We start from the raw sequence: 72,089 nt of genomic DNA on the forward strand, positions 1-72,089 counted from the left end.
AGAAACAACATCTGGCCTGTGTTATTATTATCAAAGCTTTATCTGTCTTCCAAAATTAAATTCTCTTTAAAAAAATAAAAAAATCCAAACTTTAGTTTTTTTACATCTTCGAAGACAAACAAGAAACAGCTGGAATCAAATGTTAGGTTAAAAATAGGTTTTTAAACAGGATATGCTGTTGCTCTTATCATTTTGGATTACTCTCAGTTTTCCTCCAACAGACCACCAGTAGATGGAGAAGCAGAGCTGTGACGCATTCAACAGAATCTTCAGATTTACTGCAACATGATGAGCTTATGAAAACAAATAATACAGCACCCCTTTAATGTAATGGCTGTTGTCAGAACATAAGTTCTGTAGCAGCTCCTGCATTTCACTAAAGCAACCATTGAAGCCAGAAAGTTACGTCATCTGAATATCTGGGGGTAGATTGGTGCACCTGAAATGCAATTGTGTATTCTATAATTTTAAGATTTACATACAGTATTAGGGGTCAAAGATACGTACCTATTTTTACAATCCAGACCATCATATTTGATTATTTTCAGGCCTCAGAAAATGAAGAAATGCTCAGTTGAAAACATACTCAATAAAGATTCAACTTTAAACCAACATGCAGTAAAGCTGTTTTGTCAATATCTAAATCAATAGGAAATGTTACAGACCTGCTCAGGTTTAATACCTCAGTATGACAAACAAATATGTTTTAAACAACTCAAGACAAAAGGGAACAAAAACATCCAAGCAAAAAAACGACAACGATAAAACATGAATGGAGATGATAACAGCAATTGGTGCCCGCATGTCTATACCCAAATACTCCTTCTTCTACATAAGCATTTGAACATATTGAATTGTATTACTTTTTTTCGGGGTTGAATATAATTGTATTTCATTTTTGATTTTGATTTTTTCTGAATTTGTGACGAAGCCAATTCTGTTTGGCTCTGCCTTTGTTCCATGTGCCTGCTCTGTATAAAGGACTCTGTGAATTCACTCACCGCCTACATTGGAGTCGAAGAATGTGCACAGTTGAACTGTCCGACTGTGTGTTGAGGCCCTGCCTCGATAACGTCCCGTGTATGATGGCTTGGACAGAGATTGTTCTCCATGATTAAGCAAAGACAACCCGTCTGTTTTTCCCGAAAACCGAAGTTAATGTAACCTTGCCTCTGTGCTCTGTGTTGTGGTCAAGTACATCATTGTCTCCGCTACATAGAGTAGAGAGTTGTTCATAAGTGAAAAACAAGATTGACTGAAAGCAGAGGGAAAATGTCAGAACATGTATGACGTCGGGACAGAATTCATGAATTTTCTTTGAGGCATGACGTGCAGCAGAAAGGAGAGGATATGAATTCAGACCGTGCGCTTGATGCTATGAGACCTGCTTGAGCTGCCTTTAGGTATTGACCTCACAGTTGACATTTAAAGCGTTATTGCAAGGTCAGAGAACAGCTAGAAGATGAACTTCCCCTCCATCCCTCGATTGTGTTTCATTGAAATTCAGGGTTTTTTGTTGTTCAATAAATATAATCTGGTAACTTATTGCGGTGTCTTTTGGCTTCTTTTGATCTTCTCTGATGTGCCAATTACCAGATTTCATATTATTCAATTTGATCTTAATTTTCAGTGATATGTAGCGTTCAAAAACACATTTGAAACTTGTAAAACTTCAAAGATAGCACAAAAAAGACTATTGGACAGATAGAAGAGGAGAATGGGAGGATACTGTTTGAAGGAAGACACGAAGAAGAGAGATAAGGCTGCTCTCCCTGCAGCTGCACCTGGGGAGGAAGGCAGAAACAGAAAGAAGGTCACTGAGAGACCTGAGGTAGAGAAGCGTTTTTTGGCCATGCTGACATGTTTACACCACAGTGTCTATTTTAATACATCCCCAATAAGGCTGAATCGTTTGGCAACTTTGGCAACTTTACAGTCTTCAATTACTTAATCAGAGATCCACATATAGAATGTTGACTTTCCCTGTCTCAGTTGGTTGGGCACAGAGCATTACAAAGTGAAAGAGAGACAACAAGGGAACGACCTCAGTGCTCTTAATACTGTATGAGCGAACACATCTACACATCTGCCAAAGCAATACAAGCTGTCCAACAACTGACTGTCAGTGACCTACAGCCTCAGGAGGGAGCATACATACCAAACGCCCGGTCAACAGGACCTGAATCTAACCCAAATGTTGCGTGTCTACTTCCTGCGTGTGTGTTTTCTTGTATGGGGTTTCACAAGGATGCAAGAGCATGTAGGTCAGCTGAAAAAAGCGGTGCTCCATGTCAGCAGAGAACAGAATAAAGTAAAATAAGGTGACTTATTTTTATTGTTATTTAAGTGATAACGGCCCACTACATGGAGTTTCCAGGGCTTTACTGAGTGGTGAAATGTCACCTTTCTGGCACAATTGAAAGCAGTGTAAATAGGTCATTGTTACTGGTTGGAAGCTTTGAGGAGGGACTAGTGCGAGATAAGGGAAGGATACAGGAGTTTGGGAGGATGGAACATGAACCAACTTCAGTGGAAGCTTTAATGATGATAATCCATTTTGATGTCCTCCGATGTTTGCAGCTCTCGACCGTTGTGATAGTATTCATAATAACACGTATACATATGTAAATAAAAATAAGCAGTCAGACTGTGTGGTGTAATGCATGCTTTCATATGTATGCATTTGAGTGCTTTTGTGTGTACACTATACATAAGTGCTTGCCTGTGTGTGTGTGTGTGTGTGTGTGTGTGTGTGTGTGTGTGTGTGTGTGTGTGTGTGTGTGTGTGTGTGTGTGTGTGTGTGTGTGTGTGTGTGATGTCAATCTGCCCACGGCAATGCAGTAGAATGGGTTATGCTGAATATAAATCAGGTGACTGAACAGGCGGGGGTTTCTTCCCAGACAAGCCCAGAAGATTGTGTAATGCCCACTCCTACATTACTGGTTTGCACACACACACACACACACACACACACACACACACACACACACACACACACACACACACACACACACACACACACACACACACACACACACACACACACACACACACATAAACTACCCTTCTCCACTTCGTGAACAACACAACAAGCACTGTATTTACCAGTCTGCCTTCAGACCACCACCCGTGAGGAGCACGGATACTAACTGGATTCTATTTTGAACTTTCAAATAATTTTGAAAGGACTTTAAATTTAGTATATGACTTCCTTTCTTTTGGATTAATTTGGCTTGAGTTTGATTAGTATTTTTTGGAGTCAGCATCTTGGACCACAGGCCTTAACACTTGGACATTGTTATTCACTTCTGGACTGGATTTGAATCCTGTGTGAATGCTGAAGTTGGTGAGTGACCCTCAGAAAAGCGGAGGTGAGGTGGTAACGATGTGGATCCCGACCCCCAGCATGACTCTCCCTCAGCGGATGGTGCTGTATGGGACATGTGTGGTGGCGTTGATGAACTCTGTGGGCCTCTTGGTGCTTTTGGTCCAGCAGAATCAGCAACGCGCCCTGCTGCAGCAGGCAGAGGTAAAGCTGATGGAGGTGGAGCAGAGCTCCGTGGTGGAGTTCCTCCAGGAGGTGCCAAAAGGAGCAGCAGGTTTGCGGTCCAGGGCGGGGGAACATCCGAAATATCAGTACCAGTTTTCCAGGAATAAGAGAAGTGAAGAGCTGGAAAAGGAGCTACAGCATGAGATGCAGGAGCTTCACCAGGTGGAGGGTCAGGAGGTCAGCCAGGAGGTCAGCCAGGAGGTGGGAGAGGAAGCAGAGAAGAAGATGAAGAGCGAAATGAAGCACAAGCATCGACAGAGTTACCCCAAGGCACACCCTCAGGATGACATGATGATGATGATGACCTACTCCATGGTCCCGGTGAGAATCGATCACTTTTTATTTTGTCATCACTTACTTTCGCTGCATCAACATCTGGAATACAACACTGAAATAAAACAGGGTTAGGGTTAGGGTAACATCCTGTGTAATTATGTAATTTGAAAGCCCAATGGTTCATGTTGCAAAAGAGTATTTCTGTATTGTGCTTTCAGCCTTTATGCTGCTACTACACTACACTGTGTTTAACTTTACGACAGTTGTTCAACATCTGCAGTAACTGGATCAGTTAATGGAGTCTGTTGCATTGTGACATATTAAACTAAACATCAACAACAGCATTTAAATATAAGAATATTAGTAATAATAATTATATTATTTATTTAATATTATTCAATTACTTAGTTCTGATAGTATATGTAGTTAATTTTGCTTTGACCTAAGTAACATTTTCTGTATGACTTGGTATGTTATGTTACTATTTAAAAAGTGTCTTGCTACTTTTAAGACTCAAAATACTGGCAAAATGGGTTGTCAATGCACATCCCATCTTTGCCCCTGTTGCGTACATGTAAAGTATTGCAAAACTTTGTTCTGTTTCCCCTTAGATCAAATTGTTGATTGACATTTGCAACAGCACCAAGGGAGTCTGCATTGCTGGTATGTCTTACTCATATCCTTAAAGCTTCACACTATATCCAAAATATCACTTTTTGTTCTCTAACGTCTTTAATCATTCTGTTGCAGGACCACCAGGACCGCCTGGTAAGAGAAACCACTCTGGATCCAAATTTAACATCTATTCGTGTCTCTTTTAAGGTTTAGTGACCCATATAGCAGCTGAATGTGTATTCCATTTAGCCCATGGTGAAGATTTTTTGTGTTACGGAAGGTTTACCCGGTGCGGACGGTATGCATGGCTACAATGGGACTGATGGCATTCCTGGACTGAATGGACAGCCCGGGGCTGATGGGAAAAGAGGAAAAAAAGGTACAAAATAATTGAGGCTCTACTCAGTTTTTACTCTTGTATTAATGCCTCGAGCAATGCTGGCCATTTTAGTAAAGAACCGTGTGTACAATGTACAAGTCAAAGGGTTGAGTATAACCTGAGGCTAAGAATAGCAAACGCACGAAAAGACACACACAAAAGACTAACCAACAAACAGTTTTCTGATCTATCCATAATGACGGTCGATTTAATTCACAGTAGATGACAGGACAGCCGCCTTTCACTCACATTCTTAGCAAATGTTATTCATCGCTGTGGTTTTGGGCTTCAGCTAAATGAACTGGAAAACTCCTACCAAGTATTCTCCCACTTCACTTCACTGTGCTTCTTCCCAGTGGTATGATGGTAGGATTCACCAGAGGAAGTCAAAGGAGTAATTCATGGTTTTAACAATAGAGCAAAGTGTATTAAGTCCACGAGTGCAATCTTGGAGCTATTCACAATGTCCTACATCAGGTGAGAAAGGAGAACCTGGAGAGGAAGGGGAGCGAGGAGAGGCCGGGCCGCCTGGAGAGAAGGGACAACCATCGAATGACGTCATTATTGAGGGTGAGTAAGAAATGTCTTTCACTCTTTATCTTTGCCGTATTTCAGTTTAGTGGTTATACAATAGATTTTATTTCTACAGGTCCCCCTGGCCCTCCAGGTCCTCCCGGCCCCCCAGGACCTCCTGGCCCTCAGGGGCCTCCAAGAACAAGGCACCACAGAGCCAACCTTCAGGCTGCTCATTCTCTGGGTAAGATGCCTTTGTTGACATACAGTATAAACACATACTCTGCAGTTTGGCTAAAAAGTTAATCTTGACCATGGAAATACTATTGTGCAAATTGATCCCACCACATGATCCATGAAGTCTGGATGCTTCAATCAAATCACACAAGCTACCAGCTTGCCCAGATGTCATGGAATTGTGTTTCTTTTTCTTTGCACTTTAAGGACCTAAAATGCTAAGAAGCTCCATTAGCTGAAAAAGATCATGTGATATAATGCAAAGCTCCACAGCAGCTAATGCATGGTCGTTGTGGTGAGCTTGATTTGCGAAGCACACACCATGTCGTGAACGTTTAGGATGTCATGAAATCAATCTGTTTCTTACAGGGCTGTTACACGCAGTTCCAAATGATGGAACCTCCTCTGTGAATGGTTTGAAACTACATGAGAAGCCAGCTAAGAAGAACGGTTTGTGTTCATGAAGTGTGTCCACATCTGAAATGTCTGTGACAGAGATGTAACCTCTAACCCTGGTGTGACTTTGTTTCCCCTCAGAGTGCTTGATCAAGTCCCTGATCAACCCAAGGAATGTGTCAAAGATGGAGAGCACTTTTGGCACGTATATGAAAGACACCGCTGAGCTAAACGATGAGCGAATTTGGGTGGCAGAACACTTTTCTGGTAGGTTGGTTACACCAGCAGCATGATACAAACGATATCACAAGGGATACATATATATGAATCTAAACCTAGACCAAGGTTATGAGAGTCAAAGCAATGAAAGGATGTTATACTGTTGGATCTCTACTTGCTTTACACATTTTTTTTTGCAGTTAGCAGTAAACATTTTGCATGTTCTTCTCCAGGTCGTCTGGTAAAGGAGTATAAAAGCATCGCCTCCTTCCAGAACAGCAGCAGCGACATTGTGGATGTTAAAAAATTCTACCAAGGCTGCGGCCACACTGTTCACAACGGGTCCTTCTATTATCACATCGCTGGTACTTCCAGCATTGCCAGGTATACAGATAGTGAACGGTGTGAAGCATAGTTAGAGGATTTCCTATTGTTTCTGATACATCCCGGTAACCACTTGCTGTTTGTTTGTCCACAGGTTTGACTTTCACAACAAGAGGCTTCACACTCTCACTATAGAAAACGCTTTGTACCACAACCTCGCCTACCTGCTCCAAAACTCCAAGACCTATTTCAAACTGGCAGCCGATGAGAACGGCTTGTGGCTGATCTTTGCCTCCAGTGTGGATGAGAGCATCACAGTGGCCCAGCTGGACCAGAAGACCTTCTCCGTCACATCCTACATAAACACCACCTACCCGCGCACCAAGGCCGGCAACGCCTTCATTGCCTGTGGCATCCTGTATGTCACAGACACCAAGGACACCAGAGTCACCTTCGCTTTTGACCTGCTGAAGGGGAAGCCGGTGAATATGACCTTTGACTTGAGGGCTCCAGGTGGGGTCCTGGCGATGCTCTCCTACAGCCCGAAAGACCGACACCTGTATGTGTGGGACCAGGGCTACGTCAGGCTCTACGTGGTCCACTTCATTTCTGACGAGTGAAAACGGTCTGAATGTGACGGACAACACGAAGACATGACTGTTAAATAGTGAGAGCAAAATGCCTGCTGACCAACAACTATTTACTTCATCTTTGGAAACTGGTCCTATATGGGGTTTCAAGAAAAATGTAGACATCAGTCTTAACGTTGTATACCTGTAGAACATTGTTGTCAATAATCGTTTTTTTAAATTAGAGGGGACATTTTATGAAAACACATTTTTCAGTGTTTTGCAAATTACATTTGGTCATCTGGAGTGCCTACTAAACTGTCAAACCAAGTCAGTTTCTGGGAAAACAATTCAGAATCCAATAATCCATTCAGTTTTGACTCTCCTTTCTCTGTTTCACCCAGGCTCATCAGAATATACTGGCCCCAATCTTAATAAAAACAGTATTTACACTCTTCTGCTTAGATACTGAAAAGCCAAATCAGAGAAGAAAAGGCTTTTCAAGAGGGGGGCTTGAAGAGACAGGCGCAAAGACGATGCAATTCAGATGTAAGGTTAAGACAGATATATTTCAACATAATGACAAAAGGAAGGTTTTTTTCAACATTAAGGCATGTAAGCATATTCTAGTAGAAACCCAAAATAATTCATCTAAAAATAAGCATGATACACCCCTCTTAAGGTCAATAATTATTGTGCTTTTGTCAAAAATCTATGTATACATAATGTGTATCCCTTTTGCGATATACATGTAAGTCTTTGCAGTTACTAAGTGTGAACACTTTTTCTCAGTTTGTATCAAGTCGTTTTTTCTACAAAACAAAATTACAACTCAAACTTTGAAGCCGTATGTCTTGTAAGTTGCTTCAATATTTTATTTATTTGCATGATTTTTATTTATTTTTATAAATGCACGTTATCCCCATGTACATATAGACACCTGCCATAGCTTATTCCTCTTGAAAGGAAGTCAAAAAACAACAGCGCCAAATCACCCTGATGAAATAAAAAGAATTTATTCACTTTACAAAGGTAAAACTCTGACCATGACCTGTTCTCTCACACACCTCTAGGCTCAAGTGCCCTAGTAAGCGTCTACCCATGATATTGGCTTCTTTTGCATTATTACATGCACACACACATACACACCAGACACCAGTAGGACCATTGGTAAAACACTTAAGCTACATACAGTACACATAGTGGGTCGAAAGAGGGAGAGAAACACAAATCTCTTTAATAAATACCATAGATACACTTAACAAAAGTTACAACTAATCCAGCTGGTATGATACAAACCAAAAAATAAAGAAATGCTTTCATGTTTGTACAAGCTGTTGTGGTATTTCATATATATATATATATATATATATATATATATATATAAATATATATATATATATATATATATATATATATTTATATATATATCATTTATATATTAAAATCTCAAACGTTTTACTACTAGGCCAAATAAAGCCAGACATTCATTTGTATACAACCATTTCTTCTTCAGTATCCTATTTATTTGAAATAAACTTTTAGTGTCTCCAGAATTTTTGAGTGCAAATATCTATTCCTTGTAGATGAAACAGTAAAAACAACTAGCGAGGAAACACACACACTTTCATACAGTAGACTGTGTTGCACATCTCCCAGTCAGATACAGTAAAACTCATTACATTCCTAAAATAAAAGGCAATAAGTTAAATAGGAATGGTCAACCAAACAAAAAAACAAACAAACACAAACATATAAATAATTTAAATAATACAACAATCTTGTGCAAAACCAGGAGTGAACCTTTGTGTTTCTGCTCTGGGGGGTGGGGTGGGGGGGCATTCAGGTTCGGACCAGACAGATGGAAACATTGAAATCACAGTCACAGGAGTAAAACACGTCATCTTCCAAACAGGAATGTTCTAGCAGTGAGGGGGCCACACAAACAGGCATTTGAGGACAGGTGGGTGGGCAGGCGTACAGATTGCAGATATAGTACACACACACACACACACACGCACACGCACACGCACACACGCACACGCACGCCGAGGGTAATGCACCATCAACTCTTCCAAAAAGGGCTGAGAAAAGCCGGGCAAAAAGGCAGGGGGTGGGGGAGGGGGGGTTAAAACCATTGAAACATAATGCAGATTCCAACAACTTCGATTCACACCGGAAACCACTGACTTAATAACAAACCACAGTGCTGGTTACAGTAGATGCTAAGAGATTTCAGCTGTGGGCACAAAATGACGACAGTTACACACTTTTAAATTTTTGCTTGAGCACTTTTACAGAGCACTATCAATAGACCTGTGATTGCACCGCGTAACGAGAACAGGACATGCATAGCTTCCCTATGGACACGCTCTAAGAGTAGAGATTCTTCAATAAAATGACAATAAATCTAGCTTCAAAATCAAGTATGAGGCCCTTTGCTTGTAACTTTGCTTTTCTGCCTTCAGGGAAAAAAACAAAACAAACATTTGCAGCTCCGTTTCCCATTGTGGATATGAGTTACATCAGTAAACTCATGAACACGGCACACTCAAGATGCCAAAAGCTTGATGATCTATTGACCACCTCTTCCCTCATCAAGTATACTATTAATGCCTAGCAAGTGTTAACGTAAGCTTTTTGTGTTTTTTCTTTCTGTTTATTTCCTCTTTGGACCCTCAGAAGTGGAAGTAGGTGTTACAGGATGTCAATCAAGCTGCTGGGGATATTGTAGCGGTCAGGGAGGACCCTCATCTTCAGGGTGCCGTCTGCCCCACAGGTGAAGATACGGTTACCTGGGCGCGTTTCCACCTGCATCACACCGGCACCGATGTTGCGGAAGATGGACTGCTTGGTATGTTCGGTACTAAAAGAGTGCATGAGCCCGTGGCCGGCTATCTTCCACACCTGGAGAGACAGCGGAGAGAGAGAGGAGGAAAGAGCTGTTACGATTTAATTCCAGTACTTTATCATTTTTATAACGTAGACTGCCACTGCCACTGTCATTGTCAATATTAATTCAATTACAAATTAATTTGAAGGCTGTGACACTTTCTCAAAGTGATATTTTACCTGTCAAACTGAAATAAATTAGCGAGCAGACACATTGTTTCAAAGCTGACAAATGTCCCACCATAACCAGCATGGGACAAGGATCATTAGGAGGCATAAAGTAAAAGCTATTTAAGTGGAAATTCACCATTTACCAATAAATCAATATGATAGATTATATGTTGGTATGAGAGAGGATTTGCTCACTTTATCAAGTAGGTCAGTACCTGACATTAATTCTCAGACAATCACAGTTTAAGGGCTAATGTGTTCTGGCAGGTCAGTGAATAAGTGATGGAGCTGTGCGTCACCTTCATGTTGCCCTCTGCGGAGCCAGTGACGAAGAAGTCCTCGAAGGCATCCAGTGCGAGGGCCTTGATGGCTGAGTCATGGGCCTGGAAAGTGTGGAGCAGCTGCCTCTGGCGGATGTCAAACACACACACAAAGCCCTTTCTGCCTCCAGTGATGAGCAGCTGCTGTTTAGCAGCATACTGCAGTACAGTGGCCCCGTTCTCATGGCATGGGAACGCTGAAGGGGTGGGTGGGGAGAAATGTCAAATTGAAATCTGAAAAACAACTTGATTTTCAGGAATAAAAATTGAATAAAAAATGTTTGACACATTTGGGATTTCTTACCATGGACCATGGTATTGCTAGGTGAAATCAGAGTATCCCACAGGCAAACATTTCTGTAGACAAATTAAAACAAAGGACGTTATTAGTGGGTGAAACCAACAGAGAGAGATTAGTGTTGGAAGGTGTAGGAGCTGACCTGTTATCATTGGACTGTCCAGCTGTGGCGATGAGGCTGGAGGACGTGATGAAGGCAAAATCACCGCACGTCTTAGTGTGGCACTGCCAGCTCTGTTAGAATGGAACAGGACAAAATAAACAAAAAGTACTTATTAACTTCAATGTTTTGTTTTTTTGTCCGATGATGTGCATGTGTGGCAATTAAGGGTGTGATAGGGGTGGAAGGGACCTCACCAAGTAGGGTTTGGGGTTGGAGGATGTCTGGTTGACCTGCCAGAGACTGAGGAAGCCCTCTCCGTCAGCAACTCCACACTACAAGAAGAGTACGGTGAAATCAGGATGTTCACACAGCATAGACAAAACACAGATATTGCAGTGTGTGTGTGTGTGTGTGTGTGTGTGTGTGTGTGTGTGTGTGTGTGTGTGTGTACCTTATTGCCCTGGGAGTTGAAATAGAGCCGGGTGACTCTAGCGTTGCCTGCTTGTCTGAAGCAAATGAGCTGCTGAGGTCGGTTCCATTCAAACATTCTCACACTACCGTCCTGAGCCCCTGTCATGTCTGACACACACACAGACACACAAAGAGAGAGGTAGAGTAAGAAAAAGAGGGACAAAGACAGGTAGAGAGGTGGAGGCAGGCGACATACAAAAAGGGTAAGAGAAGATGTGGATATATTAACCAAAAGATAATCAAAGTGTTTACTGCTGATGACCTCCTATTCACAAGCTTCAATGTTGCCACTTACAATACTGATATATGGGATGGGATGTCATTCTCTTCACATTGTTCAGATTCCTCTTCATAATCTGAAAAACAACAATAAAAACATCAATGTATATATTAACTCATGATTCAGCAAAGATGAATTATTTGAGAACATGGCAACCTGCATGGCAACCGGCCCGGTCTTGCTTTGTGTATCAAACTCCAGCACCGGCATTAGTCAACATGGCTGAGACATGGAGAACCCTGGCAGCATGGAAGCGTGACGCAAATGTGTAGCTTTGGTTACCGTCTGTGAGAGCTGCCGGTATCTTTGTTTGTGTGTCCATCTCTGCAGCAGCCTCCATAGACTCAGCAGGATGGCTGTTTAGTCGGCAGGGCTCACATTGGCTCAACATTGATAAGAAATATAAATATAAACGTCTCCTGAAACCGTGCAGAAGGCCCCAGACTCCAGATGTAACTGCAAAGTTGATTGCAGTTTTCCTTTTGTATTAGATGTTGGTTCCGTGCTTACGTTTGCTGTTAATGAGTCTTTAAATGAAGCCTTAGTAATGCATGTTATGAAATAAAAAGTCTGCTGAGTGAAAGCAGATATTCACTAAACTTACAAACAGAGCTTAGTGTCCCCCTGCTGGCTATTCCCAGGAAATTCATAACAAAAAATGCCCTTTTTGGTCGTGTTCATGTATATCTGTGTTTTCAGTGTATAGACTCGTACCACACTGGCTCCCATGCTGGTCTGTCCACTGCCGAGCCATGGCATGGAGGCAGAGACCTGCATCTGAGGTGGTGCGAAGGGGACGGAGCTCGTCTGGGCAATGTTGGTTTGAGAAGATCGATGGTCTATGTCATCAGAGCTGTAAAACAAAAAAAACCCATATGATATTTTAACATCTCTTTATTACCACATAGAGCACAATTACTGTTGTCATCATATTGGCCAAAGTACGAACAAAGCTATCAGAATTGGAGAATTTAGAGAAGCAAAGTATTCTTGTTTTGTTTTCTAAGCGTGTGCATTGTATTTTCACGTTTAATATATAGCATCATGCCCAATCTTGATGCAGAAATTTAAATTATGATTAAAATTGTTTGCTTGAGCGCAGACAAATGCCACCTAGTCTGCTTTGAACCTCACCTGCGGGACTCCTTATCAAAGTCGTCCCCTATCCAGGTGTAGGGCTGCACAGCCACCAGAGAAGACACGTCCACCTCCTGGACATCATGAGTGGAGGCTAGCACTATCTCATTGGAGTTAGCCTGGATACAGGGACAAGAACGAAGGAAAACTCAACATGATAAGTGAACTTGGCAACCGTTTCCCATAAGTGAGTGTACACACAACTTACCCTATTGATGGCGAATGCCATGATTATATCTGACTCCTTATGAATGATTTTAGCCTTCCCTCCAGGGTAACCCAGGTCTGCTTCAACCTAAAAAAGCCAAGAAAAACAATATATCATCTTCAAAAAGATTTAGCTACAGTAGGGGACTCCGGGATCACAAAGATAAAATGTGAAAAATGTATGTAATGATTTCAATTATTATTATTAGTATCTATTATTATAGTGTTACATAAACATTGTAGGTGTTAAGTTACTACTGATTAAGGATTCCCCGGTGACAACACCCTCAACAGTTAGCAAGCTTTACACAGCCCTGACAGTGAGCATGCAAGTTAGTGAGTCAAATCTCTCTTTTTTTTTCATGTGATCCCGCAGAAAGAGTCCAGCTAGAGAGGAGAACGGGATGAGAAACACAGGGAGAGGTGTTATCGGTGAGGATTGGATGTAAGATTGTGTGAGTGAAAGTTCACAGGTGTCCCCGTAAGATTGAAAGATAACACATTGGATTTTAGTCTTAGAGAATTGCCAGAGAAGTCACTATCAGGCCAAGCTGGGGAGGAGACATCAAGAACTTCACCCAGTTTGGTGCTACTGTACTTCCAACCACAACAGGCAAACCCTGTGCAAAGAGTGCACCATCATTATTTTAGTTTATTGCACTTCCTCCTTCAAGCTTGGCTCTACAGTGACTCTCCCTAACAGACAGTCAGAAGGACAGAGGCAGGGGCCTACACTGGTGCAGTAAGTGATACTACCTTATAGGGACTGCTAGCTCCTGCTATGCAGTTTGGGCTTAAACGGTCCATATGGTTATCTACAGACTACACAACACACACAGAGGCAATATGGACACACAACACACCAACACGGCACAACACAAAATACATGCACAAACATGGAATGAAAAGAAAACGTAAAAATGTTGACAGGATCTCTGATGTATACATGCTGATAAAATGGAACTCTAAACATAGATCACCTAATTAGCATGGAGCTACAGGCATGTAGCATGAAGAATGGAGAAAAGTACTACAGATCTAAGGGCTTCACTTTAATTTTAAGCAATCAGGTTTTGTAATAATAAGAAACTTAGCATCCAGGACCATAATCCCAGGAATGTTGGTCCAATGTTCACTGGCAACTACAGTAGCAGTCTGTAATGCAATATTAGACGATAATAAATAGATCCAGACATCACAGTAAGCAGTGAACTGTCGCATACTTTATTTAAGATGAAGGAGAAAACGCAATGATAATGGTAATATGAAGGATTGAGATACATGGGTAAACCCCTAGGTATCACAGGGAGAAGTGAATAATGTAAACTAACATGACTTGTGAAATAAAACCATGATGGGTAAAATCATCAAAGCTAATGAAAACTGAACTAAAAAACAAGCAGACATTTTTTTTTATATGCAATAGGGCTGCTGACCTCACACTGCTTCCTTTTTTTAGTAAAGATGTAACGGATCAAAGTCTCCTGAAGAACTTCCTGTTTGACCAGGAAATGCCAAAGACGTCGGGCTGGAAAGGACTGTTGGTTCTTTGTCCTGCGAAAAAAATAGGTACAAAAATAAATAGGTCCCATATGAGTGTATCCACTATGTCATGGTTAATTTTCATCAGAGGGAATACAATATGATGTCATACGGCATACATATCATGAAAGGTGTTAGTGAGTATTATTGATATGAAAAGGTAAAATACAGTAAAAAACTTTTCACTTCAGCTTTATTATCCAATATGATTCTAACTAGTTAGAACCAATTTTTGTGGGCTGTACTGTAGACACGTTGATCACTTGTGACGGCATGTGTCTCGCTGCATCATCTAGGCTCCTGAGCTGCACTAAAGTCATTATGAAATATGAGTTAGTTCGTGTTAGTACTGCAGTGAAGTTACTACTAGGTAACGGACGAGAAATGTTAATGTAAAATGAAATGTGTGTGTTGTTAACACTTACCCAGCCCTAGTGTGTGTGCACTTATGAATATATTTTTGTATAATGCGTATGATTTAATGCTCACTTGAAGGGTGTGTTGTCTGGCTCCAGCATGGCCTTGTGTCGGAGTATGGCGGGGCCCCCTCCTGCACTGAGGTCAGTAGGATAAGTGTTGATGTAGTTGGGGGGCGGGGCATCAAACTTGTTCATTCGCTCCAGCAGTAGCTGCTCCCAATTCTCTAAAGTCTTCAACACAGCGTTGCTGAGAGGGGAGGTGACTGGCAGGTCTGTGACACAATCACAATCATTGGTTTATTGATGTTTGTAAAACATAGTAACTCATTACAGTCGCATTGTTCTGTATATTACATTTAAGTATTTATTTAGGAGCAAAGCTGACTGTGTACCTGTGAAGTCGAGGCCTGTGAGTGGGAGGAAGTTCTTGACGTTATGATGAGCCAGCTTCACCATTACCAGGCGGATCAGAGCCCAGCTACATATCACACAGACAGACAACAGAACGTTTAAAGTCTAAAAGCAAAGGATACATATTAGGCATCAGAGAAACAACAGAGGATGAGCTCTACCTGTAGGAGTTAGGGTCAGAGTGCTCTGTTATCTGAGTGTCAGAAAGAAATGCATCGTCATCATCTTCGTCATCTTCAGCGCCACTTTCGTCTGAGTCACACAGAGCGTTGCTGTCTGACAGTGGCAGGAAGGGCTAATAATGATGAAATAGAAAAAGCTAATGAAAAAGGCAGATAACCAAGAGTGATGGCGGAATATATTTTAAATAGCCCGTAGAGTATGAGTCACAGGTCTCATTAGTGTATTTCACATATGTAGAATGATATGCATTACCTTGGCCACAAAGTAGTCCCACATGCTCAGCTCGGGTGGAATAAACTTCTCCCTGTAGGCGGGTCTCTCTGTGGGCACAGGAGGGGGGGTCGCTGGCGTCTCCTTCACAGGGCGTCCAGGAACGAGCATCCTCATGTTGAACCTACGTCTGTATCGGTCCCCATCCTCTGCAGCAGGTTGAGGGGGAGCAACTAGGGAAGGAGGACAACGAAGAGATGGTATCTTTCAAACACAATAAACTCTGAAAAGGTCAATTTGCAGCAGCATTCAGTATGCTGCAGTTTTGTACGAATGATGAAGATTAGCTGAGACTCAGCATAATTTTAAAGCCAAAAGAAGGTCAAGAAATTGACCTGGAGAAGGAGAATTACACCCTACACAGAGCGCTGTACACCCTTTTAATCACAACAGAGCTGGAATATGAAATTAAAGTCATAATGAGTAGGATTCTCGTAAATAATAAGTGTATTTAAAAAGAATCAGTCTAAATTATGCTTTAGGACCCACTAGCAGAGTATGACGGTGTCTGTAGCAGCAGAAAATACGCCCTCTGTCTGTATTCCCTATTTTTTTTAGTTTGGTACATTTCTAGAGAAAAGTTTGAATGATGGGATCATGTTCAATATCATAAGGATGCAAAAACAAGATTTAATGTGGAGTTTTCGTTCATCCCTTGGTGAACACCTGAAGACTTTTTGAATAGAGGAGTAGGGGGAAACTTTGAATGTTGTGCGAACACCAACGAAAATTCTACTTAGAAAGATAGTTGATATCTTACAGTCCAAACAATTGGCTTTCACTTTAAATGTCCATGGCCTTTCCTCTGTCCTGGCTGGAAAAGTTTCTTTTCCCTTTTTAAAGAGCCAGGCCTGTTTTTTTTTTTTGGCACGTTGCAAAACACACAGTTGGCTTCCTATGAGAAGATAGTCTCTCTATTTAAAACTGTTTAATTGGATCAGAATTGCATAGTTCACTTTAAACATCAATCCTGTCTCAAAACTAAACTATCTCTATCTTTAATTTCTCTGACTTTGATGAGACATAGCACACAAAAGAAAACTGATACAGTAGGAAAAGAGATTCAAATGCAAAAGTACAAATGTGAGGATCGAAGCACAGGTCAAGACACACTAGATTGTGCACAAACCTGCCCCATTATCCTGGGTGACTATCTCACCAGACAAAACAAGACACAAACCAGAGGAGACAGTGCAGTTAGACATACGGATACTACACAGACCATTACATAATCCAATCAGTGAATATTTGATTAAGAGCGTGGCACAAAAAACACAAAAATCATATCAAACGACAATAGCAAAGTTGTGGCGCAGTCATGTGCTAAGCTTTTTTTGTTGTACCCACAGCACTCGAGAGGCAAACACGATGAGATTTTTTTTTTTTATGATGTTAATTGAAACATGATAAGGACATCTGTTTATGGCTGTGTGTTTGAGACATGCATGTCAGTTTGCAGGGGCACTCAAAAGGGTGTTTTAGCATTTGGAAAGAGATTTTTATCAACAGGCTGGCATTTAAGATCCCCTTAAGCAGCTCTTCAAAAGGCTCTTGGCTTTGGTGAGCGCTATCTCAGACTCTACAGTGATATTGAGTGTAAATGCCAGCCCTTGTCTTCTTCCCCCACAAACACAATGTGAGCACAAACTACTTTAGCCTAATGAATATGAATGAACAGTGTCAAGTTCAGTCGACAGACGCTACTCAGAATGGCTCAATTTCTAGAGATCTAGAAATCGGACACAGACAAACTGAAACTGAATCAAGACACACAAAAGCTACTATTACTCTATAATTTAGTTAATACCTCTACTATAAACAACTACATACAGTAATGCTAGTCAATTAATGTTACTATTAGACGTTGAATGCTAGAAATGGAACAAAACGGAACTAGTGATGCAGCTCCCGCCCTACAGTAGCATGTCTAGTAACCTCTCGAGGTGTACCTGGTTTAGACTCAGAGTCAGATTTAGTCTGAGAGGGCTGCTCAGCCTTGGCCTCTGAACACTCCTTGCTAGGCCCAGCTGTTGCTTTGATGGAACAAAAGGAATGACACAATGAGATGAGCATTGAGGATGTTACAACATGTACATGCAATACAACACACACAGACACACAGACAGACACACACACACACACACCTGTTGGCTTATCATAACACTGAACACAGATGACATTGTGTGTATAGCACTAGTGAGCTGTGTTTTTTATTATGAGCATTCAGCAGTAGCTGCACGAGAGAGAGAGAGTGGGGTAAGTCAAGCATCTGCAACAATGCAAACCTGTACAATAACCATGCACTGCAATCCTGCAAACCAGCACTGCAATCCACCAGCCCAGTTACTCACAGCTGGCCTTAGTTGCTGGTGCCACAGTGCCCCACCCCTCTCCCCTTGAAACGGGAGGAAGGGGTCGTTTGGGGCGCTGGGTGTCAGTAGGGATGGGGTTGGGGTTAGGGGTGAGGCTGCTCTGCTCAGGTCTTCCTGCCTCTTGAGAGTCCTCTGGCCTGGCTGCCTCAAAATCAGCTGGCACTGGGACACAGGGCAGAGGGCAAACTAGCACAAGACACTACACAGCAGGAGCAGCATCTTAGGAGCATCAACAGGACAGGACTGGGTGTATTTATGGGACTGTGCAGACAGGTCTGAGGAAATGGAAGCATTGCCTCAGGTCAGAGATAAGTCAGGATGAAGAAAGTCAACACATGGATTAAAGGAGGACATTGGCAAGAAGAGAGTATAAGGACAGGGACAGAATAAAAAGACTAGGGAGGAAGACAAATGACAGTTGATAATGGAGACAAAAGGTATTAGTAGTAGACAAAATATGAATAAAATCATATCTCTACCTGGTGGGGCCTCGGGCCTCTTTGGCTTAATAACGAGTTTGGCCCCTCCCCCAAACACAGCAGCCCACATGCGGTTGTTGAGCGGATGCGCTGCCAGGCGGAACAGTTCGTTGCTGCTGTGAGTGCCCAGGCCGTGAATGAGCAGTGCCAGATAGACAGCCATGACCCCTTCACACAGCAGCACGTTGAGCCTCGGCTGGTCCTCCTCTCTGGCAGACGTCAACAGAGAAATCAGGGACGACACACCTGCAGAGAGAGGACACACATGCACACAACGAGGCATTTTCATGGAATATCAACACGTTATAAAAAAGGCGTCCATATCAGAGCAAAACACTATCTCTGCAAAATATAAAACACATTTATGAAACATTTGCATGATGGCGTGATCAGTCTGTCTTTTCGTTTCCATCCCAGAGGCCATGAAGCTCCTATTATAGAACACCATCTGCCTCTCTGCATAAACACAGACTGCCTGCTTTGCTCTGCCCTTCCTCTCCCTCTGCTTCTCCTATTCTCCCTTCATTATGTCTCTGATGCCAACACATTTCCTTTATATGTATTTTGAGAGGATTCTGGCACTTATTTAACTTGCCTTCAATCTCATTAAAACAACCTTTGTGAGTATTAGGACCAAAATCCAAAGGAAGTTGTTGTTATTTTTTTGTTGTAGATATGCCTGCTTATATTCTGCCTGTACTACAGAGTCTTACTAAATATAACCCCAAAGTGGTAAAGCAAGGTCTTGTTACCTGGCCACTGTGCAGGAGCAGAGTTGGGAGTTACATGTTCTTCAATGCTTTCTGTGCGGAGTCGTTTCCTCTCACTGAGCAGCAGGCCCTGGTACACCATCCCCGTAAACTGGTTGGCCTCCGCCTGGCTGCTGCAAAGCCAACAACAGGAAGGTAAACCGTGAGTCGCAAACAAACAAGGCATAAACAGTATATTGAGCATTTTTTTCAACACAGAAATTAGCTTTCTTTCCGTAAATAAGATTATCTCATGGTAGTGTCTCCTGTCTCAGCCAGTCAGGGTGTTGTCAAGAGAAAATATTCCAACATGTTTAACTTCTAGTTTAATTTTAAATTAGAGGGTCTTTGATAAAGTTACCTGTAGCTGTGGCTGTCACACAGTGCTTGATAGATGCAGGCAGACAGAGAAGCTGCTAGCGTGTGCAGAGTATTCACCTGAAGAGGAAAGACAGACACATTTAAGTTATTAAACCGCAAAACAAACATCAGATAACAAGGCTGCAGACTGTAAATATAGTCTACAAAAAAGACAGATGTTTATTTGAAGCCTGACCCGATCATCCATGATGTCAGGATGCGGCGGGGTCTCCAAGAGGGTGACGGTGTGGAGGATGTCGTGAATGTGGTTGCTGAGGTGGAGAACTGGATTGGCTATGACCGTCTTGGTGGCAGCAATGCAGGCTGAGAGCAGAGGCAGTGTTGTGGGCAGAGGCAGAGGAGACTGCAGCTGCTTCACTGTGGTCTCCTACAGAGGGACGGGATTAGATTTGTTTTTTTAAAGAGAGATCACTTTACATTAATCTACGAGAAGAAAAAATAACATGCATGTGTTGATGTGTTTGTTTGTGTACCTGCTGGCTCTCCTGCAGAAGGAAGAGAAGCTCCATGCGGACAGAGGTGACTCCTCCTCCTTTGGCTCCATGAAGGCTACAGTAGGAGAGAAACACCCTCAGCAGGGCCTGGTTCTTCCTCAGCCACGCTTTACGCCTCTCAGAGTGCTGCTGCTTGGCCTGAAGGCGGCGGCGCTCCATCTGGTGACGCTCGTAGGCCCCGGCCTCTGTACGATCTAGGGCGTCGTCTGGTATGTCCACTGATGCTGTACGCTCTCTCCAGCCCTCCACATCTAATTCTTCCTCCTTTCCCTCCACCTATGTGTTCACAGAATTGATGTTGAATAATTAAAGTTAGTTTATATATACGTTAAATCCAATATAAAGCGTATATGTAATTATCTCAAACTAAACCTTGTAGTTGCAGATCGTATGCATGGCTGCTATCTCCTTCTCCAGCCAACTGTAGAGCTGAAAGCGGAGCTTCCCTCCATCCACCTCGAAGCCTGTGGCTAGCGTACGCAGCTCTGTCATCAGGATCTTCAGACAGGCCCGGAACTTCAGCTGCTCCGCAATCACGTCCACCTCCGACTCCCCCTGAGAAACATGACGGTGAGTTATAGAAAAGGGGGCCACACTCTGCGGACTGGCTGACTTTAAGAAGATGTCTTTTTTTTATAAACCCAGTGAGGCAAGTGAATTCCATTAAGAACTTTTTTAGAAGAATACTTTAAGATGGATTACAGGGCTAAACAGTAACTGTGGCAAAGATTGGGGTCTTACTGCAGTTTGGTCTTTTAACACATTTGAACTCCTCCAGGATTATGCCAGTTCAGCTACCTGTGTCTGAGATTTAAAATCCAATTTTGTTTAATTTAAAAGCAAAAACTTTGGTTGTGAAAGAGACAATGTCCCTGAATCCCAGTTCAGTCAGCAAAGACACTGTCCAAGGCCAGCGCATGTCCTCACATGACACAAACAAACAGTCTTTGTGTTTGTTGTTGTATGAGATACAATCAAAATGTATTTTTGTTATTTTCTTCTAGGGTATTTTTATAGTAGAGAATATTAAATGTTTTGGGTGAGTATGATCATGATATCCTTTAACATTCAAGTGTTTCTTATAATGGAATCCACTTAGATTATTGATACCTGTGAGTCGTCTCTCTGCAGTTTAGGGCCGCCAATCTCTGAGCCTCCGCCCACTTTAATCTCAGCCTCTGGCTTCTTCATGGTCAGACCGTCATCATCATCATCATCATCATCATCTTCATCATCTTCTTTGTCTGCCCCCCAGTCCAGCTTCAGGTCATCTTCATCCATCTTGACCAAAGGCTGGCTCCAGTCTAACACACTATCATTTCCACCCCAGGCATCGGCCGGGGCTGCAGGGGAGCCCCAGTCCACGCCACCCTGGGTCCCATTTTCAAGAGGTTGGGTGGAGTTTACATTGGCTTTGGATGAAGCTTTGCTGTTAGGCGAAGAGCTGGATTTCTTAGTAACTTTGGGAATCTTGGAAAGCACTTCCAGAGCCAGAACTGGACAGCCCACCTACAAAATAATTAGATATGGTTAAATCGATGTCTAAATGCTTTTTCACATAACATTTGCACATTTTCTTATGCATTTGTAATGAACATGTCTGTAAAACAACCACAACAGCAGAGCAAGATTAAAGAAAAAAATGCATTAGATGGAGTGGCTCTGTAATTGATGAGCCCACCTTGAAGTGTGCATTGGCAGTCGTGAAGAACAGTTTGCGCTCTATAAGGTTGATCTCATCTGCGCTGCTCTTCTCAACACTGAGGCCCACAGTCGCTGCGGTGCCTTCTGGAATTGCTAAGTGTCGACGGATGATCAAAGGGTGTGTCCTCAGGTAGTTATAGAAACTGAACACCACCGGGTTGCAAGCTTTCACCATCACATCTAACACAGAGGGATGACAGAAAGAAAAGTCTCTTTAGCATAGCCTACAAAGCAGAAGAAGAACATAATAAAAGGTTTGAGTGGATCAAGCTGTTTGATAATGTCATGTGTGCAGCCAACTGACCAGGGTTCTCATCATCGTCTTTGGGGGTTCGTTCCAACAGTGTGTCCAGAGCTCGAGTGTAATCTTTTATGATCCAGTAGGCTATGCTGCGGAGGAATGGGTCGGGGTGCAGCCTGGAACAGTGGTAACCACTACCGTCCCTGTTACAGCCCAGGACCTTCTCATACAGGAGGCCTTGGCAGGTAGAAGAATTCTCAAAGTCAGCCTCATACAGCCTTGCTACGATCATGGCTAACTGGATGTCCTCCATCTTCTCCATCAACACCTACACAACATGGAAGGTTAAAGGAGAGGTGAGACTGGTTAAAACTGCAGTTGTAAGAACATATAAACAAGTTAGCTTTAAAGCAGATTTATGGATTTTGGGGACGTTATACCCACGACAACAAATACATGGAGTCGAAGAACAGCTGATACTTTTTTCGGCTGTCTTTTTATCGGTTTATTATGACTGTGTGATATGAAATCCAGACCATGGAAAAATACGAGGGCCTTTTATGCATGTTATCAGTGTAATTTAGACTCTCTTGTGATTTAAAGGTTGCAAAATAAACAACTCTCTATTAACAGATATCCACGTGTGGAGCAGACTCAACAGAACAAAGCTGTCTGTGTTATTTGTGTGGCTTTGAGTGCGCACATGTGTGTGTTTTGCACACCTCTATGGCATCTTTGAGTGATCCAGCCAGTAAGAAAAAGGCAGCGGACTGTTCAAAGCGCTGCTTTCCCAACAGGGAGAAGGCATTTTTCAGGGCTGCCTTTCGCCAGCGGTCTTCACTGAAGTTATTCTTGAAGAACTGAGTCATCTTGTCATCATGCTGAGACCTGAAAGAATAAAACCATCAGTTTTGTGTGAAACATTATTGAAATTAAACAGTAACTCAATTCAAGAAGTAATAATGTGTGCAGAAACAATGCATTACCTGAAGAGCCCCCAGAGGACAGCTTTCTTCTTCATGGCCAAGAAGAACAGAGCAGCATCTAAAGGGTCGTTGTTTCTCTGGAATGCAGCTTTACCTATCTGAAACACACAAACAACACAGAAATCAATAGTCCCACTTTCCCTTATTTGCTGAAAGGATGTTAAGTGTATTTGAAAGACATCGAAACACTCCTGTTAGCTACACCTATGTAACTGCTGTTAGAGACCTATGTACAATTAGGCTTTGATATGCATTGCTCTTCAGAATAATCTAAGGTGCATTTACAACTATATACTTTACACTGGTTAGTACAGACTGCTTCCTGTCGGATCTAATACTTGTCACTGCTTTAACATTTTGCAGTCAGTGGAGCTTTGATCGCTGAACTACAGGGGGCCTACAGATGACAGGAACACTTGATCTGACATTTTTTATTTCACATCCAAAACTTGCATTTCTTCATTTTGTTGAGACATTCTGGTGAATGGCCAATGGCAATGTTCTGGCTGACTGCATTATACTGTTAGGTGTCATGTTTCTTTTTAAAAGGATGTATTATATTCCCAGAAGTACATGTTTTTGTTTACAAACCAGAGAGCAGAACGTTCTGAAAGTGGTCTGAAATGTTGTCCTGTGGAGTCTATATTTCATTTTCCAGCCATCTGTTGCATCACTTTCATAGTGTTAGAAGCTGAAATGTTGTGTGAATCCGTCTGGCAATGTACCTTCTCCACCATTTTCCGCAGGGTGTTGATGTTGCGTATCCACCAACCCGCTCCAACAGCTCTGAGCTCAGACCACTGCGGGTCTCCTCTCTGCATGGCTGGGATCATGTTCAGCTGCTCTTCTTCTGCCTCTGAGTGGAAGGCCCATGCAAAGTGGCATGTTGACAGGCCTGCCAGAGGTAGATGGGGAGGGAAAGAGCATGAAGTCTGAATTTTGTTGCCAAAATTAAATAAACCCGAATATATTTATTCTATTAACACCAACTTTGACATAATAGGTGGTATATGACTGTGACAGCCGCAGTATAATGAGCAGTGTGGTTTACCCTGGTGGAGCAGCTGCATGCGGTAGAGGGGGGGCAGGGAGGTGAGCAGGCAGGTGTGAAGACGCATGGCCAGCAGGTACCGCAGTCCACACTCATCGAGAGCCTCTCCACCTACACACACACCACACCAGGGAGCTGTCAGCTTTGTCATTGTTATTCCACAGACTCTATTCAAATTGGCAGACTCAAAGCAAAGCCCTTTGAAACTCCAGTATCACTTCAGTTCACGCATCCTGCCAGAGTCTATGTCTATTGTCCCTGAACCAGCTTACCCTCTCTGTGCTTACTTAGCCCTGGAACAACTTAGACATGGAACAACCTGCTAATGTCTTCCTCTGAAAAGACTAAATAAAAAGGACTGAAAATTTTTATAAAAAAGACAATGATAATGGAAAGTGCAGTGTGAGTGTATGCACAGCTAAAGAGGAACAGTATAGGCATTGTTGTTTCTGTGATTAAAACATTGATGGCTGGAGATTAACTTTATCTATAAACACAGGATAAACAGAAATTATACTTTGCTTTTATGTCTCTAACTTTTACACAACTGTCATACAATCTCTTAGCAAGGGTAACAATTAATGGAAAGCTAGACATTAAGGCGTCCAAAATGCTGAATTACATAACAAACCTGTTCTGCAAGTATAAGTGCATAGTGAATCGAAAGAATAGAACGCAACATACACACCACTTGTTTTGTATCCTTTGTGGCGCAGGGAATAAATCCCCTAAAAATCTTATTTTAGAGAGAAAAATGTTATTCCTGCACACAATTTGCTCAAGACATATCAACAATCAAACTGTATTGTTTCTATTTCTTGAGAAAGGTCCCTTGTGACAGGATTATGCTAATAAATAAAAGTGTGTGTGGGAATAAAGTTTTTTCTCTGAAATTGCATCATGTATTTTACATATTTAGTATAATAGTTTTCTTGTAACTTGTCCTTCCTGTCAGAAGAGAGTCTAAGGACGGCTACAGAATAAAGACCCTGGAGCTGCTCTGTCTATTGCTAAAGGATACTTCAATGGAAGGATTCTTGCACATGAGAAAACTCCCAAAGGTTACAGGATGTAAAACTGGATATTAACACATGAAAATGGCATAACAACTCAAAAATGAAATTATTTAAAAATAACAGTTGTGTGGACAATAAAGAAAAGAGAAGAGGTCAGCCGTCCCCAACCCCAGCACACCTTGGTGCAGTAGGTTATATTTACTGTGTTATTAAATGAGCTGTACCTATCACAGATATAGGTAGCATATATGCTGACCTGTGTACTTCTGATCAGTGGAGCTGGTGACCTCAGCACTAGTGGTTGCAACAGTATCAGCCAAGGCCACCAAGAACATCTGCTCCAGTCTGGTCAGTCCCGGGAGGCTGGAGTGCATGAGGTGACTGGACAGTACCTGGACACACAAAGGAAGAGAGAAGAGAGGCTTATTGATGATGTAGTACGGATGACATTTACAATGTGAGCCATTACTCCACATTTTGTTTAATATATTACAGCCTTAATATTGACCTATTGTGGACCTTAAACGTTCAATACAATACTCTCACATCCACGTCGAGAGAATATTACTGTGATATAACCAGATTAGCATGCGTAGGTTAGGTTTATTACCATGTGCTCTCTACTTCTTCTATTACACTCTTCCTTAGCAACCCAATACAATGCAATGCAATACAACAGAAGGCTGAACATATTTACCTATGGATGTTATCAGAAATATTCTAACCATCAGTGAAGTTGTTTTTTTAATCATATCTCCTTCTAATAAAATAGCAATACCTGAGCATGCTCCGGTCCAAAGTAGGTAGGTCCATATTGAGAGAGGTTGATGACTCGAGACTTTTTCTCTGGTTTGTCCACGGCAAAGTTCACGAAATCGTCTGTGGTGACCGTTTGCATCTGTTTACACAGAAGAAAAGGAGTCAAATTGATTAGTGGACTAAAGCTTTAATAACTGAATCAGAGCTCTCCTCACTCTACCAACCTGAAAGAGGTCTGAATACTGGTCTTCTGCGGACTTCTGGGACCCCTCACCGTCGCCCCCCTTAGCAGCTTCTTCCGCTCCCTTGTACGAGGTGTCCAGGTCAGCCAACATGAGGGAGTACAGGGGCAAGGGAGGGATGGAGTTGATCTCTGTGTAGTCCCTCCCCCCATCGCGGCCAGCCACTATAGTGTCTTTTGCTGTGCTGCCGGTCACACTGATGGTCCGGGATAGATGTCTCCTTGATCCGCCCTCACCTGCCTCCACATCCCTCACCACTGCGACTTCCCCAGCAATACACTTCACCAGGTGAGCGAGGATGGCCTGTGGCACAGAGTATCAATGGGTTGTTAGTCTAAGCCAGTTCAACTTGAAATCAACATTCAGCATATTTTGGTGTCACTAAATGAGGCAGAAACAGACTCACCTTGGCACGGCGAACCTTGCCCAGGTCCATGAGCTCTAGCAGCTGGGTGGGATGGTACTGGGGTAGAGTCGGAGAAAGGGAGTGAGCTGCTTCAAACAGTCCACCTTCCTGAAGTCCTGCTGGGGCACGAAGCGCCTCATCCACTGCAGCAGCTCCTGCGGCACTCCCTTCAAACACACTCTTAGATCTGGCTCTCCCTTCAAAGACCGAGGAGGTTTGACCACCGGCAATGTCTGCAGATGATAGGTTGCCCTCCTCTCCATCCCCAGGCTTCTTGTCCTGATGCCACTGGGCATACACGTGCATCTCACAGTCCATGCCTACCACCAGGATGCCGTCCCTCACCCAGGACAGGGAAACTGGCAGAGATGGTGTGCCGTCCACGGACGACAGGAGGTCCACGGACCGAAGCAGGATCCAGCGTGAGCGGATGCCCTGCTTGATACTGCCCCCAAGAGGAAGGGTGATGACAGCTACTCCTTCCTTGCTGCTAGTCGGCTCATTGACGACGCCGGAGATACGTCCGTACATGAGGATGTTGGATCCAACTCCCACAGTGAGGATGTGAGACCCGTCCTCCTTCGAAAGCCAGTCCAAGTGTACGTAGTGCTTAATGTTGGGGGAGGTGTGGTCTCTGCTCATGTACAGGTCAGACCTGGCATAGATATAGAGGCGTTATTACCTTTTAATATACTGGTACACATACAAAGGCTGACAGAATATTGAACAAACGAGCAGTGCCTTGCTTACCTGCTGTAGACAAATAGGTTTGAGTCCACACTGACTCTTGGATCCAGGGTTGAAGAGGGTCTGGTAAAGTCATCCAGGTGAAGGGTTTGCTCTAAAACCCACTCTGAGCCTCCAGTAGATTCACACTCATAGATGGACACGTGCATGGAGAAGTCCTCTCCAGAACCCTGCAGCTGAGGACAAGAAGAGAGCTTTTTAAAAAGGTCTGATTTCTGAGAAAATGAAATCTGAAGACACTGGACATCTGGTTAACCAAGCCTGTTCATAGAATTCAATTCAAGTGTTCAATAACATCCAGCTCAACACTTCAAATACTGCAGCAACCGGATATGCAATGAGATCCTCAGATAGTCAGGTTTTATCATTTCCTTTTCAATAATGGCTAATGACAACTAGCACACATTTAAACGCACTGTGGTGTATAATGATAATGTATTTTTATGTTATCTAATTCCCACATCACCGTTCTACGCTCCACATAAACACCTATTCATATGCTAATATATGGAATTGGTATCTATTTTTAGATGATTCAGGCTATAACGTGAATTTGTGTTTATTCCCTGTATTACCATTTTTATTGCCCTTTTTTTTATCCTCAAGGTGAAAGCCATAGCTAAATTAATTCCCAGGTCTCTATAGGTTTTTGGTAAACTACACCTTAAACCAATTATAAAGCCAAATGCAAGTTTCCTACCTGTCCTGGTCGTGGTTTTTTAAAGGCCATGGCCAACCTGCCGATGTAGGAGCAGGACACAGCAACAGGACGCCCAGGAACACACACAGCACTGTTGTTGTCTTCCTCTTCTTTCATCAGAGCCCAGGGCTCCCAGCGGTACGTACGGGTGTCCCGATCATCCTCGCTGTACCCCTCATCACCCTCCACAGCACAGCGCCAGAAGCGGACCCGAGAGTCAGAGCAGGTGGTGACAATGAGGTACGGAGCGAGGCATACAGGGTAGATAGAAGAGGAACTCAGATGACCTGGAAAGGGGCGGCAGAGACATGTGAAAATATGTTCTACATTTATTGCATGAACCTGAGTTCTTGAATTTTACATCATATATGGCGAATAGATTTTTTTCTAACCAAATTGTCAACATTTTTGCACCATGTAGCCTAGTCAACATTGGAACCAAAAGAGGGGTTTTACACATTGCTTATTCAACAATAACATGGTGAGGGAGTTATTTGTTTTACAACTGTGTGCCCATCCTAACCTGCAGAGGGGGTCGCCCTGGTTACCTCCACCCCGTGGGGAAGGTCGAGCCGCTTGCTGTACACCAGCTTGGAGCTCAGGATGAGTTTGCTGGCTGATTGCAGGTTGGCTGTAGAGGATGAGCGGGGCAGGGGTCTGATAGGTGAGGTCTCCGGAGAAGAGTCAGGATTCACACTTTGATTGGGAACCATCAGCTGGCTCTGGAAGCTGAAATCTGGGCTCGCCTCATCTGCAGACAGAGACATAGGAGTATTGAAGCTGGTCTACTAATTAGTTATTCAATTCATGTGTTTATGCTAGTAAATATATCTAGAAATCTCTCTCTATCTATCTAGAAAGCCCTCAGCTGTGTGTACCCTACACTTACCAACACAGGCCTGCACAGACTTGAGGTGCAGGTGCCACATTTGCAGGACAGAGTTCCTGTTCAGATCCTTTTCTATCACCACCAGGAAGAACTTCTCAGAGAATGGGGCAGGTTGGTAATCTGGACATAGTAGACATTACATTAACAATTTCTAATGACAATCAGGTTTGAAGACAATTTAAGTTTGACAGTGTGCTTTACCTTCACCGGGTGGAAAGGCCGTTGTGAATGCTTCTGTCTCTTTCTGAGGCTTGTAACCTAGAATGAAGTCCTCTTGAAAGACATGCAGCAGCTGGGTATTGGCGCCACACTGGATGCACATGAGAAAAGCACAAAACATGATACTACATCTATAAATCAGAAGGTTTCAGGATTTTAAGCCCTGAATTTCTGTACAACACTGATCTAAGGCGGGTGTTAAAAACACAGATGAGCTGCTAACCTGGTTTGTTATCACATCCAACTCGATGATACATCCAGGCCTGGCAGTGGACTGCTGGCTGACAATGTTGAACACTTCGCCCACCAGTTTCTAAAGAGACACACGCATAGAGATGATCAACTATCCATTTAGTCGATTTGATTGCACTAAAGTGGTGACAAACATTGCACATTAGATTTTGAAGTACAGGGTATTGTAGGCTAAAGGTTGTTCTGAAGGAACAGAAAAAGACATTGTTTGCTTGTGTTGTGGTAACATTAATAAATAAAAGGCAGCATCAAAAGGAATGGAAACCACAAGAAGAAATAATATGGTAATGATCTATTTAGATCAGCTTTGTGATGTTTTATGGCTAATGTGCACCCAATACAGGACCTCCTTCCTGGTCCTTGATGAAGAAAGGCATTACGAGCTGCGTGTGGAACACGACGACTCAGACACATAAAATTCAAATAAAAGGGAGACTCCTTATAAATGATTACATCCAAAGAAGCAAAAACATTAGTGTTTGTTTTGGGTGCAGGTATGAGTGTATGTGTCTACTCACAGACGTTTCAGGGTCTGACAGCTCATCCAGAAGTTTTCTGGCGTCCACCACAGCTTGATAGAGACGCAGGTTTTTACCATCTGATGCCACGAAGCAGGCGCTGGCACTGTTACAGTAAGATCCTGAGGGACACAACACAAAGTTAGTTTGAATGTGCTGTTCCACAAAATATTTAATATTCTGTAGTTGAAAGTTGGATGATGTGCCTACATCAATAAATACATTTTCCAACTTAAACAAAATTACTTCAAAGATGAAGTCCCTTCCTCAGGCAGCAGAGAGCCACGATAAAGAGAAACTAGATCTATGTTGGATCTTAATTAAAACAATTATATACTGTTGCTTTTGAGGCAGTCATGATCGTTTTTATATGTACATACAAAGCTGTCTTTAATTTACTTAAGCATAGCATTGAATGTATTCACTCAGTAGTCTTAATGCAGTTATACACTGTTGATGCATTTGACACATTTTTGTCATGACAAAAAGAGAACTAAATAACAAAAACAAAAGACCAGATGATTCAGCATTGGTTAAACTTCCCCTTTTACAATGACTTGTTCTTGTTAATTATTACTCAATAAAAAATACTGGGGTTAAAATGTACATCCCTATTTACGGTGTATGTTGTGTTTACCAAGTACAGAGCTGGGCACTAGTGTTGGTAGCCAAGCAACATTGCTAAACGCAGAGGTGTGCAGAGAGTTGATACGGGCCAGTTCAGAGACCCCTCCAGTGCAGGACAGGGGTCCAATGTGGTCCACCCTCCACAGGATAAGCTCACTGTAGATGGCGTTGGGGTCATGGAAGGTCCTTGTAGCTGCATTACGCAGCTGCTTCCTGCTAATGGAAAAGTAAAGCATAATGAGAGCTCATTATTCCCTAAAAAACATTTGACAATGTGTTGCAATAAGCAGCATTTATGGTATTCCAACCATGTTTATCTTATTTATTCTTCTTATCTCACTTCCTCTTTCAATGCCTTCCAAATTGTACTATACCTGGGAAGTCCCTTTGGTATTGGAAAGGTGGGAGGCTGCTCTCCCTCCAGGCTGCCAGGGGCTGAAGGAGGGGTGAGCAGGGCGTTATGGTGAGAGGAGGTCAGCAGCAGTGGCAGCACTGTGTGGCAGGCTTGGTCGTTCAGATGGAAACGGTGCCCGCAGTACCGGAACTTGTGTGATACGGTCAGTACGTCGGAGTAGGCAGAGCGCTCAGCAAATGTCACTGCCCACTGTAGATAAAAGGGAAGCGCAAACGTTAGAGAGGGCTCCAACGGCAGAAAACACACAAACATGCAAGTACAATACTTGGTTTAGAGTTATAGGAGTTAAAGGAATACATAAAGTTTTTAGGGAACACCTTTCAGTTATGAAAACATGCATACATTGTCCCTGACAGCAACAAAACCAGAGCTTGGGATGCACCCTTTCTTACTCATAATCTTTTACCTGATTGAGAGATCCATCCACATGCTTGGAGACCATCATGACCGCAGGGCTGATTCCAGGGCAGGGGTTGGGAGAAGAGACCAGTGCGGACGATCCCAGGCCACCCGATGCGGAAGCAGAGTGGGGGACACGTTGAACCATCCTCCCCGGCTCGCCTGCACTCTCCCCCTCATGTATAGTGCAGGCGTACATCAGGATGTTTTTACTCAGTGAGTTGGCATCACCTGTAGGAAATGCCACTGGAATACGGGAAGAGAAGGACACCTAATGGGAGAGATGGAGGGACAGTCCTTTAGCAACTAGCGATTCATAACAATTTAGCAACAACATTTTAATGTTTTCAAATACACAGCTTATTGTATATAACATACATACTCACTTTCTACAGTATATATGGACTATATACGTGTGCACAGCATTATAAAGACCATAAAGACAGATAGTTTTGTGCATGCATACAGTTCTTTATCGTTGGTGTAATGGTCTGTAAATTTAAGTGTGAACGTATTTGTAATAGCTATAATAAAGCACATCAAATTCCAATCCTATCTTTACTTCTCTGTACTGTATTTTATCACCCTCAGCCGGCTGATATTGCAGCGCTGCTCTAATTAAGGACAGCCGGCTCTACACTGCAAACATCTCACTCCATATCCAAAGGAAAATAGAATGTGTGAATGTGAAAGAGCAATTCTGAGTTGAAATATTTAGCTTGGCAAGTTCTGGCATCTCTATTGTCTCTCTTTAGCAGAAAGCACAACATATATACAGCATTAAGGTAGTAGCTTCTAAGTTTTAGTTGTTGGATTATTGTAGATTCATTAAGTTAAATGTTATACAGACACAACATGTGTGTGTATATATAAAAAAAAAAATATTAATAAGGAAAGATAGGAGAACTGTTTTATGAATCATGCAAAAGCTGTAAAAGCCTCCATGCAGAGAGGCGGGCAGTGTCTCTCCTCCGTAAAAAAAGTCTTACATAAGGCGGGGGGAGTGCTGAGTCACCTTACATTTGAGACAATGTTAAACTACAGATACTCACTGCTCCAATGCGAGTATGAGTAAAATAGCAACTGATTCACTATTTCATTTTCAAAATAAGAATTATTCTTAAAAGTTGTTTCTCATTTGCAGATGAATATTACAAGCAGGTGTGTGTTGCATCCTGCCTGATTTTCTGCTCACCTGAACCTGTCTGAAGATGCCCTGGTTGAATTCATCCAAGTACTTCACATGCCAAACCAGGAAGGATCCATCAGTAGGGTGGATGGTGAACAACATGTCTGGGCTCTTGTTCCACTCTGTGATCAGAGTCTCCATCCTCCTCTCCAGCAGCATGGAGGGCAAAGGCATGCTGGAGCTGGATCCGGGGGATGACGCCTTGGTGCTTCCCTGCTCCCCTGTCTCACCCTCCTCCCCTTGCTCGGAAGACGCTTTGTCGGACATCTCGTCTAGGTCTATACAATAAGAACACAATATGCTTTGACAACATGATGTTTTATATATGAAATGTGTGTTAAGTACATATGTGTTTGAGGGTCTTACCAAAGTCAAACTTCATAGGGGATCCTTCAGGGTCCAGGGGGTCCTCAGTAGTCTGGTCCAACTGCTGTTCAGATAACTTACGGAGCTGCAGCATAAAGAGGTCCATGGAGGAGGTGAAGCTGAGGTCCTTATTGTTGAGCCAGTGAACGACGAAGCCTCCACCACCACTACCATCGTCTGGGTTAAACACTGCGGATTCAGCCAGCACCGCTGGGATATCTGACAGAGAAAGAGGATGGTAGGTAACATGATGTTATGTTTTCAAGGTTTTGAACCTAAAACACACACACACACACAAACACACACACACACACACACACACACACACACACACACACACACACACACACACACACAAATATAAGGTAACTGTAAGCAAGACTTACATTCATCTTAAAATGATCAACATGCAGGATCTCTGCAAATAACTAATGCAGTCTCAAGTCATATCGATATTACATTTTTAAAATATTTTTATTATTATAGTTTTACAGGTGAATTAATTAAAAACTAGAACTTTATAGAAGACCCTGTTGGGGTCAATAGTGCAAAAAAGTATAGATCTGTAATAAATAAATATATAAAATGCTTCTGAGCCAGTTCAAACAAAGACTCTCACCTGTGTTTGGGTTAATACTGGCTGAGATATGGAAGTGACACAGGGCATTGGCGTGCTGAGCGATGTGGCGGTGACTGTGTGCGTCCTGCGTGCCGAGCTGAGAGGGCAGCAGCTCACTGTGAGCCACCAGAGCAGACGAGCGTCGCCGGCCGCGGCGCAGATGCTTCAGGTGATGGATTGACTGATTAAGCAAGGAACAGGTATAAAGAGGACAAGTCAAGTCAAGAATCACAAATCTTAGTTTCATTTTACAAACTATTTCTGGCCAGATATGACTGCATACCTCCAAAGCATGCTGGATCTTGTCCCTGTTGCCTGCCAGGCCTGGCAGGCTGGAGCTGAAGGAGTGTGTGTTCTCAGAGATCTGTCCGCCAAGCAGGCTGTCTTCTGGTAGCAGCGTCTCAGACCACAGCCTACACACGCCATCCTCGCAGGATGTCAGCAGCACATTGCACACTGAACCCCTAGGAAACAACAGAAAAATGCAACAAATACAAAATCAGTAATGAATATTTTGAATGACAGCTTAGTGAAAAGTGAAATTATACCAGTGTACCAACCAAACAAAGACTACGTCTCACTGCTTCCACCACTGATTCAACACTTTTCGTTTAGACTTACACTTAAATCAGCATGCAAGCTATTTCAATACTGGGATGAAGGTAGGTTTTAATAAATATTCAATGCAATTTTAAACTTTCAAATGTGCACTAACAAAATAAGTTTATTATAGACAATGTTGTCAATATTAGCATTGTACACGGCACAGAATTGAACCACCATATAACAAACAACTCAAAAGATGTGAAAACCCTCTCTAATTGAAAAATGTAGTGATCAACAGAGATAAAAAATAAATAAAACTGAACATGTCACCGGCAACTCTGACCATGTGATTGTGTGTGTGCTTTCTTACTTGGGCATGTACTTGCTGGTCTTCCTCCAAGACATGCCGGTGACCATGCGGGGATGTGCCAGGTAAACAAAGGAGAAGTGAACAGGAGGAGGTTTTTTATCCGAGTGGTCTTGAACCACCACTGCAGAACGCCAGCCCGTGGTGGGATACCACACCTTAAGTAAACAGTCATCCTGCGTATTGAAACAAATACACAAACATAAAATATACAAAAACATCACCACACAATAACAAAAACTTCTCATCAATTTGTTATTTTGCATTTTGTGTATACATGAATAAAATACCTTCCCAACTGTTGCAAAGTACTCCCCATCAGGAGACCACTTGGCAATATGAACAGATGCAGCAGTCCTGAGAGAAACACAAGAATAGACAATGGTACATCAGCTATATTCACTTCTCCAGGAAAAACTCTCCTGTCAGCTCTCAAAAGGGTTTGTGTGGTATCATTTCAGAGATAGCACTTCCCTCTTTATTGACTTTCCAGGCATGCATATGTGTCATCAGAGGACAATTACCAAATTGGTATTATATGTTTATGTCTGTTTACATAGCTTAAAACACAGCCCACAGACTTAAACAATGGCTTAAAACTGTGCATTCAAAGTGTTTATGGGAGGCTGTGTGCAGATGGTGTTTGGATATTCTTTGACTGCCTATACGTTTTTACAAGTTAAAGAATATGTAGTTCTACAACCTTTAAAAATACAAATAAAAGTTAATATTTTGTCTGCTGGACTTAATCAGTGTGGCAGTAAAAAGACTAAAACATCAATAATAGAAACAAATACTTTTAACTAACAAAAGGAACAGCGCAAATTTGAGATATTGCAATGTTTACTCAACGCTGTGAAGAAAAATCGATTTGAATATAAGATCACAAAACTGACAGGTACTTGCATTTTCAGAGATGAGCAATGTTTTTTCTGTTAAAATTACCTGCAACAAACTCGGCTCAAGAATGTTTTTACTGACTTACTGACATAAACAAGACAACAGAACAACAGTGTAAAGAGGAGAGAATAAAGAAAATTAAGACACACAGGTCTGCTCACTCAAATGATCAAAAAACGGTTTGCTAGCTATCAGGGTTTCTACATATTTAATGAATTATGATGTCTGAATATCAGTGATATGGCTCCATTTTTTCCGTGTAAAAAATGCTTGAAAAGTATGATAAAAAGCAAAAAACGTACTTGCACTGCCAGACACAGTTCCAGTCATTGAGCACAGGGTGGGGCCTGTCCTCATTTAACTGTCCATCCTCCTCCTCTATCAGGACATCTTTCAGTGGAGGAGCCCACAGCTGGAGTCGCTCAGTTGCTGCTAGGATACGGTTCCCTGTGGACACAAAATGTTCCACACCTCTCATCCCACGTTGACTACTTCAGTGCATAAAAGCACATGCCCACTGCCATTCTTACATAATGCACATGTCAGTCCAGACAAACCACAGGGGGCTGTAATAGGAGATGTGCATAGTGTGGACACACTGAGTCAGACAGTCAGTGAAACACAGAAAGCCTTTGCGTACCTTGTGGGTCCCAGGCCAGGTTGTAGGTGATGGCATCGAGGAAGAACTGTCCTGTCTTTTGCCACTGATAGTTAAGCTGTGATAGAAAGGCCACAAAACATGCATGTCATTGGCACACAAGTTTCATTAGGCTCACTGGAAATTGATTTATGGTAAACCATGTATCTTATGTCTAAAAATCTGCCATCATGCTCACCTTGTGGCGTTTGTTTGGGTTGGTAGAAAGAGGCTCAAAGATGCAGACTGTATTTCCGTAGGATGCAGCAATCTAAAAATAAAGAGCTGTGTTCATCATCAAAACATTACTCACCCCATCAGTGCTTCTGCACAGCCATTCCCACAGGAGGGGGGTAAGGGGGGGGGGGGAGTGGTATGGGAGGGGGAGAGGAGAGCATGGCCAGTACAAGACAAAGGCAGACGCAGGGCTAAATGTACTTCTTTTCTTGCTCAGCATAATTGACAATGGCTTCTGGCTACATGGAAAAACGAAAACTGTATGTGGGAGTGTGTCTGAGTGAGCAGTCAACACTTACCCTGCCAAGCTGGTGGGAGCACTCCACACAGCCCACCTGTATGTTCCCATTCTGAGCTCCCGGGATGATCTGCACGCACTCAAAGTCACTGGCGAGGATCACTACATCACAACCTGAGCCATAGGCCTGAATAAGAAATGGGCAGAGGAAGAAGACCCAAATCAGACTGTGTAACAATAAATCAATATTGCAAATGTCACTGCAAAATGGATTAATGCTTTAACTAATACGTATGTCTGGAAAACACACATATTAATACACATTATTTTTAATGTAATTTACAACTTCATGTGGTATGTTTCTTACTGCTTTAAATCCACACAGTAATCCATTTGAATTGAATATACAATGTAGTTTCATATAACTGAATAAAAGAACGACAGAATAGCATTCAATGGCTCTTAAGTGAATATTGTGTTATAGCGTAATGCGCAGGGAAATATGACATATTATAACAGCAGTAGCGCAGCATTGCTTTACATTAAAATACAGGCACAACTGGCAGGTTGTGGTGGTAAGACTAGAAGAGAAACCACATAAACATTTTTTTTTTAAATCCACTGCAGGGAACAATAACACTTTCTCGTGTGCAGGACGTAGACAAACACAGCACATGCTCATTAAACAAGCTTAATGGGAAACCTGTGTTAAGATTTGGATTGTGAGCGGCGGGGTAAACTGACACAATGGCGTTTGCTGGTTGTTTACAACCATGTGTAGAATGGCAGCAATAGCAGCACCACCTGGGACACAGGCAAGCTGGCTCGAAGCAACAGGACAGTCAGGATGACGGCAAGCACCTTTCATTATTCAGGAGAACAGGAGGAGAGGCTGGGAACCACTGGGTCACACAGCGGCACAACATTACAGCTAGTTCTGTAACTTAAAGTGACAGGTGAGTATGAGGTTATGGTAGAGTGTCGTATAGGAATATACTTTACATTCTACAATTGAATTGTGGAATAGGAAGAAAGGGAAGTAAAAGAGGCCTGTTCTGCACTTTACAATGACTGCGGCACTTGCTCCTGCACATTACAGCTGGAATTAAAAGCGGTCACCGTCACGCACTGCACCTGTCTCTCTCTCTCTCACACACACACACACACACACACAGACACGATAAAGAGCGAGTCCATTCTACTCTATTTGTCAGCAGGATAATTTGGACCTGATGGGACCTTGAGCCATGCTGGCACTTGTAAGCATGAGTGTGTCTGCCTTAAACAGTATGACCCATCATCACTGCTTTGTTCATTCAGTTTGGGATTGTGTGTGCCCTGTCATCCTTTCAACATCCACAAATATACACACACACACACACACACACACACACACACACACACACACACACACACACACACACACACACACACACACACACACACACACACACACACACACACACACACACACACACACACACACACACACACACACACACACACACACACACACCTGAGTGATGGCAATACAAAGTGGGATGATTCATTAGTAGTAGCAGCCTAATACAACATGGTATCATGGTAAACATTGACACAATTTACGATTAAACAGCATAAACAGATAGGACTGTAATGTTGTATCCATAGACAAAGACAATTTGAGTCAGTTGAAGCTTATTTTATTTTTATATTTGTTTCGGAGCCTTTTTATCGGGAATGATGAACTCCACAGCCATTACTACAAAATGGCATCTCCCATCTGAAACATCACAATAACGGTACGCAGCACTTTGGTTCACAGAGTTTAATAAACACTGATTCTTAAGAGAACTACTTGCTTGACAGCGTTTCTCTACTGATGGTAATAATTTTAGAGGGATGGATCCCTGATGATGTTGAAAGACCTGAAAGACCCGATGACCCCTGATTACATCCCTCATGATGTGTTCAGGAGCATTAAAAGAGCAAAAAAAATGTTTCAATCAAAGGCCGTCCTTTTCTACTATGTAAATGAAGGCCTTAAACCCATTCGATTAAAATCATAGTCTATCTAGCTGCTATGATATTTAAATAAGCAACAGACAGCAACATAATATGATTGCACTAAGGTCTACACCCATGCATATGTAGCTCATATATCTGCCGGTGTAACGAGTACAACCCTGAAGCAGTTTCATTTTGTCAGTAATGTCATGTAAGCTGCTTACATCAAGTATGGTGCTGCTTTTGGACAAATATCACCTCTCTGTAACACATGAACATTAACAAAGCAACAACTGTCATGTCATTGTAAATGTTGGTTTGTAGAAAATGAACTAAACCTATTTAACTTATGTCTATGTGAGTGAATGTGACCTTTTGTTTTTTCAATGAATTTCCCCATGGTATTGTGTTGGCAGCTTGTTTTACTATAAAGCCCTTCAAGTGTTTACAGAGGTCTGAATACTCCATTTTCCAGCCAGAGAGAAAGTATGAGAGAGATTATCAATATATATGACATGCTTTGTTGAATTTTCTGATGTTACAAAAACCTGAACCTGAAACACCAATATTGACTGGTTGCTTTATAAAAGATCAGATATCAAAATCTATTTCTAGTCTTTTGGAAGGAAGTTATGTTATTGATGAGAGCTTCAGAAATTGATTCACATTTATTTGAATAGTGAGGCGGGGATTTACCTGGTTTTCAGGGTAGATGCATTTTAGAAGGAAAGAGTGAATCCTGCAGTCATGTGCTGTGACAATGAAAGCAGATAAGAGGAAGAGAGGAAGACAGGGAAAGACCACTTCTGTCTTTCCAACCATTCCCCATGTCGCTTACACAATCATGTGAACATGTGCAACAGCCACAGCTGCGACCATGTGTACTATTTTAATGTTTGCTATCGCTATAGTCAAAAGCCTCAGATGCAAATATTTTAAAAACATGAATTGATCAACTATGGCCTCTAGTAACATGGCCTCTCTGTCAATGTCCGTGTTGTGCCATTATCCACAGCAAAGCCCATAGCACAGACCTGCACTTTGATCCCACTGTCTCTAGTCATAGCATACAGTACAGGCCTTGTTATTCTCTGCAGAAAGACTGTAGTGAAGCAGTGGGCATTAAAAGACAAACTACACCACGTCAGGCTCTGATCCATCTTTAAGTGCAATATCTAGGCCTAGCCTACTCGTATCAATTGAAAAATACGTGCTGTTACTACATAACATGTTCAGTTTAAAGATGGGAATAGATCATGAGTCTGAAACACCTGACATTTAGCAGAATACATGCTTTCACAATACACAGAAAAGGAACATTTCCCAACAGGATATTAGTAATCTCAGAAAATCACATCCTCCTTCAGAGTGTTGGCATTACTGTCTTACATTTTGGGACCACATCTGTATTCTGAGGACAATCCAGATGCAGAGAAAAAATTCTATTTGCAAAATATCTAAATTTCAAAGAAAATGAAGCCTCTGTGAGGATAGGTACTCTCTCTCCACTGTACCTTTGTAGTTTGCACGTGAATTCTATTTTTAGTTGATCACACATCTGCAGCTCTGAATATCAAAACTGGCTGTTTGTACATTTACAGCATCAACCACAGGTGAAAAGGCACCATAATAGACACAAAAATATGCTTTCTGATCTGAATGAATAAAATGAATGAATCTGGTATTTGGTAGTAAAATGTCTTAGTGTTATCCAACAGACAAAATTCCTTGTATTATTAAAGGTCATTTTTGACCATTCCTACAATGGGTTCTCAACACATGACTAAATCCACCATCCATTCGCACATTGGACTGAAAGCAACAGGGAACCATTGCTTTACTGTCCCTCTATTCAAATTCTATGTGAATAAATGTCTTTAAATTGTTGTCAATATCACCACAATAAATTGAGCATGCATGTTAATAAAGGCCATGCTGGAGCACAGAAATGAGAAGGGATGGAGATGGAATGATTCCATATGCAATGAAGTTCTTGAACTGGTGCATTCATGGCAGCTGTAGGTTAGGAGTGTGCACATGCATGCATGTGTGTGTTTGTCAGGGTCTGGCCTATGAGCCCTATGGGGTCAGTGTGAGTGTAACTGCATTGGACATCATGTCTAGTGTTCAAATACCCTCTCAGAAACAGAAAGAAAACACCAGGCATATAAACCAGGGCCCTATGGCAATGTGCAAGGCTTTAGCTTCACAGCCATCTCTATCCTATGTTGCTGTGCAGATATGACTCTGTACAAACCTTGCCTCTTTGTACATTGAAACAGCCTTGATTTGTGGGTCAGTGTAAGGGGAGAGGAGGGACAACTCTTTATAGTTCAACAGAAATTACCAGGACATTGAATTACTGCTCTACAAGCCAAAGAACTGAGGGAATCTGAAATAAGTGAGGAGAGTGTCTGCATTTAAAAATAAATAAAACCTTTAAAAACAACCACTTCACTAATAGGGAGCAGAAACATACCCAGTCCAGAAGTGGCAGCCATTAGACAGGCTCACACAGTTCTCAGCATGAGGGAATGGTGGCGTGAAACATAACAGCTCAGGAATCTTCTGTGAGCCTGCATTGGAAGAATTCACCTAACGGATTCACATAGCTATATAAACAGGGGTTATAAAGACTACATGAATATTATTTTGTAATCTTTGTGGACAACATACACTAAGTTTCAGGTAAATGCTCTCTCGAACATACATATGGTTTTTGAGGGGTTTGCCAATTTGGATGTTATGGAAGATCTTAAAGTCATCATCATTCAGCTTCTGGTCTCAATCCAGGAGCCGACACAGGATGCTACAGAATGTTACTGCCTTTTACTTCAAACAATCTATTTCATGAAAAAATAACACACAACATACATGTGTTTGGGGTTGTGAACTACTTTGTACATTGTATTCCTTGCGATCAAAAATAAGGCTGTATTATTATTACATCTTGCTTCACTAAATGGAATATTGAGTGGGCTTCTATGTCCTGTCAACTTGAGGCATAAAGAGAAAAGTTGGGAAGTTGCCAGACCTCAGCCAGACAAAGAATGAGTTTAGAACCAAGAAGTCAATAAATAACAGACACAGGATGTGCTCCAAGGTATAGAGTTGGACAAGCATACATGCATAGCATAAAGTCAAATTACTGATGAAATGAGCTGATAACAGACCATCGGTAATGCCCTACACAATCGTGTATTATAGTTCACTTAAGTTAAAGTGATGACAGATGTCACTACGTTTTTAAAAATGTATTTTTTTCACAACAAAACATCGAGCCCTCTAGCTCATGTATCCATATATGGCTCTCTACGTCACGGCTGGCGCAGCTGATGCTAGGATGACAGCAAGCTAATCATCCGTGAGGAGGATTTAAGTCCAAATGGTAGCAAGCTTAGCTATCCTGCAAACAGACTAAACACAGCTTCTCACCCTATGGCAGTGCGCAGTTTTGTCAAGCCAAATCAAACGAAGAGTGCACTGCGAAATGTAGTCAGTGCGTGTCCCATTGCAAATATTTGTCAATAATGTTATGGCTGCGCAAAGGGATTCCCTTGCAGCATTTCTAATGTAACGAGATGCAGCTAAAGGTCATTTGAGTGGCTAGCGTTGACTGTCTTAGAGCAATACATAATACAACGTTAACCCTAATATAGGAGGTGAAGACATTGCCGTTAAGCATCCACATTGGGATGTGTTTTGTCAAATCGTGCCTGCCTGTAAAGGTAATTGAAATAGGTGCAGGTGATACAGATGCTCAGAGTGGACTCACTATTTGTGAATATGTCGGTGCGGCAGTTTGTGGCTAGCCCACTACCCGGCTAGTCAGTGCCTTAGCTCGCTAGCCAAACCGTTTACAGTCTGTACAACGCCAGCAGGCTAACTATCCAGCTAGCTTGTTAGCTTCAGTGAGTGTCATCTTGAAGAAATAATATCAAATAAAAACTCACCGTGAAAGGTATGTCATTCACGCTCCCCACCGAATAGCAGCAATCTCCAGGGTTAACAGCCCCCGTCAGCACCTGATGCAGATGCATTTTCCTTATATTTTAGCAGCAGATGGGGTTTTTTAATTATTAATAACGAGTCCACCCTTTCGGTTTCTCCATCTAGCAACGACTGGGAATTCCATCAGTAACATTAACGCCGTCCTCAGCCTGGCGTCGAAGTCTTCCTCCGCAAACAGTGAGGTCGCTGTAACTGTGAATACGGTCTGTATAAATGTGATTTACCCTGGTCCTGTCATGTATTTAAACATGTAAAACTGGCCGCCCGCCGCCTCTCGCTGTCAACACCATCCCTACGATTAATCGTGAGAGCGGAGGCAGTGGGATCTCTGCAGCGAACCTGACATGCGCGTTCCCGACATTGTCCAGGCACGACTGAATGGCCATAGAAATGGTACACCTAGACTGGGATAACAACTCTGGTGTTTCATTTGGTGCTTCAATAGGCCTATATTTAATTAAAAAAGAACTGTACTGACATCGTTGCATACTTTCTCTAAAATGACTAAAGTGTCATGTGTTGATTAACCATGCTTCTCTCTGGGGCACTGTACACACACTCTAGTAATGTTTTTCTATGTTTATGACGCGCCAGTTTGTAGCGCACCCCTCTGTCGGAGTTCATTGATCATAAATGTAGAGTCCTGGGGAGTCTGGGGTGAAACCCAAAATTATAGGGTAGTTATTTCGTAATAAACAAAAAACAAAAAAAGTATAAACAGCGTTAAATAAATATTGTCCTTATTCTAGGCTGATAAGGTCATACATTAATTGTTGTTTTTATAATTCATGTTAAACAGTGCATACAAAAAAAAACCTACTTTCAACTACATATAGTTCAAATGATTTAATTTCAGCCAAAGCTATTTTTACATTAAATATATTTCAGTTTTGGTCAACAAAATAAGCTAATAATTGGAATTTCTCTAATGTCATGGGAAACAGCTGGTGTCACAACTACAATATAAGATATAAATGCTGTCACAATAATGACCAAAACAGTAAACTGCAGGCCTTAAAGGCTGAAGTTGATGCCTCATCTCCTTATCTACCATCATTCACCTCACTGATGACATTTAAAGGAGCAAATCACCATAATACTGTTTATCACCTTTCCTTTTTGTACCCCCTGTTCTAAAGCAATTGTCCCCACTCTCCTTCATTGTTTAGGATGAGAGGCCTGACAGGGTTTCATAGTGGTGATACATAACCAACCATCATGGCGTTGGCCTAGTTATGGAAGCCACACTGACATCATCAGTAAGGGGCTGCCTGCCAGCCACCATGACACACTCAACAACTGAACAGAAAGCTGCAGTAGCCCAGAGTATGTGACCCACACACAAAAAGAGTGTCAACAACAATGGAGTTGCACACTCATGTTGTAGCATGTTTAATACTTTGTATGTCCATTTAGCATTTGGTGAACATTATTTGAAGTGTCAGACTTTACAATTGTTTGTAGGCATAAGTTGTGCAATGACTAATGCTTAGGAATATGTAGGAGGAAGTAGGTGCACTGATTGAAGGCGGAAATATTGGCAGGCTCAAGACCACTTAATATGTTACTCATAATTTAATAAATATGATCACATGATAGCTTCAGGACCAGAGTGATGTACAACCAGCTCTTTGTAAGCCATTATAAATGAGCAGGAAGTCCCAGAAAGTAGCATTCTGTAACCCAGATAGCCATCCAGTAAATTGAAAGTCAGTGAAATCTTGCTGGAAATCTGCCTGTCAGCTCATTTGGCTTTGAATAATTTTAAATGCCAGACTGCTGTAAAGGCATGTGACTAACACTCAGTGCATCTCTCCCAGTCAGAGTATTTACCTTAAAGCACCTTGAATGAAAAAAATAATCTAACAAATATTTCTCAAAAGAATTTAAGGCATTTTTTACTTTCTCCCCCTTGCATCAACCTGAGAAATATAGATGGAGGGTCATGCGGATTCCCATTAAGCTTATTCATGTTTGCCATTGATTATTGTTGAGATGATGGAGATGGAGAGGATCCACTTTAGATTATTAATACAACTGGAGTTTCATCTCTTAAGAGGTATTGTGTAGTGCGCCAAAAGTGCTGACATCATTGAAGAAGGAACAGAGACAACAACTATAAGCATGCAATGATATTTATTTGCCAAATTATAGCTTACTTATAGGCTCATGCAAGTGCACTAACTGTGTATGTGACACAGAGAGGTGGACACTGACAACTACTGTATGTCTGGATATTGCAGCAGGGTTAAAAGAAGGTTGAGGCAGTGTTTGTAGTTCCCGCGTTGCCTTTGGGAGACTGAGCGTTGATCTACTGAAAGCAGAATTAAATGCATTATAGATTTTCTCATTTCATGGATGGCTGCTTGCTGAAGCGAGCTCGAGTCTTGCCCTGGGGTGAAAGACAGTCTTCTCCCCAGGACAAAAATCTAATGGAGCTTCTTCGCAATCTTTAATAATTAAATCATCACATTTTGTTTAAATGTAACAGTCATGAAGCTGTGAATATAGGCTTAGTTTTCAGCCAAAGCAACACCTGTATACTGCAGATAAACAGCCGCTTAAACACAATGTTATCTTGTTTATTCACACTAAATGATGAAAAGTGATTCTGACATTTGAATCCCACTTTCATTAAAACTTAATAATATGTTTACATTTCTGTCAAATCAAATGTTACAATCAATACAAACGCCATGCATGCTGCTCTGTTTTTTTTTTGTGTGACACAGTGACTGCATGATAATATCATGCACGTGCAAAAAGCCTGCAGGAAAACACTTCATGTTTTATACTGTATGTTCTGCACTATACTTTTGTTCATTGATTTTCGTATTCTCTGCACAACAAGTAGATGCAATGTGTCAAGCTAAGGGCGGAAAGCAAGCTGCTTTCCAAAGGACAAGACTCTTGAATTCTGTTGAGCACAAATCCCATCCGTCCGCCTGTGAGAGGTTATCAAGAGCCCTGAATGACACAGAACAAGGGGGGATTTGGCAGCAGGCTTAAAACAGGCCACTGAAGTGTTCACTCGTCTACTCTATTCATGAACAGATGTGTAGTGCATGCCTCCAGTCTCAGACCATTCATGTGATTATCTAGCAGCTTATTAAGTTTTATCATGATGTAATACAGGTTATTTTTCCAACTATAAGCAGTTGAATAAAAAACAAATTATCAAAGGATTAGTCAAACTACTCCATTGAAACTGGTTTGCCTTTTGAACATCAAAAGTACGTCTGAAATGTACCTACTTATGATGTTCGTTATGAAATGTTTTATAAGGTAGTCAATAAAACTTCAGCTTTTGCTGGAAGGTCAGGTCTTTTTTTTAAAGCCTGTGATGACACTTTACCTCTTTGTCCAGTTTTTGTAATGTAGATTGAAAGCTGTGGTAGGAGCAAAGTCTGCTCCTGACGGCCACATTTTAACCTTGTTGGCTTTTTCTGTCTGTGTGAAGGAATACGAAAGTGGCAGTGTCAGTGCAATAGGTCAGCAGACAGCAGATGTGCACATTTTGAGTCACATGGTTAGAGTGAGGCACATTGGTCCTTTATCACAACATGTCAAACCATACTTTAAAAGCACAGTACATGATTACACTTATTGAATAATAGTCATTATAATTATATAAACACAACAAATACCATCAATTAAGAAAAACAAAAACAAAGTATAAAGGTCATTTGAATAATAGACTTAAAGAATGATAGTGAGTTGTACTACTCCAAAATGCTGCTGTGACCATTTGAACTCTGGCATGTTTTATGACTCACATTGCTCCAGTGCTTACCCGCATACATCACTTACCCACTGAGAGCAAAATTGGGTTGAAACATATTTTTGTTAAAATCTAAGCATTCTGTGACTATTTCTTTGCACTATAGGGGGTCATTACAAATTCAACCATGAGCTAATGTATAGTTGGAGTCCCATCCTTTCTCTATTTCTCCTGTTTATGAACAGAGTGTATATTAAGGCAAATTGCCAATAGAATAGCATCCAAAAAATATTTACAAGGAGCTTCCCTTTATCCAGCAATTCCTAAACAAATCATTGTAATTTGATCAAAAGCTGCAACTACTGTATTATCCTATTTTTAATAGGGCCTGTCTACTTTTAAATAAATGTTGTACCTGTATTAGAGGTGTTCTCTCAGTAGGACAGAAACTGAACAGCCCTCTGAATGGATGGATGTTGTTGTTTTTTATATTGTGAAGAAAAATGACAACCTCACACAATTCTCACAGCAGGTTTATTTGTTCTTTCATCAGTAGATGTTTTCTTGCAGCTATACACACAGCAATCCTGCTCAGACTCTGAGAGATGTCTGTGTCCAAAGAGATACTGAAGATTAATGATAGCTATTTCAGAGCATCGTCCCTGTCTTTGACACCGCCCCTTCTTTTCCGTCTCTCTCTTCACTTGTGTCGCTTTACCCTCCTATTCCCACTCGGAGGAAGGTCAGCCTCTCTTGCTGTGGTTAAACTAGTCCATCTGTCTCTCCTGCTTTCCTTGGGCTAACTGATGAATCTCTCACACCTGCTGTTGTTTCAGGGATGAATCACTGCCACTGCCCATGTGCGTGTGTGAATTATTCTCTATTCTAGTAGGTTCAGAATCCTTTTTCATGTCTGTCCCTGCGCTGTAAAATGCAATTTAATTGGGTGTGGGTTCGCTCACATTTGTGTTGCAAAGTTCTTTGCTGTAACCGGATTACCTGTTTTTTCATCACCACATTATTGAGCTTTATTGTGTTTTTCTGTGTCATTTATCTTTGGACCACATCCTGAACCATTCTATTTTTTGCTCACATTGTGTTTGCATGCATTTGTCTTTTTTTCCAAGCAACATTGCAAATGAATACTATACCGTAGTGTAACGTGTAAGACACAAATATGACTTCTTCTTTGCAAAGTGATGTATATGATAGAAGAGAAAATTAAAAGCGTGAGCTGATTTCTGAAGGGATCTGAAGTGTTAAGAGAAGATCAAGGTGTTGGAGTAGGCATGCACACACACACACACACACACACACACACACACACACACACACACACACACACACACACACACACACACACACACACACACACACACACACACACACACACACACACACCCAACACAAACCACAAACAACCCCTAGCCTATAATCCCATCTGAGTTGCAACAGGTTGCTGAATCAGTGACAGAACGTGTGAAGTTTGTGAAAGAAAATAAAACAGAGGGCATGTTGGACAGCTGTATGGCCATTTCATTTTTACAATGCATTTGATTTCCATGCTTACATTAACCTCAATTTGGGATTTTTTAATGCTGAAAACTGCAAATTTGCTTTTAATTTATTCATCTACAATTGTAAACATTTGCATAGAAAGAGACAATATCTTTTATTTGTATATGCATCCTTTGGCTTCAGCAGTGCCTTACTGTGCTATCACAGGCCATATTCCCTAATAAGAATACTACTCATGTTGAAGTATAAAGATAATTTGGGTGAACACTTTTTAAATTGTTAGGTCATACTTGGTTTTACTACAGCATTTTAAGAGCAGAAGAGCATTGATAGACACTTGACATTTATAGTTATTATTTGACTGTGAGATAACTCAAACTTATATTCAGTCAGAGTTTGCATAGCATGTCACAGGCTGGAGCAGGTGGAGTCACGCTGAAGCCACTGCAGAAATATTTGGCTACTTATGGGCAAGCATGCTCTGACACAGTATTTGCCGTCATTAGACTTTATATGTAAGGTGCTCTGTTAGCCCGGGAGTTCTGGAATATATCCTCTAAAGAATTTTTTTAATGATAATAAGAATAGAATATGAAAACAGTAATTTGACTAGTGTGACAAGATTGGCCATGATTTGAATAATTTACAGTGCTATGAAGGTGCATTACAACATAAATGTCTGATGAGGGCACTGTTGCCTCAGGATTACTCACCTATAGGTGGCCTGTTTTAACAATGATAGGAGCAAGTAAATAAAATCCAGCTGGTTATGGGGCCTGTTATGTCTTTGAGTAGGAATTATCTAGAGAAATGAAGTAAGTTATTTCCTTTTGTGGTTGGTGGGTCATAGCAATAGAACATAACAGGTGTCAATGAAATTTGTCTGTGTGAGCAAGTCTAAGCCTGGGAAATGTATTCTTGCTGACAAATGTATGTGCCAAATGTGTGCGGTCTCTGTTTGTTTATGAGTTATTTTACAGTATGTGTGAGTCTATGTGCAACTGCTTGTGTATTTTGTTCAATGCACATTATGCAGAATGCATTAACACACTAGTCTAACATAGGCAGACGGGTTAACCCCAGGAATGTTGTATCCTATAGAGCAGGAGGAAATTATTATACCACACTGTGCCACTGCTGCTGCTTGGAAGCTCCCCCCCCCAGTTTACATGAAGCTCTGTTAGTTTAATAGCCTACAGTGATATTATCAGGATTAAGTCATGATAATACAAACAACATATGTAAGATTAGGAAAATAACCCCACAATGGAAACTGTTGGTTCTTTAAGCTTTTCCAGTAGAAAGGGTAAAAAATAAAGCTACATGCACCGTATCTGATTTACTGTTTTTTGTCATTGTTGGATAAATGATACGCCTACCATATATCCAGGGAGTATTTAATACACATTAGTCTACATTGTGTGCTCTACAGTATTCAAAAAGAAACCTCCTTAGAAAAGTATTGAATTGATGTTTAAAAAGGTATTTCTTTTCTAAATTCGATAAGATATAGGAGTGAATGGCTTTACTAATATGGTGTTTTTCAATAGTGCCTGGTTTGAAAGTGGACTGTTGTAAATGGTTCTGTCTGTGTGTGTCTTTGTACTCTGGCCGGTCATTAATCTGAACTATCAGGACTGATAAGATGTTTCTAAAGAGAGAAGCAACCAAAAGATCACTCACATACTGATAGCGGTTGGTGTGTGTAAGAGAGAGAAAGAGAGTGTGTATCACCATAGCATTTGAAAAGACCTTGAGGTGATGGTCATACTGCTGCCCATGTAAATTGTAAAGCTCATAATAGACTTCTTATCTTACCTGAGGAGACAATGAAGCCTTTGAAGAGACAGGGCCAAATAAAGGGTCTATGAGGTGAGATGTTCAAGAATATTCATGTTCACACAAGAGCCATCAGGCTTTGGCAGGGTGATGAGTTTCGGACCAGGGTGTAGAGAGAAAAAGATCACTTTTCCATGCACCAGAATTTCTAATTTTTCTTATTAATTATGTTCCAATTCCAAATAGTCAGAATAGTAATAAGAACTGTGGTTGTGTTATGAACTACAAAAGTCTTGCTTCCAAGGGAGTCTTTTCACAACATTTTAATGTGACTTTGGTAAACGTAATATGCATATAGACACACACTGACAAAACAAGCTTACATGAGCAAAGAAATGTTATACAGACTGTCTTGCTTTTTTACTCGCACTTTTGAATAAGTGAAACAACAAAATGATGTTTAAATAGATGAGAATTGATTGAATAAAATGTATTTTTTAGGACAGTACTTTGTTAACGGAACAAAATGAAAATAAAAATAATAATAAAATAAACGTTGACATCGTTAAATGTCATTGTCTTCTGTAGTTTAAAAATGTGCCAGTCATCCTTCAGTATCCCTTTAGTCATTTTCAATGACACTTTATCATGTTAGGACTGAGTGATAAGTTCTAAACACCAGGGTTAGGTGGCTCATTTTCCCCCTTTTCATATGAAGAGATCCTGCCATTGAGCTGAAACTGATCTTCCTTGCTCTATGTATTATGCCTACACTGTATTTTGCCTAACTTAAGACACTTTTCACTTCATCATGCTGTGGGATGTTTTTTTGTACAAAAATTTAATGGAAGTAATAGTATTCCATTTTGGGGTCACCTTTCCCTCTATAGGACATTGTTATAAGAATGTGTCACTTTATGATCACTAGGGAGCAGTAGAGACCAAAAAAAAAGTGACTGGAAAGGCCACTTATAATTATTACATTTTAGATTTCTAAGAAACCTTTTCTGTAGATTTTCTGTCATCAACAGAGATAACATTCACATTCACGGCATCAACAATTTAAAATCTTAATATTCTCCCAATCGCTCACATAGAGATCAACTTATAACAAAATGTATTGTAGATCAAACAAAGATGGAGCGAATAAAACAGTGACCATGAGCAGAAACATAGAGAAGCAGTGTAAAAGAGAAAAGGTTGGCAGCTCATTCAGCTTGTTTTTATGCTCCTCGTGTGGATTGAATGACACTGTTATGATTGTCTGTAATGGATTCTGCCAGTGATATATGAGGGAGGGATTCAGCTGCCCCGGACTATTCTCCACTTGGCCAAATATCACTCCTCTCCTCTAAATGGCTGCTGTCAGAGAGGTACTCCAGTGTATATATATCCAGAAACTGATCAACTTATTATTTTACAGGTGGATATTCTTTCTATAATTGTACGTTCAAATCTATTTTGCACAGTAGCCTACTGATTAGCATTATAATGATTCATTATTTGTTTGATATCTTGTTAACAAGCTTGCCCCCTTTGGTCCTTGCATCTCTTTTCTTTTTTATCTCGGCACCCACTTGCCTCTTGTCTCTTAATGTATTGCATCATCCCAACCTCCCGCCCCCAGTATGGAATGTGGATGCACGTGGCCTACGAGAATGAGCAATGAGTGAGGGGAAAGTGTGGAGCAGAGAGGCTGAGGGCACACGGTAGCCATTATGGGGCTAAAGCACCGCCAGCGTGCTTGATGAGGGGGAACAACGGAGCCTCGCCCTGGGACACTCCATTAAACTCCCCCTCTTTGTCTTTCTGTCTAACACGAACACAGAGAGAAACACACATACAATTCCATATGGGTCTCTGGTGTGTTCCTGCACATGACCAAAAGCCATGTCTTTCATCTCATTTAAAGGATAACCAATCACCTGGACAATGGTGTCAGCAGCACCTGTTTTTCCCCAAAGCTCCAGCATTGCTCCATACATACTGCTATTATCCCTCATCCCCCTTTGCTTTCTTGTAAGCACCTCCTCTCAAGAGGCAATATATTCAAAACCTTTCTAATAATGCAACAGGGAAAGAAACAGCCTTGAGCTATTTGAGGTTATTGCACATCAAATCTACAAAAACGGGCAAATCTGTATTTCAAAGTCCAAGCAAAACACAAAGAAAATCTAAGGGGCTTTTTTGCAGTGTATGACACTCAACTATACTATAAACCTCAGACAAAATAAAAATAAAAATCAATTGAGCTTCTGAGAAAGGCTTGGAGGATCACCTTTCATAGCTGTGGATATTGATCATGAATGATGCTTGTTTGCAAACATTAAAGCTAAGATTGCTAATGCAGTTCCTTCATTACACTGACAATATCATTTTTCAGCTGCGAGTTGGACGTGTTTCCCACAGTTTGTCGAAATGAGAAATGGGCCACGAAAATATGTCTGAACAACTTTTTCCTTGCGACTTAAATAAGCAGGCGGTGTTGAACACCCATCTCTCCATGTGTTGTTATTCATCTGCAGTTGTTAGCATGCTAATAGGTTAATAAAACTCTTCTGGTCCTGCGTTGCCTTTGGAGTTGAACTAAGACAAAGTGCTTTTTAATGAGGATGTGCCAGTGTTATTGCTTTTTATTGGACTCATCTTTCATTATAAAACTTTCATTGAATAACCTTTGCAAAGGATTTCTATATCTCTTTCTGAGTGAAATAACTGAGTTCGACCAAAGCGTAATCATAGATTTAAATTATACTTTGATGGAAAACTTTAGCAAAAAGCATACAGCACATACTGTAGCAAAGGTTTCAAACAAGGAATAGTGATAAGGTTTGGCTGTACTGCAGTGGAATTAATCATCAATCCATCCATCCATCCATCCATCTTCTCCCGCTTTTCCGTCAGGGTCGCGGAGGTAACAGCTCCAGCAGAGAGCCCCAAACTTTCCTTTCCCTGGCCACATCAACCAGTTCTGAATGGGGGATTCCAAGGCGCTCCCAGGCCAGCGAAGGGATATAATCCCTCCACCTGGTCCTAGGTCTACCCCTCGGTCTCTTCCCAGCTGGACGTGCCTGGAACACCTCCCTAGGGAGGCGCCCAGGTGGCATCCTCACTAGGTGCCCGAACCACCTCAACTGGCTCCTTTCAACGCGAAGGAGCAGCGGTTCTACTCCGAGTCCCTCCCGGATGACTGAACTTCTCACCTTATCCCTAAGGGAGATGCCAGCCACCCTGCGGAGAAATCCCATTTCGGCCGCTTGTATCCGCGATCTCGTTCTTTCGGTCATGACCCATCCTTCATGACCATAGGTGAGGGTAGGAACGAAGATGGCCCGGTAGACAGAGAGCTTTGCCTTCTGGCTCAGCTCTCTTTTCATCACAACGGTGCGGTAAAGCGACTGCAGTACCACTCCCACTGCTCCGATTCTCCGGCCCATCTCACGCTCCATTGTTCCCTCACTCGAGAACAAGACCCCGAGATACTTGAACTCCTTCACTTGGGGTAAGGCTTCATTCCCTACCTGGAGTGGACAATCCATCGGTTTCCTGCTGAGAACCATGGCCTCAGATTTGGAGGTGCTGATCCTCATCCCAGCCGCTTCACACTCGGCTGCGAACCGATCCAGTGAGTGCTGAAGGTCACAGACCGATAAAGCCATTAGGACCACATCATCTGCAAAAAGCAGTGGTGCAATCCTTAGCCCACCGAACTGCAAACCCCCTCCCCCATGACTACGCCTCGAAATCCTGTCCATGAATATCACAAACAGGATTGGTGACAAAGCGCAGCCCTGGCGGAGGGCCAACCCTCACCGGAAATCGGTCCGACGTGCTGCCGAGGACCCGGACACAGCTCTCGCTTTGAGAGTACAGAGATTGGATGGACCTGAGCAGAGACCCCCTCACCCTATACTCCCGCAGCACCTCCCACAGTATCTCCCTGGGAACCCGGTCATACGCCTTCTCCAAATCCACAAAGCACATGTAGACCGGATGAGCGTACTCCCAGGCCCCCTCCAGGATCCTTGCGAGAGTGAAAAGCTGGTCCGTCGTTCCACGACCAGGACGAAAACCGCATTGTTCCTCTTCAATCTGAGGTTCGACAATCGGCCGGACCCTCCTTTCCAGCACCTTAGAGTAAACTTTCCCGGGGAGGCTGAGTAATGTGATGCCTCTGTAATTGGCACACACCCTCTGATCCCCCTTTTTAAAGAGAGGAACCACCACCCGGGTCTGCCACTCCTTCGGTACTGTTTCCGACTTCCACGCAATGTTGATGAGACGTGTCAACCATGACAGTCCCTCAACACCCAGAGCTTTCAGCATTTCTGGGCGGATCTCATCCACCCCCGGGGCTTTGCCACTGTGGAGCTGTTTAACTACCTCAGTGACTTCCCCCCGTGAGATTGGAATTGATCCCCCTTCATACTCCAGCTCCGCCTCTAACATAGAGTGCGGAGTTGTCGGATTCAGGAGTTCCTCAAAGTGTTCCTTCGACCGCCCTAACACACTATCAGTTGAGGTCAACAGCGCCCCATCCTTACTGTACACAGCTTGGATGGTACCCTGCTTCCCCCTCCTGAGCTGTCGGACGGTTTTCCAGAACAACTTTGGTGCCGACCGAAAGTCCTTCTCCATGGCTTCTCCGAACTTCTCCCACACCCGCTGCTTTGCCTCGGCCACGGCTGAGGCTGCTGCTCTTCGGGCCTGTCGATACCTTGCAACTGCGTCAGGAGTACCCAGGGATAACATATCCCGGAAGGCCTCCTTCTTCAGTCGGACGGCTTCCCTGACCACCGGTGTCCACCACGAGGTTCGAGGGTTACCGCCCCTTGAGGCACCTAAGACCTTGAGACCACAGCTCCCCGCCGCAGCTTCGGCAATAGAGGCCGCCGGAAGTGTGAGTTGAAGGCCTCCCTGACATGGGACTCCTCCAGACGTTCCCAGTTCACCCGCACTACACGTTTGGGCTTACCAGGTCTGTCCAGAGGCTTCCCCCGCCACTCGACCCAACTCACCACCAGATGGTGATCAGTTGACAACTCCGCCCCTCTCTTCACCCGAGTGTCCAAAACATGCGGCCTCAGGTCCGATGATACGATAACAAAATCCATCATGGACCTTCTGCCTAGGGTGCTCTGGTACCACGTACACTTATGAGCATCCATATGTTCGAACATGGTGTTTGTTATGGCCAATCCATGACTAGCACAGAAGTCCAGTAGCAAACCACCACTCCGGTTCAGATCAGGGGGGCCGTCCCTCCCAATCACGCCCCTCCAAGTGTCTCCATCATTGCCCATGTGTGCGTTGAAGTCTCCCAGCAAGACTAAGGAGTCCCCTTCAGGAGCCCCATACAGGACTTCTTTCAGGGTCTCCAAGAAGGCCGAATACTCTGAACTGCTGTTTGGTGCATAAGCACACACAACAGTCAGAGTTTTCCCCCCCATGACCCGCAGGCGTAGGGAGGCGACCCTCTCGTCCACTGGGGTAAACTCCAACAAAGCGACACTCAACCGGGGGCTTGTGAGTATCCCCACACCCGCTCGGCGCCTCACACCTTGGGCAACTCCGGCGAAGAATAGAGTCCAACCCTTATCCAGAAGTAAGGTTCCAGAGCCGACGCTGTGCGTAGAGGTGAGCCCCACCAGATCCAACTGGTAACGCTCCACCTCCCGCACAAGCTCCAGCTCCTTCCCCCCCAGAGAGGTGACATTCCACGTCCCCAAAGCCAGCTTCTGGTCCTGGAATTAATCATTCATTTTGTAATCACTTAAAACTAAATTTTACAGCATGAGACCTAATGCTTTATTAACTATTTTGGCACTACCCAGTACTTAAATGTAGCATACACAAATTACACAACAATGCTATAAAAATGATCACAAAAGACCAATAATCAAAAGACTAGGAATGTATTATTTGTTTGATGTTCATGCTTTGTGTTTCACCAGGGGTTGACATTATGTTGTAAAATCAGTGGTACAGCTTATTTGTTGGATATATGCACTTTACATTTGTAACCTACAGATGTTCTTGAATGAAAAAGTGCTATTATATAAAACCATTATGTACAACCCCCCCCCCCACACACACACACACACACTTTCTAAAAATGTAAAGCAGTAAGAATCAGTTCTTCATTTGATTTCAATGTAGTGAAAAATACATGTTTTTTTTTATAAGTAAGGAACTTGATCTCGAGTACATGGCTAGTGTTGCACTAGCCATTAAATCCATTACATAAAAAGTTGAAGTCCTTACTGGCCTACTAGATTACAAGTGGCGTACAAGTACAACACAACATCTTCTGTGATATCTCTTGAGGAATCACCTGCATGCAGTATAAGAAGGGTTAGTGTGCTATTTCCCATCTTTCAAGGACATTCAAATGATTATATATTCAATTTCCTCCAATTCACTGTCTTTCACAGTGTTATGAGAAGGTAAACTACTGAAACTAAGAATAAAATAGTTGGAAGATAAAACATTTATTAAAACTCCCATTCGGTTGCATTCTTCTACGTAAAGTGATTGAAGAATACCTCAGAGACAGCAAAGATGTAGCCTTTACCATCCATATATTGTATGCCAAAATGAGGGAAACTGTATTTATATCTCCTGATTTAAATATCAGACAAAGCTATACTGACTTCAGTAGTCGGCACTAAACATTGCCAGCACCCATAGACCAGCATTAAACAACTTAACACGGGGATTTTATGTTTGTTTCATCAGTCGTGTTATAAACACAATGTATATTCCATATTCAGTGCGTTCTTACTGTGTTCTGGCTTTGATATAAGAAAATAACTTATTCATGTGACACAACAATGTAACAGCGGTTCCAGTTAGAAATAATATATAATGATCTCCTTTATGTCCACATGGAATGACATTTTAAATGGAAATAGCATTGACTCATATCCATCTCTATAAACTGTAAAACAGATGACACTTGAAAGCTGAAACAAATTCACAATTCAGTATTCTTGACAGCTCACATTTCCCCTGAGTTGACATCCTCAATATGATACTCAACTGTACATCTGTGATCCTAACAGCATTTGGCATGCAGGAATGACTTTTGATAAAATCGGTGAAGTTTGTTTTGACTGAAAAGTAACATATCCAGACCAAAAGAAAAGGCAAACGGGCAGAAAAATGTGCTTTCTTTGTGCTGTTAATCATCATCGAATGGGCTTATTGATTTAATGTTCGAATGGTGTTGTGTGTGTGTGTGTGTGTGTGTGTGTGTGTGTGTGTGTGTGTGTGTGTGTGTGTGTGTGTGTGTGTGTGTGTGTGTGTGTGTGTGTGTGTGTGTGTGTGTGTGTGTGTGTGTGTGTGTGTGTGCGTGTGTGTGTGTGTGTGTGTGTGTGTGTGAGAGTGAGTTTGTGCTTACATTGGGGTTGTAGACTGTGTGTGTGATAAGGAGATACACTTGTGTTGAGCTGGGAGAACGTAGAGGACATCAGAAGACATCAGTGTGTCCTTGCAGGCCTTATCATCGAGCTATGTTTCATACTAAGCCAATAGTGCAGAAATTGCCACCATCTAAAAACACAAGCTTGTTCATCATAAATATTAGAAAAGAGAGCTGATTGTAGATAAACCAGTCCACTCTAAGTTACTGTGTATGACCTGGATACTACTTGAAAAGAATCATGTACAGAAATAGGCCAAAAGCTAAATGTTCTTCCTTTGACACTTGCTGAGCTTTATGTAAAATCCTTATGCTTCAGAGAAAACCTGTGATGCAATAACTGACCATGGCTCTGCAATAAAATCACACGAGCAGAGGTACTATCTCAGTTCCTCCTCCCTCTCCCACACACTCACTGACATTCCTTTCTATTCACATCTAAATAATTCTCTATCATGAGTCCACCTGAGTGAGGGCAGGTTGCTTTGGGAGCCTCCAGCTTGACTCAGAGATTCTCCTCTCATGAAATATTAACTCCGGGGGTTAAGAACCGTTGATCTTGACCGTGGCTTTGACAGTGCAGCATTTAAAGCAGCTCTGCTGGAAAGCATGACATGACAGGCATGTTAGTAAGGTTCCACATAAAAGGACACTGCGGAATTAGCATCTTAAGGCATTGCTAGTAGCTCTCTCCCAAATAAAGGGGAGTGAATCTGCGTTTGGCACATCAAACTCACAGCTTTAGGTGAGAAACGGGCATGTAGTGTGTGTGTGTGTTTGTGTGTGTGTGTGTGCGTGCGTGTGTGTGTGTGTGTGGAAGGGGCCCTCAGCATCTACTGCTTCTACAGTCACTATTGCCTCTCTAGTGAAGGTCTCGTACAGAGCTCCACGTTTAAGACATAAAAGCCCTTCGGGACGAGTGTTGCAAACTAGCATTCGCTATAAATACTACGATACTTGCATCGGATAGCTGTTTTCAGTCTGTCAATGTATATTGTATCTGTCCCTACCAAATAAACGATAAAATAAAAAAAATAAACATTACACATTTGGTGTGGCTGGTTTCTGTGTCTGCCATGATATTGTCTACGATGTGGTCTGTGTGTGAAGAAGAAGGGAAAATAAATCATTGTTAAAGCTGTGATTACAACAGACAGAGCGTGTGTGGTTACTTTGTGATGTAAGACAGGAAAAAACTGTCTGATTTGAAGGGTGCCTAACTAATTGGGATTGTGTAACATGGTAGCCTCAAGGTCTTGTCATACAATCTCAAACATCTTTTTCTTTGTTTGTTTCAAAAGACCCGAATATGACCTGTGTTTCCTTCTGCATGTGAAACTACATCTGTTTTTTGGCAGTTCATATTCTTTTAACCATGACCTGTAAATTCCCACGACTAAACAATCGAGTGGGCAGTAGATAGTACAGCATGAATGTGTGAGTGAAGCATTAGGGCAAGAGAAGACTCCTTGGGCTATTTATTTTAACTGTAATAAATTCAGAGGGTCTGCCCTTTTGGCAAAGTTATTTATGCAAATGTTTAAATCATGTGCAATGTTCAAGCTGTTTGTTTTTCTGCTTGCTTTTGTCAACAGTAATGATACCATCAGTTACATATTATTTTCTGCAACGATCCATTCGAAATGTTTTTCCTTAGTATACTCAGCCGCACTCAACATGTAAATTATACATAACATTTAGTTTATAAATTCAACATTAGAACCTCCAGATTATTTTCTTCTTTCAAATATATTTACATATGTTCTTCATTATACCAGCCATTGAAGAAGGCATTATGTTTTCAGGTCGTCTGTTTTTAGGGAACTTTTTCAGACTTTGCACAAATTGGCTCAGGCTTCAGGATGAATGTCCTAGAACTGACAACAACTGACTGAAACCAACTTTTGTGTCAAAAGGTCGAAGGGCAAAGGTCTCTGTGACAAGGTTAGGGCGCTATGTTAAATACATTTCCAAACCAGACCACCGTGAGCCAACAACCTGCTAATGACGATGTATTTGCGCAGGTGTGTGTGGAGCATCGTAAAACACTTCATTAAAACTTAACAGGATCAAAATAAAATTCAACAAACCCTTGTTTCGGTCGGTTGAAATATTTTCATTTTGGACAGACATGTAGATGTTAACTGCGATTTCCCCGTATGGAAGAGGAATACAGGCATCAAACTAACAAGTTCAAGTTACTCTTTCTTTTTTTGGACACAGCTACTCATGTTTGATGATGAGGACTACATTCTTCAGTTGTAATAAAGAGCATCATGGCACGTTCCTTATCTTCTTGCCTCAATAGCCGAGCACTAACTGCAGGTTTATTATTGTGATTCTGTTTGTTGTTTCCCCAGACTGTTTTACCCTTGATTATCCGAGTTTGTCATTTACCATTGCCAGTAGTTAGAGCCGGCTCAGGTCTGGCATTGACAAACTATCCTATAAAAGTCCAAAATTCCTTATATGTATGTTGTAACTGGCCCCCTCAAGAACAAAACATCTCCAGGAGTGAAAACACAACACAAGCGTGAAGGCACCAACATCAAAATAAACCATTCAAACTCAGCTCAGTGTGTTATTTTTCCTCTTAGTTTTCAAACTGAAAGCACCCACACTCAATAATGCATACACATGCACACAGTCATTTAAGTATATTCAAACACAGACAAATCAAAGTGGTCTTTTGTGTTTTTTTACCTAATCTAAACCATCTGGTAATTGTAAAGTCTGTTGCATGAACCAGAGCAGAGTGGCTGGTAGAGAATTTACAACCTTGTGCATTAGACATGGTTAAACACACCAGGGTGTAAATGTGAACTGCAGCCTGCTGGATAAATCATGACTGTGGGCTATTCTTAGAAAAGTTAGGAAACAGTTGTTTTGTGGCAGTTACATAGCTTTAGAGTGTAGGACAGGGTCCCAGGGCCCCAAATTTTAACCTTTTGGCCAAATTCTAGGAATCAGAACCAAACCAAAAGACAGAAACGTATGTTAAGAGAGGCATCTCAAGGGGAAATAGCCCGGACACTGTTAATAGAATCAGCAGATGTTGTCGAGACATTTGAATACAGCATTTTCCTGAGGTTATAACGTGCTCTACTTTTGTATCCTATTCATTAGATAAAGCCCTTTGTATTAAAGTTTGACTCTTGCCTTACGGCATCATTAATAGCCTGGAAAATAAACTCTCCATGTGAGCTGGCATTTGAATGAACAGTATGGTTGGCATAGTGTCCAATTAAATAGATTACCCCTTCTTATAGAATTATTAACTGGCAGCAGTGGTCAACGTTTTTTATGTTTATGTTTACAGTACGGAACCAGGTGTCACAAAAGATATTTGATCTAATAAATGATAAAATACTTGCAGTATGTGAATGTAAAAAAAAACTGAGTGAAACCAAAGGTACGCCATGCAAGATTGAGGAGAAATATTTCATTATATCAAAACATAATATCATATTTAATCCACTTTTCCAGTAGATTAAATCATTATCAAAAAGAGGTCACTCCCCTTTCATATCTCCAGGTCAATGGCCATATCATTGATTACCATTTCTCTGAAGTAGAGCAGGGTCAACGTTCATTAGGCAGCAGTTTATTGTGATAAAACAGCTTTTGGTTCAAACAAATGATCTGCTCGGTGACAAAACACAGAATAAAACCAGGCCTGCCTTCACCTCTCACCTCAATTATTTCCCAGACTAACCTCTTAAGTGTGCAGACTCTCAACACACACACACACACACACACACACACACACACACACACACACACACACACACACACACACACACACACACACACACACACACACACACACACTCTCTTCAACACATTTTCTATTGCCCCTTGTTCCCTTTCCCTTCATGCTAATAAAATGGTGTGACCAAGCACAAGTTTTAAATGGTTAGCGAGCAAAACAGTTTGGTGTGTGTGGGGAGATTTACAGAGAGCAGCAATACCTATTTAATCAGCAAAACTAAAATTAGGCTGAGAGAATGCATGTCATTTCTACAGAGCCTAATAACAAGCATTACGTGTGGCCATACTTCACAAAAGATCAGCTTTGCAAGGGATTTTTTCTTGTACTAACATCAACATTTTTGCAAACTTGTTTTAAATTATTAAAAGCAAATATCACCCTAGGTTTCTACAGTGTTTGCATTTATGCACAACCAGAGTTGAGAAAAAGCTTTATCATTTGCAACAGCAAAAAATGACGTGTGCTCAAGTTAATTTGGATATACATTTTTTTAAATACAAGTACAAGTAAGACAGTGGGACAGTTGGGCTTTTCTGTTCCGTTATACTTATCATTTGTTATTTTTAGACTGTAACGGTAACCTGGCTCTTCTCTCTTTTGCCTGGATCATCCTCAGTTCTGCTGATTCGACCCCAGCTGTGTGCTGACAGACCTAGTACACAGTCCAACAGCTAAAAGGTGTTTTCCTTCCAGATGCACTGTGGAGGCAAGTTGCAAATTAAACTCTTTCATTTCAGGCCTCTGTCTCTACACAGCTGCCCAAGTGGAAAATAAGAGTCATCTTTCCGAAATATTCATATACTGTAAAACCCATTTACTGCTGGGGTCAGCCTCTTTTGAGTATTCAAACATGGTCTTTACATTTCTCCCTGTCTTTCCCATGGTGATGCACAAAAACATGTATGATAAGCATCTTTACACTTTAAAACATGCTAACATGGTGAAAATAAAGTCACAGGTTTAGAGTGCAAGTGATGTCAGCAGAACGCTAATTAGGCCTTCATTTTATATCACAAATAACAGATGTCAAGGCATAAGCTGCAAAGTCAATTTATTTGCCTGAAAATATGGCTGATGATGCAGAGGTTTTATTTCAGCAGACTATATGATGCAGTGTAAATGAGTTGACCAAACCACTCCTAGCAACCTCATTAGGAGAAACCACAGTGACGTGCTTATTTATAGAAAATATAACACAATAAACAATTCAGATATTTAATTTGATCCAATATTTAAAAAATGCAGTAGTATATTTAAATTTAAAGAACATTAAAAAGAAGGTTTGGCTCAATTAAATAAAGCAAACACAGAATTAAAAGCCATAGACAGAGAGTTCAATATAATTTGGTGCTATCCTATAATTGTAACGGTGTACCTGCTGCTGCATAGACACTTTCGATGGTGCCCTTGGAGAGCAAATTACAATTTTATTTTGACAGCTTTATTTAACAATGTGCCCCTGCTCGGGGAGCCATCACACTTTCATGGTCATCAAGATGTAGCTTCAGGCACTGGAACATTGTGAACTGCAGTATAATAATAACACTAATAAGAATAACAGTCATTAAGTAATAATTTATTTAACAGTAACTACTTTATTCCACTAAAGCTAATTGTTCAACTAGCTGTGATAGTTCAATGATTGAGAAATTGGACAAATGGAAAACTGTGACTGGATGTTATTTTGATCTGCAGGGGTGTAGCATTCAATCTAAGCTCTGTGCATTATGCAGTCAGGGCTCCCCCTTTTCTTCATAAAGACACTGCACCTACACACCTATAGGTGATTTCACTTGTTGTCAGCTCCTCTAAGGGTGTGGGCTTGAACAGACACCACTTCCAATCATCAACATCTTCTCTTTCTGTTGTTGCACAAGATATAATATGGGGACTTTTCTGCTGAATTTGAAAGAGCAAGCTGCCCATTCCTTTAGGTAACAAAGTCACCTATTTGGACAACGTCCCGAGAACAGCGCTAGGCTGTGCTGTGATTTCGACATACTGACCAAAGTAGAATTGCAGATCAAGTGACTCCTCTCACTCAGAAATATTTGTAGTGTTAACTATCCATTACAAAAGAAACGTAATGAAATTTACTGAGCATCATCTACATTTATTACAACTATTAGTTAACCGTTTTTAAAAGCCGCCAAGAGCTGTATGGAAAATTGATTTTGACTCCCAGCCAGGGAAAGATGCTAATGCGAGTCCATTATGGCCAAGACTTCAATATCCAGTATATGGTATGAGTGGGGCGCCATCTTGGCAGACCTTATCCAAATCTCATATTGCATCCATTATTTGGAAAGTAGTGAAATATAGATAGCTGGCTACTTCCTGGAGGATATTAATTTATGAAGTAACTGTCTCACTGTTGTTATTGGCTTGTGCTTCATCACGCCATTATCGCTCAGAGAAAGTTGAACACTGCCAGCTGGATTTTTAGTGTTACATCCCACAGAGCATCCTTTTATTGTGTACATGGAAGCAATATTTGGCCACATTCAAGAATAATCACAAGAGGAGACTGTGTTTTCTGTACAGAGGATCTCTGTAAAGTCCTGACCCTTAAGGGGTTGTTTATTAGTGACTTTCAAGGAAGATTTGAGCTGCTTAGCACAGTCTTTCAGATGGTTGGTTGGTCGGTTTGTCCACCGCTATAGCCCTTAATATATAAATAACTATGAGATGGATTTCCATGACATTTTGCGCAGATGTTTAGGATCCACAGATGATGAATCTGAACGGCTATGGTTATCCCCTGACCTTTAAATCCAATGGCACCAGGAGGTGAAAAAATCTCCCAAATCCTGTAACCGCTATCCACCGAGCTCTCCTCCCTTAGATTTCTTTTGTTGGTGTGACAACATGATCATTCAGTTCTTCAGCTCAAAAGATCAGTTATATTTTCTCAAAGATCAATTGTCAAAAATAAAATCCAAAGTAATTTTAAGCTTTTAAACAAACCATCAACGCTGGTGTTTTTTTCTGCTTTAACTGTCATGCTAGCGTGTGGTTTTATCACAAAGCGGTCACATTTATGAAAAGAATGGTGCTAAGCTTTCTGTTAGTTTTCAATGAGGCTGACATTATGACCACAGTGACACTGAATAGAGACTCTGAATAATCCGTAACTCTGATTTGGCTCAAAAGGAAAGGAACAAATACGTTTCATATTCCCAGTGGTGCACAGCACAACGCTCACATCCGTTGAGCTCACACATGTGTGAAATTAAAGCCATCAAGACCTTACATCTGACTGAGAATGCTATTTCTCTCGATAAAACATTTCAGCTGCAGAAGTATTGCCGAAGACACATTTTCTTGCCTTGATGGCCAGCAAGTCACAAGGGTAATGGCGACAAGATGCATCTACATGTACTCTAGGTGGTGTCAACAGATATAAATGGAGGGTAAGCAAATGTGAGTGTGCGTGTGTGTGTGTGTGTGGGCATGTACACCAGCTCAGTTATGTGTGTATGTGTATCCATATTCATTAGAAGAGCGGAGGAGAATCCAATAACGATTGTGTCAGTTGAGATTAAAGAGATTGACCTTTTGGGACTTCAAGTGGAGCAGGGGTGTTTGTGTGTGTGTGTGTGTGTGTGTGTGTGTGTGTGTGTGTGTGTGTGTGTGTGTGTGTGTGTGTGTGTGTGTGTGTATGTGTGTGTGGGGTTGTGGAGGTTTGACAGTGAAGTAAAGAACAGGAGTAAAGAAAAAGGAAAAAGAGGCAAGGAGGGAAATAGGGACCCGTGAATGTTTCCAGCAGACATACAGCACATTGCCTCATCTAGTGTCACTTTTCCCTGGTAACACTGGTTTGTTTTTGAGCAGGTGTAAAATAAGCAGGTCTGTTGACACCTGTGGCAACCACTGGGAGCAAAGCAACAAAGAAAGCACATAAGGAACTCAAGAAAAACAAAACATATGAGAAGCTAAAAGTGAACATTATCATTGCCTTTACATTTGTTATGCGGATGGAGAAACCGTGTTGGAGAAGCAATTGCTTTTAATTTCCAATCAGGTTTCTTTCCACCTAATTTATCTAAGTTGAATATTTACCCTACTTTCAGCTCTTTTTAGATCTCAACCAAATCTTGAGGGAAATGTCTGGCTTTCTACTTTATGTTTATGAGCCAGTCCCTAACTTTAACTGTCTGACATACAGTGGCTTTATCAGAGCGTTTTCTCTGAACACAGCTGCTCGCTGCAGCTGGACGTAAACTTGGTAAGCCAGATGTTTCGAAAACAACGACTTTAAAGATGAACAAACACTCTGAACAGTTAACTGTCTGTGGGAGTATTATAGATAGCAAACACTGTCGCATTACAAAAACAGATTTTATTCATTTTTAATATACTGTAAACATTTTGATTATTTCAGCCTTAAACACATGATACGCGATGCTTTAACCTAATCAGTTTTATTTTGGGAAGATACTTTACATAGGATAGCCTATTAAATAGCTCTCTATATATCTATATCTATAAGATAATCAACTTTTTCTTCTTCAGATAGATTTTCTTTCTAATACTGTATGAGCACATCTATTCCTCTCAGTAGCCTACTGATAACATTATTATTATTATTATTTTTTAAATATCTAACACAATGAGACATTCCTACCCAGTCTGCTCCATAAACACAGTCTGGGAAAGTGAAAGTGAGTCTATTCTGGGGACAGTTAATGGGCATTCACCTTGGATCCCACACAGAGAATGTCAAAATGACATTTCTCTTCCATCAGTATGAAAGTACCTTTGAGCACTGTGTCGAGGCCCGAATTGGCACTGAGGTAATCAAGAAGTCTATGTGTTTGTCTGAGTTGGATAAGAGGGTGGAACACGGTGGTCATTATTTTGTGGTTGTAGAAATAGTGGGGACGGACAGAATAAGGGTAAGATGGACACACATGGGAAAACTGATTCTCTACAGGAAGATTTAAGTGTGGTACTGTAAATACTCCCTTTGGTGCTCTTTTGGGCACTATCACACATGCAGAGACACATTGAGAGTGGAATAAAATCTTATGTTTGCCTATGAGATGATCTTGAGGGTGCCTCTTTCATTGTTTTAATGCCACAAATGGCTTTTGTTGCCGCACATGAACATGATATCTGAGCGGTGTATGCATTGAGCTTTAGCTGGCTCTCCTGTGACCTTTACCTGCCCTGCTCCACTGTTGCAGAGTGAAAGTGACTGGTGGGAATCAATGGTCTCCTCTCATCAGACACACACATACAGAAAACGACACGCACACTCACTGCCATGACCATCATGCTGATGTAGGTGGGGACATGAAGTCAGCACTTGTCCCTTGGCGTCCCTCCAGCAGCTGCTGTGTCCTCTGTCAGACAGCCTGACTTTCATCACAGCAGTAACTCATCGATCCACATACAACAGCAGAGAGACGGGGAGACCACGAGAGAGAAGTGGGGGAGTTGAGGAGGGAGAAGATGCACTCCGGGGCTGATGGGATGATAGCTAACTGGAGCAATAGATAGCATCGGAGGGTTGATGGAGAGCTATCAGGAAGAAAATGGGGATGAAAAGCTGACTGAGTGATGGAGGGGTGAAAGTGGGAGTCTGCCACTCGGCTGACAGGAGCTCTGTCAGCTCTGAACAAAGTGTCTTGCTGTTTGGATAGGAGCTTCTTGGTACTCTAAGATGTTCAGGGCTTTATACCTCTGTGGTGCCTTCTGTCTGAGGCCAGCCCTGTGTGGAGCCATGCCAGGCACCTAAATCTCAGATTTGGGTAGGATTGGTTAAACTTAAAGTTGGAGATACCCTGTGGTGTTTCCACAGTTGACATTACTTCGGTTGTTCACCTACCTGGGGATAGCTATTGTAAGGTATTTTATTGAGTTGTATCTTAGTAAAATGCACTTTGGTCAGTATATTTCAGAGTATCTCAGTATCTGTCTCAGGCTTTTTTGTTGTGAACAAAGATTTGTTTCTTAACACAGATGCAAACAAATTACAAAACAAATATTGACCTGCCCATGAACACATTATACATAATGGCACATGAGTCAATCTGTACATTTTATTTTGTGCCACTACAAAACACTTTGAAGTTGATATCATGCATAGCAAGTGGAATATGGTAAGTAAATGGAATAATTATCATATCATCACATATTTGAGTGGGTGCTTGCGTGCAGGCGGGTACATTTGCCTGAATGGGCCTTTCAGTGATGGTTAGGTATGTTGTGGTGAAGCTTGTGCTTATAGACAACAACTTTTTGTCCTACAGGCAGTTGCACTTAATGTGCATACGGTATTGTCTTTAGAGTATACTGTATAGTGTGTATCTATTGTACTCTCTAACGGTTATCATTCTCCCTCATGCATACACACGTACTTCTTCAAATACACCATACTTGCATCTCCCAATTTTTTCTTTCTAGTATTACAGCTATTTTATGTTATTTCCCTTGATATTTAATATATCTCATTGTTGTTACAGTATATCCCATCCTGGTGGTTTCTGTTATAATCCAGATTGTGTTATCCACGCAGTCGTGTCTTTGCTTGTCACCTTGATCTTTTTTATGGTTGCGTTGTCTGTTTGTTACTTGTGCTGAGATGTTTTTAGATGCCCTTTGGATTTCTGTCGCCCACACACTTATTGATTACATCTCTCCCCTCAGTGTTTTAGCACTGTTTTTACTGCTCCTGTCATTTCTCACTGGGAAAATACATTAAACAGCACCCATTCTCAAAGATACATTCATTATTTTCTTAACTACAGCATGTATTGTATCAATGAACAAATGTTAAGAAAGGTACATAACTCTTTCTACTTTCCAAAATATATACTGTATATGTACTGCTTTTATTGGTAACTAAAACATATATAGTTGTGTCTTTTTTAAATACTGTCTTCCCATCAGACTGCCTGGCTGTGTCTCCATTTGATCTGAAGCAAAAACCTTGTTCTTGTCATCCTTTTTTGGATTGGGCTCCAGACAGAGTGCTGCTAATGACTGCTGCTGGTTCTGTTCACAGTCATCCTGGATGATTAGGACTGTGACCTTTGGCAAAGCCAGATAATTCGGAGCTTAGTGATTTTTATCCCCTTCTAAATTCCGACAGAGATAGAGAAAAAAAAGGGAGGCAGATTTGGGCTTATTAGAAAGGAAGGGGGAGCAGATCAGAGAAACAAGGTCTGGAGAAGAGGATGAAGAGAGAGGAGGCACAGATGAAGGGGGGAGATGACACTGCCCTTCTCACCCTGGAGGCACTGACATTATCTAGGAGAGACAGGCTCCAGTGAGAGGGAAGGCGATGAAAGGAGAGGCCTGAGGAATAAGAGCAGTGAAATGTAGCTTCTGACGTTCTTCAAAATCACCTGACATTTACCTGGTTTTCATGTGTTCAGGCCAGACAATTGGGAGTCCAATAAAGGCCGCCATACCTCTGATTCTCTCTACTGCAGGAATGTCACCTGTCTGCTAATCTAACGCCATCTTCCTCTGCACTGAAAACATTCTTTATAATATACAGAGTACATCAATTAGTGATCTTCCTGATTCCTGGTTTCACAAAACTGACTTGTGAGTTCTTCAATAATTAAAGGGTAGAGATGTATTAATCTACAAAATAATGGCAGTATATTTTGGCTTCTTGCCAAAGCTGGCTTTGTGAAATTCCCCCAGATCATTATCATGTTTCCAGCTAATGCAATGTTCAAGCCTTTGCTCATCCAGCTGCTCATCTGGAAAACCTGTTAGCTTTGCAGTCATTTTTCCTGTCCATTATAGTAAATTGCATTATTACAAAGCAAGTGTGAGCAAGACAGTTGCCACGACCCATGCGTTATAAATTGCATGGTCAAGTTAAGAGACAGCCATCCATTGACCTCCATATCTGTTGCAATACTGCTTAAATTCAAATCACCATTTTATTATAAAACAGCCAAATTTCCTTCACCCAATTAACCATTTGTACAGATCTGCAGAGTCAGCGCTGACTTTACTCGCTGTAAGTCATGATTGAAAGTCAATGGCTTGAGACCATGGTCAGATGCGACACAATTAGCCTGTAAGGCAAACTGCCAAAACACCGCATGTGTTGATTTGGGTGGGCACATGTGTTACTGTGCATGAGTGTGTGTCTACCATCGGGAGAGCCTGCACTGAATGGTCAATATCTCACCTGTCAATAAAAGATGGAAAATATAGAAAAAAATAAATCCATGGGAAAAGAAACAAGAAATAAGGGGTTGTCATGGGCTATGTTTCCATTCAGCTTAAACACTCCCAAAAACCCCAGGACACAGATGATTCGTTTCTATTAAGTTAACTGGGAATCTTGTGAAACTGTAAACACAGAACAATGACAAACGATCAGGCTAACCAAATAGCAAACAACGGTAAAGCAGAAAGCTAACTTTAGCACTTACTTAGCCTAGCAACACAATAAGCGTCTTAGCCGTCTGAATATACTCGCAAACTCAAAATACTTGACGACGTAATGTTATAACACGCATTAACACTTACAGACTTTGCCTTAGCAAAGAGGGAGAAAGAATAGCCTTTAACTGAGGAGCGGATGACTGGCTGTGCTCACGCAATTGTATCTGATCGCGGCATGGCAAATTTACTTCCTGTCTCCCAGCATGCACTGCTGATATATTACCATGGTTACAAAAAATAAGCCGATCACATTAAACTATGATAGCAGAACAACAGACACATTTCTAAAGACATAACAGGGGTGCTGAAACAGTTTGTGGTCAAATGTAGCTACTGTACACTTCATTCTATTAGGACGTGAAATCGTCAAATAAATGCTCCAAGGGTTACTTAAATCACAAATCTGACATAAAATCTGAAAACAAGGAGGAGAAAACATTCCTGGTTATTTCTGAGGAGAACACTTACGATGGATGAATTAAAGTATATTTTCCGTTGTTAACTTTCAATAGAACCAGCAAGATGTTTTACAAACACATGTAACAAATTATTCAGCAGCTGTTCGTTGTTGAACACTAAAATAAATGGCCTTATATGTAAAGAAATGAATGTTGTTTAATTTCTTTGCAGTAATGCACCTTGAAAAAGAGACATATGGGAAAACTTTTTTTTTTTAAACTTCAAGGGAAAGTGGGTTGAGGAGAAACCTAACAATGTTGTTACTTGGAGTGTTTGGCAGCACCCTAATGCCAGCAATCCTAATGTGGTGGCACAATATAGACATGACAAAACCGCTGCAGATAACCACAAAGCTAAACACATAAACAAAAAACTTTGAAATAAACATTTAAAAGAGGAATAAAAAACCTGTGAGTCTGATCGGCATATACTGGCGATCATAGGGATTTGCAACAACATCTTTAGTTCTCCTTTCCTTTGATACAACTCCTGTACCCCTGAGTCATACAATCCTGTATTTGACACAAACAACAAAGTTACGGAGAGGAGTCAAGAGAGTTTGTTAATTGGAACACACATTCAACAGTGATATCTCAGGAGAATTTAATATATAACAGTGCAACAAAGCAAAACTTTAGCTTGTTTAGCTTACAAGTGAAATGCCAGCTGTTTCCAGCCCTTTCAAATATTATTTGTGCCTTTTTTCTATCATTCATCATATTGATGTGAATATATTTAGCCTTAAGACTGAGAAAACAAAACATTACATCATTTTTGGCCCCCATGTAGCTCACCTAGATGAGGAGGCAATTGTACCAAAGCTATGTTGCGTCCCTATGTAACCGAAACTCTACTGGACTTAAGTTACATTTGATTAATCATAGTATTTATTCCTGAAATCAACTGCAGAATTTCTATAACCAAAAAAAAGTAGTTTTGTAAAATGGTTCAACTGTTGCACTGTTAACCAAAAAATGTTTTCATTATTTATTGGCCATCAAATTTACCTATCAAATTGGCTCATTAGTGATTTGATTTGCCAATTGAAACAACTATTTGATTTGTCCATTCAAACACGTTATTTGATTGGTCCAGTGAAACAAGCAATCTGATTGGCCAGTTGAAACAAGCCATTTGATTTGCACAATGAATTAGGCCATTAGACCAGCAAATTAAAACATGCTGTTTATGGACCATTTAAAGGAGCCATTTGATTAGCCCATCAAAACAACTTCTTGGATTGGCCCATTGGAACAAGCCATTTGGTATGATTTTTATTAAGACCATGGTTTTATATTTTCTCCATCTATGAAAATAAGCTTGTGTGTGAGCATGCTCTTGATGTTCAGTGGTGTAAACATGACCTCAATAGTAAGTTCAATGTTTTTTGAAGTATGTTTAAGAAGAGACGCCAAAAGAGAGCAGAGTCAAATATCTGTGTTGACCTGTGCATGTGTGGGATCTGTCTGAGGTCTCTGAGAGCTGGCCTTCTGCCAGAAGTATCAGCCCACACAGTGAAATCCTATGAACGCTGTGAGTCCCCATGTGGATATCACCATTTCAGTAATGCGTGGATTACACAGTCAAAATCAATCCCTATTGACCTGCCAGGTGCACAAATGTGAAGTAAGGGGCAGAAAGAAATGATGTCATTTAACTATTAAAACTACATTGTGGGAAATACATTTTAGTCAGTGATACTCTGAATGAAAAATCCACTTCCTCCGCTTCCCTGAATCCCTTTGCGCCTTAACTTTGCGTCCTTGATTGAATTGAATACTTATGGTTCAACTGGCACAAATTACAAAAAAAATTACCTTTTCTTACTCATCCAGGTGTTTCCGAATGTATTTTGTTTGAAAAACCTGTCTCTGAGGTTTTGTTTTCTATGACTGATAAACACAAGCAGATCTCATTCATTCCCATAGTATTGGAGTGGTATGATTAATCTCAGGTGTTTTGAAACTTGCAAATCAAACCGATAATATTAAACAATGGCTAGGTTTAAGCAGAGATGTTTTGTGTGGCTGAAATTTCCATTAAGATTAATGCAAGTCTGAAAGATTAATACAAGTTTCTTAAGAAATGGAACAAGAACAAAAGGCTGCCATGTTTACAGGGTGAGGGAGCAGTCGGGTGCCTTGCTCAAGGACACTGTTACTGTGCCCAAGAGGTGAACTGACTCCTCTCCAGCTACCTATTTACACTCTGTAATTTTTGTCCGATCAGAAATGTATACAGTAGTTGACCCTACCATTCCCAGGCCAAGTCCCTACAGACAGAGCTTCTGCCACTCACAAGAGAAAAAAATAACCAAAAAAGCATGCTTCTAATTTCAAAATAAAATGTTAGCAAGCAACACATATTGTGTGCGTTTGTACACAGAAGAAATGGTGAGATTAGGGAATGTACACCCTTGGTATGGCGTTGCCTTGTATCCAGTGACATGTGGCTCATTGACCCCTGACACGT

The 72,089-nt window shown here is 41.5% G+C and overlaps 2 protein-coding genes across 15 annotated transcripts; one reads left to right on the forward strand and one right to left on the reverse strand.

The window, feature by feature from the left end:
- Positions 1 to 3,068: 3,068 nt before the first annotated feature.
- On the forward strand, positions 3,069 to 8,617 carry gldn (gliomedin). The gene is made up of 10 exons (XM_063881324.1): positions 3,069 to 3,871; positions 4,438 to 4,489; positions 4,577 to 4,594; positions 4,722 to 4,820; positions 5,298 to 5,390; positions 5,470 to 5,577; positions 5,940 to 6,020; positions 6,108 to 6,233; positions 6,419 to 6,569; positions 6,664 to 8,617. Exons 1-10 carry the CDS (start codon positions 3,335 to 3,337, stop codon positions 7,127 to 7,129), a joined length of 1,731 nt encoding a protein of 576 aa, XP_063737394.1. The 5' UTR covers positions 3,069 to 3,334; the 3' UTR covers positions 7,130 to 8,617.
- Positions 8,079 to 42,810, reverse strand: dmxl2 (Dmx-like 2). Of its 14 annotated transcripts, none has more exons than XM_063881310.1 (56): positions 42,467 to 42,810; positions 36,589 to 36,714; positions 36,252 to 36,323; positions 36,056 to 36,131; positions 35,718 to 35,862; positions 34,806 to 34,872; positions 34,519 to 34,691; positions 33,886 to 34,066; positions 33,603 to 33,783; positions 32,984 to 33,202; positions 32,624 to 32,895; positions 31,436 to 31,699; positions 30,989 to 31,218; positions 30,625 to 30,827; positions 29,988 to 30,109; positions 29,441 to 29,530; positions 29,200 to 29,308; positions 28,999 to 29,118; positions 28,633 to 28,860; positions 28,110 to 28,396; positions 27,413 to 27,585; positions 26,663 to 27,317; positions 26,239 to 26,559; positions 26,034 to 26,153; positions 25,512 to 25,647; positions 24,240 to 24,350; positions 23,914 to 24,083; positions 23,189 to 23,286; positions 22,925 to 23,090; positions 22,266 to 22,530; positions 21,939 to 22,141; positions 21,368 to 21,766; positions 20,630 to 20,812; positions 20,237 to 20,533; positions 19,939 to 20,130; positions 19,744 to 19,820; positions 19,386 to 19,516; positions 18,634 to 18,879; positions 18,134 to 18,316; positions 17,732 to 17,815; positions 15,765 to 15,955; positions 15,491 to 15,624; positions 15,311 to 15,396; positions 14,989 to 15,190; positions 14,394 to 14,511; positions 13,714 to 13,779; positions 12,959 to 13,045; positions 12,748 to 12,869; positions 12,328 to 12,466; positions 11,629 to 11,689; positions 11,314 to 11,441; positions 11,117 to 11,194; positions 10,902 to 10,993; positions 10,766 to 10,818; positions 10,441 to 10,658; positions 8,079 to 9,985 (listed from the first exon to the last, which is right to left on the reverse strand). In XM_063881310.1, exons 1-56 carry the CDS (start codon positions 42,551 to 42,553, stop codon positions 9,776 to 9,778), a joined length of 9,447 nt encoding a protein of 3,148 aa, XP_063737380.1. In that variant the 5' UTR covers positions 42,554 to 42,810; the 3' UTR covers positions 8,079 to 9,775. The 14 variants fall into 14 exon arrangements, with proteins under 14 accessions (XP_063737380.1, XP_063737381.1, XP_063737379.1 ...); XM_063881311.1 differs by having other exon boundaries at positions 19,386 to 19,513; positions 30,625 to 30,830; XM_063881309.1 differs by having other exon boundaries at positions 30,625 to 30,830.
- Positions 42,811 to 72,089: the final 29,279 nt, after the last annotated feature.

Source organism: Eleginops maclovinus, chromosome 4 (genome assembly GCF_036324505.1).
Source record: "Eleginops maclovinus isolate JMC-PN-2008 ecotype Puerto Natales chromosome 4, JC_Emac_rtc_rv5, whole genome shotgun sequence".
In the NCBI taxonomy this organism is placed as follows: domain Eukaryota; kingdom Metazoa; phylum Chordata; class Actinopteri; order Perciformes; family Eleginopidae; genus Eleginops; species Eleginops maclovinus.

Coding starts and splice junctions, on each gene's coding strand:
- gldn (XM_063881324.1), top strand. CDS start 3,335: ATGCTGAAGTTGGTGAGTGACCCTCAGAAAAGCGGAGGTGAGGTGGTA. Junction 5,578..5,939: donor TCAGGCTGCTCATTCTCTGG/GTAAGATGCCTT, acceptor TGTTTCTTACAG/GGCTGTTACACGCAGTTCCA. Junction 6,570..6,663: donor GGTACTTCCAGCATTGCCAG/GTATACAGATAG, acceptor GTTTGTCCACAG/GTTTGACTTTCACAACAAGA.
- dmxl2 (XM_063881309.1), bottom strand. CDS start 42,553: ATGCATCTGCATCAGGTGCTGACGGGGGCTGTTAACCCTGGAGATTGC. Junction 31,700..32,623: donor GCATCTTCAGACAGGTTCAG/GTGAGCAGAAAA, acceptor CTCTCCCATTAG/GTGTCCTTCTCTTCCCGTAT. Junction 26,560..26,662: donor GCAAGGTTCGCCGTGCCAAG/GTGAGTCTGTTT, acceptor TCTGTGCCACAG/GCCATCCTCGCTCACCTGGT.